The sequence below is a fragment of the Lactuca serriola genome, chromosome 8 (assembly GCF_051521515.1).
Source record: "Lactuca serriola cultivar US96UC23 chromosome 8, Lser_US96UC23_V15, whole genome shotgun sequence".
In the NCBI taxonomy this organism is placed as follows: Eukaryota; Viridiplantae; Streptophyta; class Magnoliopsida; order Asterales; family Asteraceae; genus Lactuca; species Lactuca serriola.
In genome coordinates this window covers 272,352,113-272,424,201 of record NC_136415.1, presented here as the reverse complement: position 1 = coordinate 272,424,201, position 72,089 = coordinate 272,352,113, and the positions used below count along the sequence as shown (strand labels likewise).

The 72,089-nt window shown below is 35.3% G+C and overlaps 3 protein-coding genes across 3 annotated transcripts; 2 read left to right on the top strand and 1 right to left on the bottom strand.

Annotated features, from left to right (window-relative positions):
• Positions 1 to 16,134: 16,134 nt before the first annotated feature.
• Positions 16,135 to 16,509, top strand: LOC145068095 (uncharacterized). The gene has a single exon (XM_079015084.1). The coding sequence runs from the start codon at positions 16,135 to 16,137 to the stop codon at positions 16,507 to 16,509; it is 375 nt and encodes a 124-aa protein (XP_078871210.1).
• Positions 16,510 to 25,219: 8,710 nt separating this feature from the next.
• On the top strand, positions 25,220 to 28,312 carry LOC145071478 (uncharacterized). Its single transcript, XM_079018349.1, has 4 exons — positions 25,220 to 25,238; positions 25,316 to 25,390; positions 25,494 to 25,700; positions 26,017 to 28,312. Exons 2-4 carry the CDS (start codon positions 25,376 to 25,378, stop codon positions 28,156 to 28,158), a joined length of 2,364 nt encoding a protein of 787 aa, XP_078874475.1. The 5' UTR covers positions 25,220 to 25,238; positions 25,316 to 25,375; the 3' UTR covers positions 28,159 to 28,312.
• Positions 28,313 to 49,379: 21,067 nt separating this feature from the next.
• LOC145068094 (DNA-directed RNA polymerase III subunit 1-like) lies at positions 49,380 to 52,048 on the bottom strand. The gene is made up of 7 exons (XM_079015083.1): positions 52,040 to 52,048; positions 51,919 to 51,927; positions 51,542 to 51,700; positions 51,330 to 51,491; positions 51,107 to 51,262; positions 50,911 to 51,024; positions 49,380 to 49,436 (listed from the first exon to the last, which is right to left on the bottom strand). The coding sequence occupies exons 1-7, from the start codon at positions 52,046 to 52,048 to the stop codon at positions 49,380 to 49,382; spliced, it is 666 nt and encodes a 221-aa protein (XP_078871209.1).
• Positions 52,049 to 72,089: the final 20,041 nt, after the last annotated feature.

Sequence of the window (72,089 nt, the reverse complement as noted above, 5' to 3'; positions counted from 1 at the left end):
ATCTTTTGGCTTGGTGGAGAGAAAATGAAGCACAATTTCCTATTCTCTCCGCCATGGCCCATGATTTACTAACCATCCAAGCTTCCACGGTAGCTTCGGAATCCGCTTTTTCTTTTAGTGGAAGAGTTTTATCAAAGTTGAGGACGAATCTTACCCCAGTTGCGGTAGAGGTTTGCGTTTGCTTGAAGAATTACTTGGATTCTGTGGAACGTATACAACACTTGGCATCACTAGAAGGCCCACTATCACAAAATGTTGAACCGGAGATCATGGATGAAGAATATGCAGAAGGCTTATCAACACCTCCGGAAGACGAAGACGATGACGATAAAGTCGAAGACGAAGACGGGGATGAAGAATATGGCATTGATGAGACCCCTAGTTACTTGCGTGGCGGTTGAAGAATAATTAAATGAAGGCGACACGAAGTGGAAGACCACAAAAACTATTTCCATTTGGCTAAATGTTATAACGCCACTTTATTATTATTATTATTTAACTAGTTTAAAAACTCTTTCTAATTCAACGTTTGATGTATCTTTTAACTATTTTAATGCACCCATGTTGCATTTTGTGTTATATTTTAGGTCCCAAAAATGTGTATTTAAGAAAAAGGGGGGGGGGGGCAAATTCGTATCGGATCGGATGCGGGGCTCGGAAAACCGGTCAAATCCGGTTTGAAACCGGTTCGGATTGAAGGTTGAATCGGATTCGGCGTGACATCATCAAACCGGATCGGATCGGATCGGATCGGGTCTTTGTGCATGTCTAACTATACCTATTATAGTTTAGCATATTTGATTATGGTGTATAATAGGCTTAACTATGCCTATTATAATTTATTAATATTATTTGTAGAGGTATTTAGACTCGGGTAAATAATATGTACTATCAACAACATGTATATATATAATAACACACACCTTGCTCAACAAGCTACAAGGTGCAAATAAAATTGTTAACCATTTTCTAGTTTTATCCTTGTTGTTCCTGTTCTTACAAAAATCATAGAAAAATCATTTGAAGTCAAAATCAGAATCTGTAAATTCTGAGAGCTTAGAAAATGTGTCTATTTTATCATAATTTTTATCATGATTTTTAGTGACCTTTAACTTGTGTAAAAATGTCCAACTTCACAGACTGGTCCGAAGTGGTTTTTGAAATGATAGGATATTTTGTAAATATTGCCATAAATTGTAGAAAAATCGTGTGGAGATGTGCAAGTATTCATTTTAAAGGTATTAACCTGAACTATTTGCATATTAAATAGTTTTGGAAAATAAAAAGTTTATGAAGGTCAAAACAGTCCATGAATGGGACTCAAATTTCCTGTTGAAAGCTGATGATAGAATTTAAGTTACAATATGGTGATTTAACTTGCATTCCCCCCTAAAAACTTAATAAAAACATGAAAAGATAGGGGTATGAACACACCTTGCTCAACAAGCTACAAGGTGAAAATGAAATTGTTAACCATTTGACAAAACTGCAAATTTGGTCCTTATGGTTTGCCAAAACCTTTGGATGGGGTCCAAAAAGTTTCCAGCTTGCACCAAAGGTCCAAAATCAAGGTTTTCATGGGTTTTTAGTCCATTCCGTCATTGTCCGTTTGTTTGGAGCCGTTAGTTCCATCACGTGCCCTCCATGTGAGGGCATTTTGGTCATTTTAGGTCCTAGCCTTCGTTGCCGCCACTTCAATTAATAAGATTGCAGACTGTACTCACTCCTTCGTCTTCTACTCATACCTCTTTGGATTCAAATGCAAAAACCCTAACGATCGTCTGAAAATTGGATTGTGTTCATGCTTTTGAAAATGTGGGGACTTAGAAATGTTGGAGAGATTGTCAACGTTCAAGAAGTTTATGGTAAGATTCAAACTTAGAAAAACTCTGTATTTTATGATCAAGCTTCAAACTTTGAAAAACTCTAACTAACAGTCGTCTCTTTCTGTTTTGAAGATGGTTACCCCAACATATTCTCTATTGAACTTCATCACGGAGGGAGTTTCACAAAGTTTCCAAATATCAGGTATATTAATGGCCAAGTAAGGTACTTTGATGTTGTCGACATTGATGAATTTTCTGTTCATGAACTAGACTTGATGATGAGAGAATTAGGGTATGATGGTACTGAAATCATGTATTACCATTTCCATTTGCCTAATGAAGGATTTGACTTTGGACTCCGAGCATTAGGTAACGATGATGATGTGCGTAATCTCTCACGGTATGTTACCCATAATAACAAAATGATTAAAGTGTACACAGAGCATGGTCAAACGAACTTGCTTACATATTTTATGTCCCCAACTGGTCCAAGAAGGGTTATAATAGAAGACATGGAGAAGCAGGATCCTCTTAGACCCTCATCACCTGTAGTTGCTCATGAAGTGGTAACTCCAATCCAAATTGATGTTGGTGAGGGTGATTTAGGGTTAGCATTAACCTTATACAAATCAGCAACACCTGAATTTAGTAGGTCTAAAGGTTGGAAACATAGTAAAGGGGCATCGTCTTGTAGTAGAAAGCTTAACTTGGATTGGGAAGGTGCTGAAAAAACAATGGCAAGTGGTGAAGTTGATAAAGGTAAGGGTGTAGAAGGATTTGTAGATGAATTTGTTGTAGTTGATGCAGAAAAAGAGTTAAACAAAGAGATTGATGTGAATGAAGAACTTGACATGAACAAATCCAATGGTGAGGGTGTAGAAGGATTTGCAGATGAGGGGTATAGAGTTGTCATGGATAATGATCCTCAAGGAGTCAATGAATTTTCAACTAACATCAACATAGATGATAAGTTAATGACAAACTTTCAACCTTTTGAAGGGTTTGAAGACCAAGATAGCATCCCATTTAATGGGTTTGAAGGCCAAGATAATATTCCTTTCAATGATGAGTGGAGACAAGAGGAGCCTGATGACATTGAGTTTGAGAATCAAAACAGTGAAGATGAAGATAGTGACTTTATGATTGATGAGGACAACATAATTGAAGATGTTGATGTTGACATGGAGGATTTCAATCTAAATATTGATACAGAAGCAGAGTTCAATGGATGTCAAAGTATGGGTGGTCAAAGAACTGAAGATAGTGATGAAGAAGATGATTTGGAGGTAATTGAAATTGACGAGTGGGATTCACTAAGTGATGACTCAGGGGACAACAGGAAAAGAAGAGAAATGATCAAAGAGCTGGGGAAACAAACCTTATGTTCTGCTGGTGAGGTGCACAAGGTAGCTTTTCATATTGGGCAGAAATATAAAGCCAAGAAAGAATTGAAAGATAAAATTGACCTGCATGCTTTAGAGACAAGGAGGAATATCTCATTCACAAAAAACGACAAGAGTAGATTAACAGCTGTTTGTGATGGAACTATAGTTTTAAATGCAAGTGGGGTAGGTGGACCTTGTTGGGTTTTGAGCATTCTAACACTCCTAAGTGTACATGCAACCCTAAATACCTTGGATCTATGTTTTCTCTATTATACATGCAAATAAGAACTTTCCAAGGTATTATCCTAATCTAGCATACAAAACAATGAGAGTAACAAGATAGAATACATACCTTTTTGATGTAGAAAGTCTTCATGAAGCTTGAGTGCCTAGTGCCCCAAGTGTGACACCTCAAATGGTTCACACAACACCAAATACACTTGGAATAACTTGAGAGAAATCTACACTTCATGAAATCGGCTAGCCCTTCCATTACTCACACTAAGTGGCCGATTTTTTCAAGAATAAGATCTTTATATAGTGTTACAATTAGGGTAAACCCTAATTTTCATTACTTTCCATTTCCTTGGATCCATGGGTTCAAATACACCATGGAGCATCCATGGACCATCCTATGGGTTTTAGCCCAACTTGATTATCCATGGAGCATTAGCCCACTATACAAGTATGGATGATTTACACAATCAACCCATATATTTAATTAGTCTTCTTTTGATCACTTAATTAATCCTAGATTAATTCTTGATCAATACTAATTAAATAATCTTATTATTCTTATTATTAATATACTAGAACTTATAATATATTAATAATCATAAGTGTCTTATTTCTCTCATTATAGTCTATCCAAGTGCATGATGCCATGCAACCCAAATGGACCATGTCGGGTCGGGTAAAGTCTTACTAATTATAGTTATGGACTTAGACATTAATCCAACAGTCTCCCACTTGGATAAGTCTAAAACTATTATTGCGTATGACTTCAGGAACCAACTGGCAATCGTAGCTCTCAAAAGCTTCTGTCGAACTCTGACCTTGTCGATGAACTCTGACCTTTGTCAATGACTTGTCCATTAGATAAGGGATCATATATTCCTCCATTCTAGATATCATATGGACTGAGACATGGATTATAATCATTCTCTCTGTCCATTTGTTGTTTCCCGATTTCCGATTTATGACGACTGACTAATTGAACAAATCAAATCAGTCTTGGCCCGGCCGAGCACTTCCATTTGTCATCATCAAATCATCGAGGGGCTCACATATATCGCTTTTATCCCAAAGGTAAAAGGAATGGATAAAGTTTGACTCATATAGATTGTTCTACTACTTGTTGAATCATACACAAAGGCATGTTTTATAGCACCAAGTTACCAAATGCGTTTTCGTGCAATCAATGTACAACCAACTCATAGTAACAACTCATATCTCTAGGTTTGAAGAATATAAGATATTATCGTCTCATGATCACTCGTGATAAAATCCATGAAGTGATTCCAATGAGCGCGGGTTGAATCCAATACTCAGAACTTATGAGCACTCATGAGTGTTGTAGCCCTTTGTCCAACACCTTAGACCTCTACAAGCCAACCCATGACAGTCTTAATTCATATCTACTTCCAACATATGACCGACTGTGGATGGTTTGAATAACTTAGTCATTCCGGAAGAATAACTTAGTTTATTCGGCAAGTCAAAACATGCAAAGTGAAACACAATAATAATTGAATCCAATATGGTATCAAAACCTATGAACATAAATAAAACACCTTTTATTTATCACCATATGATTACACATTATTCATTGTATATTGTTCCAGTTATCAACTTTATTCTTCAATTTAAAACAATAGTTGTCCCATGCTCCAAGCATGTACACTATGTTTTCTAAACACTAGTCATGCCACACACTAAGTATGCATACTATGTTTGTCTATGATCTTTACTTTGTGAACTAGATCAATTGAACATAACTTCAATGATTCTCTTTTCACACTCCCAAATCCTTACTGCAAATACAAGAATTCCAAATTCATGTCATTTACTGAAATCTGTTAGATTCTAAACTTAAATGCATTGATCCTCTTGTAATGATTATGCACAAAGTCAGAAAGACTTGACAACAATCATTACAGAATATTCCAAAGGAGATCAACTCCTTGGAAACATCCTTCTTGCATTAATTTCCTAATCTTAAACAGATTGAAAATTCTAACTTTGAAACATTTCCAGATTCCATTTTGACTATCACTTCTGAACAAGAGTTGCCTCCTTACAGACTATGTCAATATGGTCCTTCCAGAATTATCAATATACTTCCAACTGTCCTTGAGCACCCAATCTTTGGTAAACCTTAGATTGTCCTCGACAATTGTTTAATCCTTTTAGTCATATCCAGTTCTAAACCTTTTCCCTTCTTAATGCCCTAGGCATTTGGAAAATTTTAGAAAGGATGAATATAGCACATGTAATCGATCCTATATCCGAAGCATATGGGAATCGATTCATGATGTCTCACATAAAGACTAAACCATTCTTTTGCTATAATATTTCCATTTCAATTTGCCAAGTGCTCATAATTCAGATTATGAAAAGGGATGCCGTAATCATAATCAAATTTTAGAACGCAAATAATGGACTCATATACAAAATTTCCTTATGTTGAGCCATTCCAACATGAAATTCATATATATCCTTGACTAAATGATTAAAACCTCACGATCTAAGCTTATAGATTTGAGATGAAGTATAATTTCCTCTCCCTTAACAACTCTTTCCTAGTTGAAACTTTTGTTTTCTATAATTAACATTGCTAACTTGCGATAATTATCATAATTATCATGCTCCCACTAACATGATGATTATTCGCATAACTCTTATGCTCCCACTAGCTTTGACATGTACTCAAAAATCAGCTGACTTTCTTACCAAAGTTCAGATTTCTGATACTAGATTATAAAACTTTATCAAAATCATACACCTTCCCTTAGATAGCACACTTGTGTGTCTAAAAAATTATGAAGAGGGATGCCGTAGTCATAATGGTTAGACCTTTTTGCCACTTCTCACAAGTCCAGGTTAGTGTGTCGGTAAACCACACACGCTCCACTAACGACTTTGAGAATGCAAATATCACAATTGCTATCTAGCTAAAATCTACTTAGTGAAAGTGTTTCCTCACCATCATTTTCATGAATCGGAGAGAAACCTTATGACACTTCAATTTAATGGTGTATGTGTTCTTATCCACATGAATTGTCAAAACCATAGTCACAACACAAGGATAATGACAAATCCAAACTCATATGGACTGAACTCAATCTTAATTTCTTGCCACCTGACAGCTCAAGGGCCTGCCATTGCTTCCAAGTTGCTGTGCAACAAATTGAGAACTCTAAGAACTCATATGCAAAACCAACTTTAACTGGAATGGGCACAGAATATGTCAACATGATAGGTTATAAACCTCAAGTCGTGTGCTAGTGAAGAACTTCAAGTTTTATTCTTGATTAGTTCTTGAGACTTTCAAGACCTTTAAGACTCCCACTATCCTCTTGACCTATAAGACTCCTTTGTCAAACATCCAAGAGATAGTGTGGATTCTAACCAAGACAAACACTTCACACAATTGGCCTAAGTTGGTCTTTGTTTTATCCAAAACATCACAACTTACCAATTTCAAATGTACAAGAGTAGAAAACTTTTACTCTTACATTTGACAAGTGTTTTAAACCTTCTTTGAGACATGTCACTCAAGATACAATCTTGGAGTATGACTCTAAGACTTGTATTGGAAGAAGTATGACTCATCTTCTTGATTTAACCATTTCAACAATTCAAGTTCCTCTTCTTAGTCATAACAATACACTAATATTTCCTTAGAGAACTAACTTTGATATAGTTTCTTAATCATTAAGATGATCAGAAAACTGATACTAAAGTACTCTCCCATCTTTTCAGATTTGAGAAACTTTTATCCTTCTGCCTAAGTTGATTCTTCTTATTCGCTCTGCCTTACATTGGAACCTTTTTCCAATGTTTCAGAGTTACACTTAAGCTTGTAAGTATAATCATATTTACTGAGCTTTAGTAAACTATGACGAATAGTCTTATCAATCTTTTGTGGTGGACTTAATCAGTGCACAAGAATGTATACTCGATCCCTTAGTCCTTTACTTGAATCACACATCCATGTGACCAAGTAATTAGTCTTAATTTTTCCAATACTTGAAAGTTCTCATTCATCATGCTATACAACTTGCATGATTCCAAGTTTCGGTCCAATTGAAACTTGGGTGATGAGAATCTTTCCTTATTTGGTAAACTTAGACATTACCACAAATGAAAGAATCAATTTCATACTTCCACTCTTGCTATTGATGGAATCATATAAGCAACAATTCTTCCTCAAATGCCATTGTAAGGATATTTTAAAATAAATAAAATCAAAAATTTTCCTTTTATTTTAAAACTTTGCAGAAAAACTTATCCTTACAATCCATATGAAAACTTGTTGTTATCTATTCCTAAGCAATATCTCATAACTCCTAAGAAGTAGCTCAAGAATCCGATCTTCAAACTACGCGATAGAAATCCATCTACGCCATCAGATTCAACATATTCTTTCTTTAAGTTTCTTCACTTTTCTTTGATTCTTAAAACATCACCATGTGACCCAGTCACATCATGTATCAAGAATCTCATTATAGAAACTTAACAGAGTTAGATAGTGGACTTTACCTGAAGTAGAGTCAAACTTATTGACTTTAACATCCTTAGGTAAATTTGGCAGCTTCGCAACCAATGCCCCTTCCTTTGGCAATATAAACATATGAACCCTTTGATAATGGTACACGGGACTATCACAGACTTAGCTTTTTCTCTTTACCATTTGGTCAACCGAGTTGACTATGGTCGATCCCTTTCCATTGGGAAGAGAATGCTTTTCTAGATTTCCTGTGTCACTATTGTCAATGTCCGTCAAGTTTTAAGAGGTTGATCTGATCAAATAGATAAGATCATTAAGGGTCTTGTCATAGTCTGTTTCATAGGTGTCCCAAAAGAACTCACTATGTGACTTAGAAAGTGATTGAACCACCAACTTTCTCAAGACTTTGACACCCAACTCTCCTGGCTTGTCAATATGTGCCTACATCTCCAAGACGTGACCACACCTAGACCTTGCCTTGCCAAATGGGCTTGAGTGACATTAAACTTTTCAAGAACTTGTGGGTTGGGGAGAATAATTGGAGGAGGTGAATGAAGTATGATTTCCAAGGGACATCATCTTCATTTAGGAAAGCTTGTTTCAAGAGATTTGGGAAGATCATAAATGTCTAAACCAGACATCTTTTGGGAGATATTCAAGATAGTTGATCTTAAGTCCTTAATATAACACCCAATATGAAATATTAAGGCTAGGACCCAACAAACTATTTTATAACTTAGAAGAGGTATGCCGTTACCCAAGATATAAAATATTTGAAGGTAGGTAAATGACGATTCACCAATTTCCACCTTGAAAAACAAAATAATAATTAGGTTTTTTTAATTGGTTTTGAAACTCCTAGATCTTTGAGATTCATTGAACTGTTCAATGGCATGTTTCATTCTCGAGTGTGCCCTTCAGGTTTTGTGACTGGGATGCCGAGGATCACAAAACAAGGTGTGAAGTAACCATGCAAATTACTTGGTACCCTTAAGTGTTTACCCCTCAATCGATGTGCCGGTTAACCACACACGCTCCATCGATACTATGATAAACATTAAGTTACCCTTTGCTTACCTTGTTAAACACGAGTTAGTGTGCCGGTTAACCACACACGCTCCACTAACCGACTTAAACAAAGTGCAAAGTGTAATTTCATGGATTAGCACCTTATTCACATTTTCCTAAGTAACTAAGATTGGGTATTTATAAAAGGTTTAGTTACTTAGTATTTATCATTAATACTTTTAATGAAGGGAGAATTCTAGTCCTGTCAAACCCGTTCGGCTAACGACCCTCCACCAGTCAAGCAAGCGGTGGGTGAGAGTGGACACCCATTAAGTTGCCATTTTATAGGCAACAACCTTATACCAACCTTATAGACTGGCTTCGTGAATGAGGCGTACTAGCGGTAAGACTGACTTTACTCTTATATATATATATATATATATATATATATATATATATATATTATTATTATTAACTAATAATATTATAAAGTATAACGGTTGAATTTTAACTTTTAAAATTCTAAGGGCTAACTTGGAATTAAAGTATTCATAAGAGAAAACTTTACAAATTCCAAAACTTGAAGGCAAGTTTTGAAACTATTCAAAACTAATTAATTCCATGATTTATGTGTTTAAAGTAGTTTTAATCCAAAAACTCTTCAAGTTCCATAACTTGAGGACAAGTTATGGAAGACTTTAAACTAATAAAAGAATTACTTTTCTTTATTTTATAACTTATGCAATTAATTAAGGTTACACTTTATTTATTTATTTATTAACGAAGTGACTCTTGAACCTCCATAACTTAAGGACAAGAATCTTCATATTTTGTAACCATTGCCAACTTTTATGAGTTTTATGAAACTTAAATGTGACTTTTCATATAACTTGAGGACAAGTTACAAAAACACATTTTAGAATCACCTCTTAGATTAATTTGGATTGAAAACAACTATTTCACTCAACTTTCTATTAATCTAAGCAACTCATAAGAACAAGATAATTCAAATCAAACTTTTTCATGTAATTAGTCTAAACCTTAAACTAATACAAAACATGAATCTATTGACAATTATCTTTGAAATTGGATTAGCATGAACATTACCACATCAAAAACAAGTTTATAAGTTCAAAAAAATCTTAGGGTAATGTTCCTAGTCCAATAACAGCCAAAAAAGTCGAATTTATGCTGTCTGGGGGTCCAACTCGTCGAGTGCATGAACCAACTCGGCGAGTTGGATCGATTTGATCACTTTTTAGGCATGGACTCGCCGAGTCTCCTAATGGACTCGCCGAGTCTGATGATCAGACAGCAACAACTTCGATTTTTTAAGCAGTTTTGCAAGTATAACAAGAAAACAAGCCTAGGCTCTGATACCACTATTGGGTTTTGAGCATTCTAACACTCCTAAGTGTACATGCAACCCTAAATACCTTAGATCTATGTTTTCTCTATTATACATGCAAATAAGAACTTTCCAAGGTATTATCCTAATCTAGCATACAAAACAATGAGAGTAACAAGATAGAATACATACCTTTTTGATGTAGAAAGTCTTCATGAAGCTTGAGTGTCTAGTGCCCCAAGTGTGACACCTCAAATGGTTCACACAACACCAAATACACTTGGAATAACTTGAGAGAAATCTACACTTCATGAAATCGGCTAGCCCTTCCATTACTCACACTAAGTGGCCGATTTTGTCAAGAATAAGATCTTTATATAGTGTTACAATTAGGGTAAACCCTAATTGTCATGACTTTCCATTTCCTTGGATCCATGGGTTCAAATACACCATGGAGCATCCATGGACCATCCTATGGGTTTTAGCCCAACTTGATTATGCATGGAGCATTAGCCCACTATACAAGTATGGATGATTTACACAATCAACCCATATATTTAATTAGTCTTCTTTTGATCACTTAATTAATCCTAGATTAATTCTTGATTAATACTAATTAAATAATCTTATTATTCTTATTATTAATATACTGGAACTTATAATATATTAATAATCCTAAGTGTCTTATTTCTCTCATTATAGTCTATCCAAGTGCATGATGCCATGCAACCCAAATGGACCATGCTGGGTCGGGTCAAGTCTTACCAATTATAGTTATGGACTTAGACATTAATCCAACAGACCTACCTCTGGGAAAAAGGTAAAGGGTAAAGATGTAAACTCAGATAAAGTTAAATGCACATGGAAACTTCATGCATCTAGTTCAAGTGAACAGGACTATTGGTTTATTAAGACCTATAATCAGAAACACATCTGCCTCCAAACACGAAAAATCAGATCTTGCACAACAACATTTCTTTCCAAACGTATTATGGATCAAATTGAAGCTAATCATGGACTGCCTGTTCGTGCCCTACAAGAGCAATTCCAATCAACTTATTGTCACACCCCGCTAAAGCGGAAACGCAAGGTATGACAGCGATAACGGTTTCAATGCAAAAGATAAAGATACATCACCATAACAATATTTAAAAGTTACAACCCATAGCTTCAAACGAAACAGAATACAAGTTTTTCAAAATAACATTGTTCAAAATATAACTTCATAATAGCTTCAACACGATGCAGCATGCTCTATGATGATGAATCTTTACATTCACTTACTAATGATTTCCTGAAAAAGCATGTAAAACGAGCGTCAACTATGAAAATAGTTGGTGAGTATCACAAGTTTATAAAAGCGAGCTTGAAATAATGCTTTTCGTAAGTACAAGTACATTGCTTTAATGATACAAAGATGATTGCTATTAAGGAATACAAGTTTATTGCTATAACGAGAAACGCGTTTGTATGTGTATGAGCAAACAATGAGTCTCAACCAAACCTATGACTGAAGCCCTATCGAGATCTATGCTTATCGTTCCATAGATGAATATGGTATCATGCACTCCAGCGATTCGGGCGAGTGAGGAGTTGTCAATTCCTAATAGCGCTATCCATAATGACCATTGGCTCAAAGAGTTAATGGTTAGAGATAAGGGAAGGGCCTTAGTACGATAAGTTCTCATGTTCCGTGTTGCATAGACATACATAAAGAAACATAGCAATACAATAGCAATCATGTTTGATACAAATCAATTTAAATACAACATGCAAACAATAGTTTTTCTGGACATGCTTTTCCACCCCAAAACATAAAAACTGAAAATAGGGGAGTGCGTGAATACTCACGATGTTTTGTGTAGACACAAGCGGTACTTCGGGATGCACCAACGTCTTACTACCGGGATCCTACGACATCAAACACACGCACTAGTGAGTTTCCATGTCGATATCTAATGCTAATATACTAAATTCTACATATAGGGAAATGCCAATTTATGTTTTAGTATTGGATTTTATATCAATTAGTTACACTTTTTCTGAAGTAATGAAATTCTATATATCGGGCGATTAATTACAACCTTGGAATATAAACTTTCCAAATTTTTAAGTCCTTATTACAACATAAATTCACGAAAATAGCATTCGAGGGATAAAAATTCTCAAACTTTTTATTTAACTGCTATTACACAATACAATGCTGGGAAAAAATATAAAAATGGATTTTCAAGCTGTTTAATGATATTTTATGATTTAAGGGCATTTATTCCAATAAAAATTGAAATAAATAGAAAACAGTTTCCGAAATTAGCCAAACTTTTTATTTAATTGTTATTACACATAACTACACTGGGAAAAATATAAAAGATATTTTTCAGTGGTTATTTGTATTTTTCCTTGTTTTATTTCTTTAAATAGTCATTAATTAAAGAAATAATATTAAACAGTTAAAATAAATCACCATAAATTTTTGTAACATCATTTACAGTATAAATATCCTGGGAAAAATATAAAAAGTGGTTTTCATAATGTATAAACCGGTTTTGGGTAATTATGTATATTTAAGTGTATTTTAGTGCAATTAACTTTAGAAAATAAGAGAAAAATAGTTTACAGTAGAGAAAAATATTCAAAATTTTTATGTAACCTCCTACTGTATAATATTATATCCTGGTAAAGTTTCATGAATTTTGGATAATCAGAACTATTTTTCCCATTTTTAGACCATTTTAATTACCAAGAATTGGTAAAAATAGTAAGACATGATGAAAAATCTTGAAATTATTTTCTGAAGTCACCCATAACAGTTAAGGTATGCAAAAATTGTTAGATACAATTTTCATATCCTCTAAGGTGGTTTTGTAATTTATCATGTCCTAAATAAAAGAAAATTAGAAATCGTATTAAACAGTAACAAAAATTTCTGAAATTTGGTGAGGGGTCATTATTCCCCATAATTATCATCCATGAATTTATTTAGGATTTATTGACCTCTGGAAGTATTTTATATGATTTATGCCCTTGGTTTTAGCAATAACTCTAATAAATCAAAGAAATAACAAAAGCTCTTGAAATTTTCCAGATTATCTCATGCATGCAAGGGCTTTCAAAAGGAAAAATGTAAAAAAAATGTATTCAGAAGAGAAATGAGGGTAATGATTCCAAACAATTTAAGAAAAGTTGCATGCAATAATGCATGAAGTCTAGATGTGGCTGAAGTTCATGAATTTGTGTAGCCCATTCTGTGAGGTTTTAAGCCACGAAATTTCAACCATCATTCACTAGATATGTTAAGTTTCTAAGGTATTTTTCCTCAGATTTATGGTTGGGTTTAAGGCCATTGTTTAAGCAAGATAAAAATAGTGATCACAGAAAAAGAGCTGTATGCGCAACCTTTTTGTAAAATCTGCCAAAAATCGGATATTTAATATTTTACAGTAAGACCAGTTGGGTTTGAAAGTTAATTCGTGGAACTAACCAATACAAAAAGAATATCATGATTTGGTTAAGAAATGACTGAGTTATGACTGTTCAAAGTCGAACAAAGTAATCTGGCAGATTGCATGTTTGCTTGTGTGCATTATTAAGGTATTTCAACAAGAACATCATGCATGTCTTTGGTAAGGCCCGATTTCTAATATATGCATGGAATGAATGAGCATCCAAGATGTACTAGAAATGGTTTAAATGCTTTTGTTCATGCATGAACACAAAAGAAATGGAGAAGAACATGAAATATTAGGTTTTGATGTCACATGATCATATGTGCATCTTTTCCACTCCTTGCATGGGTTTGATCCCGGATTTTCACCATCTTTAACACATGCATTGTGTTATGGTGAGAATCTACAAACCACAAGGGGAGAATAAAGATTTCTATCCATGGAAAGGCATAGAATCCGAAAAGTAGAGAAGATTAAGAAGAAAAGAAGTTTAACCATGAAACTATGGAAGAAGATGTTGTTGTTTACCTTGGTTTTGACCTTGAGAGAAGTAGGAACACTTCAAGGGCTTCACAATCTCGAAATTTTGCAGAGAATTGAGAGGATTTTCGTGAGTTTAGAGAGAGGGAAGAAGAGAGTGAAGTGTGTGAAGAGAGTGAAGTGAGAGAGTGAAGAGGGAAGAGGTGGAGTAAAGGTTTAAGCTTAATGATTGTGTTTTGGGGAAGAGAGAGGGCATGGGGAGAGGTGATGGCCGGTTTTTGCATGCATTTTGGCCTCCTCTCTCCTAAATTTTAAACTTTATAAAATTCCCTCCTAAATCTTTATAAAAATCCTAATTTTATAAAAGTGTTTATTAAGCAAATTTGGATTTATTTAAAATCTTGTTTTCAACAAATAAATTATGATTAATACTTGGTTATTTAATTTCTATTTCATTGACTATAATTCATAATTGATTAATAAAAATTTGATATTAGGAAGTTTATAGCCAAATTTTATAAAGTTTTTAAGCTTTATAATTTATAACTTTGGATTTTTGGCTCTTTAGGGTTTTTGGACTATTGTTTGATTTTCAACAACATGTTGAAGTATAATTAGAATGTTTTAATTTATTTTTAGAGTTTTATACCCTATTTCAATTATAACAAAGCTTGAGGCTTTATTAATTATAGTATTGGCATTTCCTATTGTAGCTAAGCGACTTACTAGAATTGTAAGTATCAAGTATATTAGTCCTAGACCTCAGTTGGATCCTAGTTTATGCAAGATTTTTGACCTAATCTATACTACTAGGTCATGGCATGTTGTGCATGAATGGTTTTTATAGAGATGCATGAGTCCGAGAATGACCTGAATTGGCAGTTGTCACACTTATGGAGTTAGTATTTCAAAAGAGAAAGCATTTAGGGCAAAAGCATTAGCCACCAAAAATGTTGCAGGGGATTATGTAAAGCAATATGCAGCTTTGAGAGATTATGTACTAGAGCTACAAAAGACAAATGAAGGTACAACTATAAAGATTGATGTGGTTTCTGAACCTGTGGTTTCATCCCCAACCAGGCAATTCAGAAGGATATACGTGTGTTTAGGTCCTTTGAAGAAAGGTTTTAAGGCAGGTTTGAGAGAATTTTTAGGCTTAGATGGAGCTTTCATGAAGGGACCTTTCCCAGGTCAAATACTAAGTGCAGTTGGTGTTGATTCCAACAATGGAACCTACCCATTGGCATATGCTGTTGTTGAAAGTGAAACACTTCAAGTTGGAAATGGTTTCTTCAGTGTCTTGTAGAAGATCTTGACTTGTATTCAAATTCCAACTTCACCTTTATCAGTGATAGACAGAAGGTACTATAGTTACATTTAATATTGCATACTAGTTTCATTACAGACTAATGCTAATTTCTTATTTTGTTTTGGTGAAAACAAGGTCTTCTATCAGCCATAGAACAATTGTTCCCTAATGCAGAACACGGGTTCTATATTAGACACATATACCAAAACATGAGGAAGTTATTTAAGACTACAGAGTACAAGGAGTATTTTTGGAGGTGTGCTACAGCCACCACCATACCAGAGTTTGAAGCTGTAATCGTAGAGCTAAGGAATTATGACATAGAAGCATATCAGTGGCTCTTGAAAATCCCTCCACATCATTGGGCTAGAAGTCATTTTTTAGGTATTTTCTCAATTTGTTGTCTTATTTTTTATTGTAGTATAGATATACACTAACTGTTGTTTTGTTAATGAACTATTAGGAAGGGCAATTTCAGACATGTTATTGAATAACCTTTGTGAAGTGTTCAATAGCAAACTTGTTAAAGGGAGAGACAAACCCATTATCAGTTGTTTGTAGTTCATCAGAGAGTACCTTATGAAGAGAGTATGCAATGTGATGAAGGTGTTAAACAAGTGTCAAGGTCCATTAACTCCAACTGGTACTAGGATTTTGGAAACAAACACAACACTAGCTAGTAAGTATCATGCACGATGGAATGGGGGACAAAAGTATCAGGTTAAAGGTCCATGGAATGATCAGCATGTGGTGGACATGGAGAAATGGGAGTGTAGTTGTAGAAAGTGGGAGCTTACAGGAATTCCTTGCAAACATGCAATTGCAAGCCTAAATGAAATGGCAGACAATAATGAAAAGGTGGGAGAACTATACACCTATGTGCATAAGGTGTATTGGCTTGATACATGGAAAGAGATGTACTCCTTCAAGGTGGAGCCTATCAAAGGTAGAGCCATGTGGCCTAAGAGTGTGTAACGTCCCATCTTCAACCGACTCGACGAGCTGTTCATCCCACTCGTCGAGTTCCTCCTCATCTTCAAGCTACTCGCCGAGTCCACTTGAAGGACTCGCCGAGTCCATTCGGATCTACTTACATGCAGAGGACTTTCGAGTCATACATGGACTCCAAACTGTAGATCTACCCTTCCCAAGCCTATTCCCCACGTAAAGTTGCAAACTTTACGTGTAGAGAAGGAGATCTAGGCACAATCCACCATAAACTAGGGTTTAAGACCAAGAGGCTCCAAAATCCACCCAAGGGCTGATACTTTACGGGATTCTAAGCCAAAACAAGCATGGATCTGAGGTAGCAACCTCAGATCTGGACCCCAAGCTCGAAATTGATCTTAGACATGGCTTAAAAGCCCCAAAACTCATAACCAAGGAAGATCTAAAGGAGAGAAACGAATTAATACCTTCAAATGCTCTGAAATGTTCCCCAAACTTCGGATCCAAGGCCACTCCTTGATGCTTCAACGATTCCCACTTCTTCTTCTTCTCAATCACTCAAAAATGGCTAAAAGCTTGAATGAGCATAATGGAGGCTTAGGGTGCCGCGTTCTGGGTGTGAGAGGCAGTAAAGGAGCCCTAGGAAGAAGAATGAGGTGATTAAATAGGCTCCAAGCCCCAGCTTTAGGGTTTTCCTCGCACAGACCAGACTCGCCGAGTCACCTTGGCCGACTTGCCGAGTCGGTCACTTACTCCTCGACTCGGATCCCGCTCGGACTCGCCGAGTCCCTCCTTGGACTCGCCGAGTCGACCCCTAAACTTAGGGTTTTCTTTCCTTTCTTGGCCTTCAAAACTTTGGGTGTTACAGAGTGACTGCCCAACAACTCTTGTGCCTCCACCACACAACAAAGCTATAGGCAGGCCAAAAAAGAAAAGAAGGATTACAGCAGAGGAAAGGATTGAAATCCAGCAACGTAAGAGGCAAGCAAACAGTCAAAGTCAAAATGATAATGAAACTCAATCACTGAGCAGGAAGTTTTTGACTGTGACATGTAGTAAGTGTAAGCAAAAGGGTCACAATGCCAGGACCTGCAAGGCCAAAGATGGGAATTGATGTTTAAGTACTTTTTATGTTTGTGAAGACTTGTTAGTGCACTTTAGTTGGTACTTTGTTGCCTTTTTTTGTTCCATTTTGATAATGTACTTTGATGCCCTTTTGATAATGTACTTTAATGCCCTTTGTTGGTAATGATTGTGTTTTGGCATTTATCTGTTATGGTCCCTTTTGGTAATGTTGTTTGCTATTTGTTTATGTTGTACTGTCAAAGCATGAAGATGTTATGGCAATGTACTTAATGTATGCATGTAAAACCATTACAATTGCATATTCAAGCATAGAGAAAAACCATTACACTTGCATATCATGTCAAGATCAAACCTTTATAATTTCATATTCATAAAAGGATAAAACCATTACACTTCCCATTGTCATAAAAGCATTACATATACAATGATCCAAAAGATAACACTTACAACATATATAAACCACAATTAAACCTTCTAGCACCAAAAGACAACATTTTTAAGTGGTTACTACCAACAAAAAAGTCCTAACCTCTAATTCCTATTTCCAAAACAGCACAAACAACATAAACAAAACCCACGAGACAAGCAAACACATCTTCAGCTGACCCACTTCAACCTCATACCTATTCATTGTTCTTAATAGTCCTGGTATGATAACAGTTGATCTTTGACACATAGGGGGATCGAACCACCCCAAAAATCCACATCTGGATCCCTACAAGAATACATTAAAGTAGAAGAGTTATTGCATAACTACCGAAATATCATAACCTAATATGAGTTTGCTTACCATTTTAGGGCATGCATAGAAACGAAGACCAGGGTTTCGTGAGGTCCATGAGGTTCGCACAACAGCAACGTTCCCACAGAAGCAGAGCACCATTTTTGAATCTTGTAGCAGTAGAAGTAGACGAGAGACGAAGAAGAAGAATCCTTTGAGAGACGAAGAAGAAACCCTTTTTGCTGCTTCTTTGTAAATAAAAATGAAGAAGAAGAAGAGGATTGCGTATGAGTATGTATATAAAGGAGAAATATGATATTATTTAAAATAAGTACCTAAAATGACCAAAATGCCCTCACATGGAGGGCACGTGAAGGCACTAACGGCTCCAAACAAACGGGCAATGACAGAATGGACTAAAAACCCATGAAAACCTTGATTTTGGACCTTTGGTGCAAGCTGGAAACTTTTTGGACCCCATCCCAAGGTTTTGGCAAACCACAAGGACCAAATTTGCAGTTTTGTCTAACCATTTTCTAGTTTTAACCTTGTTGTTCCTGTTCTTACAAAAATCATAGAAAAATCATTTGAAGTCGAAATTAGAATCCGTAAATTCTGAGAGCTTAGAAAATGTGTCTATTTTATTCATAATTTTTATCATGATTTTTAGTGACCTTTAACTTGTGTAAAAATGTCCAACTTTACAGACTAGTCCGAAGTGGTTTTTGAAATGATAGGCTATTTTGTAAATATCGCCATAAATTTAGAAAAATCATGTAAAGATGTGAAAGTAGTCATTTTAAAGGTATTAACCTGAAATATTTGCATATTAAACAGTTTTGGAAAATAAAAAGATTATGAAGGTCAAAACAGTCCATGAATGGGACTCAAATTTCCTGTTGAAAGCTGATGATAGAATTTAAGTTATATTATGGTGATTTAACTTGTATCCCCCCCCCCCTCTAAAAACTTAAGAAAAACGTGAAAAGATAGGGGTATGAACTCACCTTGTGTGTTCTTAGTGGATGGATGTTGAAGAAAAAAAGTGTTCTACTCAAGAACACTTAGAAGATGCCTTGAAGATTCGAAGATCTAACATGAATGTGATGATGCTTGTGTAGGATATCTACGATTTGAGTAGAAGAGAGTGAAATAATCATATGGAGAATGATAATACTTACCAAAAGTAGAAGAAAAGATTAGATAATAGCCTTGAATCTCGAAATTTTAGAGAGAGAATTGAGAGAGAAAGGTGTTTGTCTTTTGGAGGAAAATGAGAGAAATGAGATGAGAAAGGAGGACTTTCCAACCCTTGACCAAGTGTGTGGCTGGAAAATGGTGGGAAAAAGTACTATGGAATGACTAGGTATGGTGGAAAGGCAAGGGTTGGTCATGGAGTGGGCATGGGGTGGTTGCTTGTGTCATACACTAAAGCAAAGTCAACACTCCACCAATAATATCCCACCCACTATATTTCATTCTTAGGCAAAGATTTTCTTCCAAAAATGATTAAAATATATTTATTTAGGGTCTTATATACCGAAATACGAGTTTGGGTGAAAATCCCATGCTAAAACGAGCTTAAAACATGAAAGTAGTCGAAAACCGGGCAAAAAGGGTAGTTCTGCGAAGCTTCTCGCAATGGGGCCGAAGGTGGCGAGGCTCAGTCCTAAGGTGGTTGAGAACCGAAGGTTGGGATTCAGTTGCTTGGGGAGGACCGAAGGCAAACTTGTCAGACCCGAGCTTGTCAGAAGCGAACCTAGGCGAGAAGCAAAATAGACCGAACCCGAAGGTGACTTCCGTCCTTAAGAGGCTTCGGCTCTAGAGTAGTTTCGGTCCTAGAGAAGCTTCGGTTCTAAGGAGGCTTCGGCCCAAAATGGCTATTTTCAAGGTTTCTTCCCGTTTCGAGCGGTTTGTGACCGGGTTAAGGGTCGGGATGACCCAAATGATTATAAAAAGTTGAAAGAAGTTTTGAGAGAGATTTGGGAGAGATTTCACATACTTAGAGAGATTTAGGAGAGATTTCACATACTTGGAGAGGTTTCTCATACTTAGAGAGATTTGGGAGAGATTTCACATACTTAGAGAGATTTAGGAGAGATTTTTAATAGAGAGAGATAGAGTGAAAGAGATTGGGAGAGGCTTATTTTGTGACCTTTTTGAGTGTCCGGCTTCGCAACGCAAGGTCCGTAAACCCCGTTAAGCAATGTTTAAGGATCTTAGACACTCCCGATGAGTATGCAATAATGTTTTATCGCTTTGGTTCACTATTTACCACAGTTTTAGGTTAAAGAAATCTAGATACACGAACTTTCCAAATGATGATTCCTCGTTAGAATAATGATTTGTGCAGTAATTACATAAGGTGAACCCTAGTATAGAAGGGCTAATTGAGTTGACCGGTTTGACTTGTTGACTTTATTTGATTTTGACTTGACTAGAATTTGACAGTTGTCACATCAATAAATACCTTATCTCCATGAATAGCCTTGATAACTCTAGCCTAAAGGCCTTGAGTATTAGAAAGGATTTGTCACACCCACTTAGGGATGTCAAAACCCGTGGGACCCCGCTCCTGCGGGACCCCGTTACCATAAGGGACTAAATTTTTAAAAAATCGGGAGCGGGAGCGGGGGCGGGCGCACATTTAAACCCCGTTTATTTTTGGGACCGGGGTCGGGAGTTGGTATTTCCATCCCGTACTCCCGCGGGGGTCCAGTTGTACATTTATGTAAAAAATATATATTTAATATAAAATATATTCACAAAATATATTTTCTAATTTTAGGTTTATTGTAGATTTCACTTTCCCGTTTCCAATTAATGGATGTTGAAGATGTAGCGAATTGATCATATATTTTTTGACATGTAATTATTTTATATTTGTAATGTTAGATTTGTCGTATTTTATATTTGTAAGATTGTTGGAATTGTCGTTTTGTAATGTTGGATTAATAATTGTGGATTTTTAATATTTTAGTTTCTAAAAGATTAGGTTTTAAGCTTTTAAAGTTATTAAAAATAGTTTTTTAAGCCTAAAACAAAGCAGTTTTTTAGCAAAAAAAAATCGAATTTTAAGTCTATAAACCGGGGGAACCGAGGGAACGGGGGCGGGGGCAACAACTGATTTTGGGAGCAGGGGCGAGGACAGCTATTTTCGCTCCCGTTTGGTCCCATTGACATCCCTACACCCACTTGAAAAGAAGAGCGCGACTAAGAGCAAAATACTACTCACATACAAACCTCCATTCTTCTTAGAAGCTAACACCTTAAGCCAATTAATGTAAGTCATCTTTTTCTCTTCCAAATCCGCCCCTATGAAGAAATTGTTGAGTAAGGGTGTTTATGGGGCGGTTTGGTTCAGTTATTGGTCAAAACCGAACCATAACCATTATGATTGGTTAATACATTTTGGTAGCCATTGGGTATGGTTAATATTGGTTATCATTAATGGTTTTTGTTGGTTAACGGTTTTGGTTAATGATTAATATTGGTTAACCATAATGTTCAAAATAATATAAATGGCGAAAATATATTGACATAAAAAATGAAAACGGAATACAAAAAAGTCCTCGACGCCAATGTTTGTAACCTAGCTTATAGTAACAGAATAAAATATGTACATTTGATACTAAGAGTGATATAACACACGGTCACATTAAAAAAAACATTCAATAAAAATATAAAACATTAAAAGAAATTGATATTAATAATTTCATATATTGATAATTAATATTAACATTAAAATAAAACAAAACATTCATACAGGTTCAATGCGATTAAATCAAAAACTATAAAATAAAATAGCCAAACATTTATATTATGTGTTATCTCGATAAAAAAAATTCAATCACTCATATACATTTAATGTGATTAAGTTAAAAAATCCTTGGAATAAGTCTATAAAGTCAAAACAATCTTTGATTATGATTAACGGTGTGAGAAGCTTCTATTTAGGATTATGAGTGTGAAGATTAAACTAATTGTGATTAATGTTTACAAATTGTAGAATTAGCCAACTAGGAATTACAACATTAGTGAATAATCTAACTATTGACATGATTGGAAGATTGTGAGTGTCTGCGTGATAAGTAAGGATTAATGAATTATATTTTGAAATTTTAAAGGATCTTAAATAAGTTTGACTAAATTATTTTATATATAATCTATAAAAATTATATATTAAAATATAAAGTTAGCAGTTCGGTTAATAATGGTTCGGTTAACCTATAAAACCATAACCGAACTGTTAGCTATCAGTTAACAAAAATTAGAAACCGAATCAACGATTTTTAAAATGGTTCGGTTATATCAGTTAATTTGGTTTTGATTCGGTTTTTCGGTTATTATGTTCACCCATATTATTGAGTATAGCTTCAATTTTCTACAAAATAATAAGAAGGGAACCCAAGACTACCATGATTAAAGCCAAATGACCATTGACAAATAAAGTTGGAAATTTCCATTTAGAAACTTTAGCCACCACTTTCAAAACCATCTCTTTCCAAGTAGAGAAAGGATTCATATTTCCGCCAACCACCAAACCAAGATAAAAAAAAAATAGAGTCTTCATGATAGCACAACCAATATGATTCTCCAAATGATTAACCTGATTATTTGGAACACAACCTCCAATAAGGGTGGTTATGTTGAAATTAATTCTCAAAAATGCTAAACAGAAACAATATAGAATACGAACAATACTCATAACATTGACTCCTTCCACTCTTCCACAAAAATCGCATGTATTAGCATAAAACATGTGAGAGATATAGAGATCAGAATCTGAATAAAAAGAAATCCCAGAAAAAAGACCCCGATCAACCACTCTCTCAAAAACAACTTGTAGCTTCTCCATAAGTTTTTTTTTTTTTTCTATAAAACTGCCGTTAACAAGAATCGAACCCCTCAATGATTGGAAGCAACCTTGAATCCAACCCTCCACTTAGAACCGAACGCCATACAATCTAACACATCATCTAGAAAATCCTATCTCACTCAATCGTAACTCGTAAGATTTTTCAAAATATACTCTAAAAACCATGGTTGTTTCCCACTTCAATTTATACCATGAAATGATCTTATTCATAATAGAATGATCATCTAATATAAGTCTGCCTCTAATAAAAATAGACTCCTCATTACTCACTAACCCATCTACAAACAACGCTAACTGGTTAGCAAAAATTTTACCTACAATCATTGCAACCAATAAGATTGGTCGAAAGATATTGGAAAATTATTTACAAGTATCCAATTTCAGATTCTCGCTTGACCTCCATCAAATCACAACAGTATAAAAAAAATAAAAAAATAAAAAGCTTATTCAACGGTATAAAAAAAACTTATTACGATGTACTACTTCATGTACTATTTATGTGTTAACAAACTACTAGTATGCTATTATGTAACAATATAATTAAAGTAATAAAAAAATAGTGATAGGATGGTAAAAAAGAAAATGTTTATTATCATGTACGACTTAATGTATTATTTACGCGTTAACTAAACGTTAGTTCATTAGTAAATAAACTGCTTCTATAATTTTATTACGCGGGGACAAATAAAGTTTAATAATATATAATCTGTAAACAGAGAATGAAATTTTTAGGAAAAGTTATTGATATTTTATAAAATGTAAAACTGAAGTTGAACGAGTTTAAAAACACACTATCAACGAAAAGAATTATAAAATTTAGCATTATGCAACATTTTCACATGTAAGGCCTCTTTGACATGTAGGAGAAGGTCTGTTTGAACTTAATATCAGCGAGTTACACGTTATCAAGTGCTTTTACGTTTATAAGTTTGATTATTGTATGTAAAATGACTCTTCTATTTAACACAAAATTAAATAAATTGTCCATGTGGTTTACTAAACCTCAAAAATTGTCTTTATTAATTTGTTTCGACGAATATGATCCATATGTTTTCAAAACTTGCAAGAATTGTCCCTTTTGTTAACACGGTTAATTTTCGTCTCTTAGTTTTATGGTAATTTGGTTTTTTCAGTTTGGGTATTTTCTACCCTATTACTTTTTAAACGTCACTTTTGATAAATTTTCGTCTCTTACTAGGAAACATGCATAAAATTAAACACGAAAACATAAGTAAAGTTATGTCGAAACGTAGATAAACTTAAATTTAAACTAACACTTGCATAAAAAAACAAGTAAGTTTTTTTTTTTATAAATAAAATTAAGGAATAGAAGTTATAAATTCACGTCAACATGTTGACAACCTTAAATTTATAACAAAACATATATAAAAATAACAAGTAAAAAATTAATTTTTTTTGTTAACAAACGAAAATTATTAAGGAAAATCAAATTATATATATACTACGAGGGATAAGCACGAACGTTTTACAAATGGAGGTGCGAAATTAACATTTTATAAAGTTCAAAGGGTTAAAGTGACATTTTAAAAAGTAAAAAGATAGAAAAATTATAAACTTATAAACATAAAATATAGACAACAATTATGTTCTTATGTTCTTATGGTTTACCCATGGTAAGAAACTCAGTCGTGAAAAAACCAAATTACTCTCATACTAATAGACGGAAACTAACGGTGTTAACAAAAACGATCATTTATGACCAAGTTTTAAAAACCATTAGGATCATTTTCTTCAGAAAAAATTAATAAGGACCGAGTTTGTGAGCGTTTAATTACAAAAAATTATCATCATATATACGTTTCATCTATAGACATGCAATCAAAAAGTCAATCAGTTTTGCTCAAACAGAGCAGTAGATAATCTACATGTTTAGTTATAGTTTAATCAATCTTAATCATATCAAATGAGTAAAAGTATATATGGTCCATGATGCTAGAGGACAACTGAGTAACTTCAAAAAAATCTTACATGTTTAGTTATAGTGTAACTTCAAAAAAAGTTATTTGTAACTTCAATATCATATGGTCCATGATGCTAGAGGACAAATGAGTAAGAGTATATAATATCGCAACTCCATGATCATATATATATGCATTAACGGATCATCTTTCATTTATATTTTTCAGTGATATTTGTGACCTACGAGTTTTCATAGTTTGGAGCTCGTTTCACAACGTCTGGGAGCTATGGTTGTATACGAGGTCAGTAATTATTATATCTAAATTCTTTGTCGAAGATTATGATTATCTTTGAAATTTACAAGTTTAGTCTACTGGATATGGCTTCTATGTTTTCATGATGCAGGAACTACAATACGTAGGATTTGTTCAGTTGATTGAGTTGAAAGCTTTAGCACTCTTGACGAATATATATGATTTTTTCAAAGATAACTCCGGTTTTCTCAAAAGTGCGGTTGTTTCTGTTGAAAGCATAGTCATCTCCCCCTTGCAACTGATTAACGAGAAGCTCATAATATTGTGCGACTATAAGCTTAGTTTTATTGATGACAAGGTACAAAGTATATACACATACTGCCTTTCAATTAATAGATGACTAAAGTAATTACATCATTATATTACCTCTTCGCGGCTATTAGATTATATGCAGTGTTTTTTAGCTAATGAAGTTAATTAACCCGACATATATAACTTCATCTGTGAAGCTAGATACGATAATAATTTCTGAGTTATGTACGTTATGCATAAGTAATAACGTAACATATATATAAGTCAGGAAATCTTACTAAGCTTTAATGTTTTTATTTTTTTTTCATTTGATTTCTTCATGATGTGTCCTGATTATATTTTAAAACAATTTCTTTTTACAGTTCGAGAAATACGCTCCAGATTTTATCAAGAACCTCCTTGGCGGATTAAATTCATATATTAAAGAACACATATCTTCTGTTGAGGAATTCTTTGGAACACTAGTCCAAAAAGCAAGAACTATCGTTGAGAATGGTTTAAGCAGCATAGAGTCCCTGATCCAAAAGTGTATCGACGCCAAGAAAGCCATATTCGAAAACTTGGTTAAAAGAACTGAATCCATCCTTGAGAATGGACTTGACTATGCTAAACAAGCACTAGACAAAATCAAAATTGTTGTGGGAGGTATCCCAATCATTGGTGATGCAACACAATCATTTATCACCAATCAAATAGAAAAGGTTACTCAATGGATCGAGACCACAACATCTTACATCAAGCAATATGGTATATTTGGAACCATAACCACAACAGTTAACCAAGTTGTAAAGGAAACTGAAGAAATAACTGCATCCATCATCGAAAAGGGTACCGAATCAGCCAGCCAAGTTATATACATAACCATATCTGTTGTCGGTGGTATCCCAATCATTGGTGATACAGCACAATCCGTTCTCACCTCACAAACAGACATGGCAACTCAATTGATCAATGCTACAACTTCTTCAATCAAGGAGAACGGCATAGTTGGAACTATCACATCAGCTGTAGAACAAGTTGCAAGTGAGGCACAACAAACAACTGCATCCATCATCCAAAAGGGTACCGAATCAGTCAACCAAGTTTTAGACACAACCATATCTGCTGTCGGTGGTATCCCAATCATTGGTGATGCAGCACAATCCATTCTCACCTCACAAACAGACATGGCAAGTCAATTGATCGATGCCACAACTTCTTCAGTCAAGGAGAATGGTATATTGGGAACTATCACGTCAGTAACCACGTCAGTAACCCAAAATGTTATAAACGGGGCACAATCAACAACTGAATCCATCACCGAGTCAGTCAGCCAAGCTTTAGACACAACCACATCTGCTATCGGCAGTATCCCAATAATTGGTGAGGCAGCACAATCCATTATCACCTCACAAACAGACTCCGTCAAGGAGAATGGTATATTTGGAGCTATCACTTCAGCAGCCAAAAATATTATAAGCGAGGCACAATCAACAACTGAATCCATCATCCAAAAGGGAACCGAGTCAGCCAGTCAAGCTTTAGACACAACCAAATCTGTTATCGGCAGTATTCCAATCATTGGTGATGCAGCACAATCCATCATCACCACACCAACAGACATCGCAAGTCAATTGATCGATACTACAACTTCTTCAGTCAAGGAGAATGGTATATTGGGAGCTATCACATCAGCAACCCAAAATGTTATAAGCGGGGCACAATCAACAACTGAATCCATCATTCAAAAGGGTACCGACTCAGCCGGCCAAGCTTTAGGCTCAACCAGATACTTTATCATCGGTTTCCCAATCATTGGTGATGCAGCCGACTCCATCATCACTAAACAAACAGACATGGCAAATCAATTGATTGATAGTACAACTTCTTCGGTCAAGCAGAATGGTATATTTGGAGCTATCACGTCAGCAGCTGGACGGGTTGTAAACGAGGCACAAGCAACAGGTACATCCATCATCCAAAAGGGTACTGAGTCAGCCAGCCAAGCTTTAGACACAACAAAATCTGTTGTTGGTAGTATTCCAATCATTGGTGATACAGCTCAATCCATCATCACCAAACAAACTGACATGGCAAATCAATTGATTGATACCACGACTTCTTCTGTCAAGGAGAATGGTATATTCGGTGCTATCAGTTCATTGACTCAGAATGTTGGTGAATCAATCATCCAAATGGGTTCTGATACAGCTAGCCAAGCATTAGAAACAACCAAGTCGGTTGTCGGAGGTATCCCAATTGTTGGGAATGCAGCAGAATCTATTATTACAACACAGACAGACATGGCTAGTGATGCGGTTGAAAGCTCAACTTCGTCGGTCAAGAAGCATGGTTTATTAGGAGCCATTATATCAGCGGCAGGACAGGTTGTAGAAGATGTTGGAAACACAGCAAACAAAATCATTGAAAAAGGTTCTGATTCTGTCGAAAAAACCCTAGAGAAAACCACATCCAGCATTGGAGATATCCCAATTCTAGGATCTATATTTGGGAAAAAAAAGTAATTGTTTGGTTTCTAATTATATTGTGAGTAATTATGAATTACATCATGGTATGTGAAAAAATATACTCAATGATGCTAGAGAAAAGCGATTATATGTACGTGGATATGTGTTCAAAAATCAATAGTAAACTGAAATAAATAAATGATCGAAATAAGCATGATTCTTGCATGTGTAAGTTACATAGAATAATATTTGTGGACAGATATACTTAATGATGCTAGAGAGGAAGTGATTATATGTACGCGTGGATATGTGTTTAAAAATCAATAATAAACTGAAATAAATAAATGATCGAAATAAGCATGATACTTGCATGTGTAAGTTAATATAGATTATATAGAATAATAATATAACTATGTCTGATTGTCATTGGTTATCATATACTTTGCAAAAACCGAAGATTTTGTGTTATAAAAAATAAAAAATAATAATATATGGATAAATTTAGGCCATACAATACAATAATATAGGGATAAATTTAGGCCATAAAATTAAAGAAATTGTTAGAGATTCTTGGAAATATAAGAAGAATCTTTTTATCTGAAAATGTCAATGACATTCTTGGAAAAAAAAATACATACTTTCCTATTAAATGATGAGCATCCAATTAACAAACTTAATATCTACCATGTAGATTGCATATAATGGACAAATGATTCTTGTTTGGAATAAATTCGCATATGGTTTGGGTTAAAAATTTAATATGAAAGTTTTCTTGGTAATGGTCTATATTAAATGTAGTTGTATCACTTGTATGAATGTTCGTGTTTAAATAAAGGGTATTTTTTTTGATACACCGGTCTACGACACACCAATTTATATCTAATATATCTAATAAAGGTAGTATAGGTTTTTAATTTAGGCACCTGCACACTAATTTTAATTGGAAGCCATCTGCCCTATTTTGTCTTTCTTTTTTCTTTTTTCTTTTTTTTTTCTTTCTTGTTTCTTTATATTTTTCTGTACTGCCGTTTTTTTTTCTTTCTTATTTCTTTTTATTTTTCTCTGCACTACCGTTTTTTTTTCTCTTTTCTTTTTATTTTTCTATACATCCATTTACTCAATCTTTTTAATAACATTTCTCTCTTTCTCTCTCTCAGCTTATATATATATATATATATATATATATATATATATATATATATATATATATATATATATATATATATATATATTACTTTTTTGAGGTAATTTGATATGGAAAAAACTTATGGTTATATATTTTTGTAGACAATAATACATTTTTTTTATAATTAATAATATTAGGTTTATGAAAATAAAATAAAAAGTATAAAAAAGACATTTGTAGCTTACCTCTAACAAAAAAAATAATCAAAAACTTTATGTTATAAAAAATGGGTTTATGCAAATGGAAAAAAAATGTATTAAGTTTTTTAGTTTACGACTAAAAATAAGGATAGAAAAATTGATAAGAATTTATTTGAAATATTATGTTTTATATTATTATATTATACAAATAATATTATTGTTGGTTTTTTATCTTAATACTAAATAAGTTTAAAATGGCTTATATTTGATTTTTAGGATTGATTTGTTAAATAAGTGGCTTAGATTGTTTCTTAGATTATTGTTATTTTTTTATCTTATTAAAAGATAAATTTAAAATAAATATTAATAAAGTTAGTAATAAAAATATAATTAATAAGTAACAAAGTAAATAATAACGATGTTATAATGAATTAAGAGAATAAAAGTAATGGGTGATGAAAATTGTGGTTTTCGATCGGCAGTCGTTTGTCTCGGGTATAATGAAAATGAATGGCCTTTCATTCGCCAGCAATTATATGACGAGTTATTGACTTCATATGAAGACTATTCTAAGTTTTCATTGGATGCGATGGAGTACTTGATTCATTGTCTTTCTCCATGACAGATAGGACAACACAACCAGAACACTATATGCTTATGCCTGAAACAGGTATCCAGATAGCCAACAGGTTTGGTGTGATCTTCCAATTTTTTACCATAGTAGGCTCTGTAACCTTTTTCCCTCTATGGAGAGGTCCTAGTGAGTTTCAAAATCATCGTGTCCTTACATTTGTCTCCTATTTCAACATTATGGATCCGCCACAACGACCCGTCCGCAGCCGAATTGCAAACTATGTATAAGTCGCGTCTAGAATTTTATAAGCGACTTAGACCTACGGAAAGATGTTTTATAACTATATATGATTAGTTGTTTATTTTAGACTCGGAATTTTGTTATGTAATATTTAAAATAAAAAAAATAACGAATATATGTTTCTAATTTATTTTTCTTATAATATTGTATATACTATCAATGATATTGCGTTGATGAAAATTTATTTAGAATTTTATTTTTTTATAATACTATTTATATTATTATATTCTAAAAATAATAATATTATTATTTTTTTTATCTAAATAAAAAAACAAATTTAAAGTTATTAATATTAATTAGGTTAATAATAAAATTGTAATTATTAAATAATAATGGTTTTTTGATTAGGTTATAATGAATAATAATAAAAGTAAGACAAATAATAATTATATGGTAATGATTACTTAAAAAGTAAAATTAATGATAATTATAAGATAATAATAACCTAAAAAGTAAGCCTAATGATGTATGATAATAATGTAGGTTGGTATGTATGAAGTAGGACCCTTAAATAAATTTACAGAAATAGTGTCTGTATAAAAAAAATAAAAAAAAATAAATGGTCCGTGTAATTAATAACATTGTTAAAAATACATAAATTATACTTGTTGAAACAATATCAAAAAAATGGTCTTTATAGGTTAACATAATTGGTTCTTGTTTAAATAAAAGAAACCATTATCATATTATAATACTAACTTAACTTGATGTGTTAGATGTTAAAAAGAATAAACTATAAAAGTTTCAAAAAAATATAAATATTACACTACTTTAAAATTAAAATGATAGCCATTATGATAAATTTGAATTCTTTTTTATTTGTCATTTTGAAAAATAAAGCTCATAATTATAAAGTGTTAATAATTAAAAAGTATTAGTAACTCTCAACCTTCCACGGAAAAGCTCATTTCAAACAATTATCAGAACTTTTTGACTTTTCTAGAACCATTGTACACTTATACAAGTATAAAATAAACCTCGATATTTAGAGTTCTAATAAAAAAGGAATGAATAGATCTTCTCTTATAGACTAAAAATATATACATATGGTTTTCCAATTAGTCTTTATGGTTTCCCAACTATACAGTTTGTCCATTAACATGTCGTGAATTATTGTAATTCGAGACACCAGGGATCTCTTAAAGGAATAAATCCAACAATAAAGGAACTAAAAGAATATTAATTTAATTACCTAAATACCCCTGCACCCAACGGATTTATTCAGCCACCTGGACCTTCTTACTCCTCATAGTGTTTTGATCTTATTACCCTTTCTTGAATATGTGAATTGGAGTGGGGGCATAGCAATTATTTTTGATTCAGTCAACTCTAGAGTCACTATTTCCAATGTCTGAACCATCACAATTGTAAAGTGTTACAAAATCCATTTCTAGTATTTCTTTTTTCACCTTGGCTTTTCAATGCTTAACTATGTTTAAGCTGATACATCAAGCAAAAAAGTGGAAGAAGTGGATTCGATTTAGATTGATCATGATTAGCTTTCTTGCCTTGTATTTGAGCAACCAAATCAGCAGTAACTTCCCTCAGATCAAATATCCACCTTTCAAAAGTCATAAAATGGTAATTACAATTTGTGCAAAAAAGATGAAAATTTCAAAATGCTTTAATGTAAATTTAAAAACCAACAGATTAACAATAATTGGCGTTGATGAACAAAATTGATACCCGTACATTGTCGATGCTTAGTGTCATTACCAAATAACTTGGAACCTTCATGTAAAGATTAACATCTTAACATAGCATATCAATTTAGAGCTTATCATGAGTGTCTTTCAACACAATTTCATTCTCTTGCACGCAAATACGGTCAGTTGTAACATATTGGACAATATTAGATACACAATATTACGAAAATAATATATAAATGGGAAAAGGAATTAACCTTGGTTGTTTAATTTGAAAATGACATCTTCTATACAAGAATGGAACTACATGTGACCATTTCAAAAAAGTAGGGGCATTATCAACATTACCTCTACACATAACAAATGTTCGAGGAAAAAATCAAATTACATCTTTTCTCGGAGCTCTTTAATATTAAAAATATTTCTTAAAATAAACAGTACCAAGCTTCATGTAGCCTAATAAAGAAATGGATTGCAAATCATCAACTATAAGCATACTAAAGGAAATATTCAAACCATTGCACCTTGAAACACAAATATTATGCAATAAAGTTTCACCAATCCTTCAAAGCGTTATAACTTAATGGTTAAATTTCAAAATGATACATGAATGTAGGTGATAAAAGTAACAATGCAAGGGGCAAGTCAGCTATTCTTTATGTACTTTTATGTAAACTGAATGTAGATCACAAGTGTGCCAAATGGAAGAATGTTCGAATCAAATATATCAAGCATCCTTAACAAAAACAAACAAATAACATGTAACAGATAACAAAATATGCCAGTTTTCTAATATCTTTTAACTTTAAGAAATGGCTTACCTTTAGGCCTTTTTAAGTAAACCTGTTATGGCTTCAAAGACATGAGAACCTTCTGGATTTGGTTAACCCCATGTGTGTAGTTGTGTCAAAATTTTGAAAGTGTTTGGCACTCTGGGAGATGACTAGACATACCGTTTCAATTGTCTGGTTATATCACCATATTTTGTTGTCCAAAGGAATACTATATCATGCTCCTGTATGTAATCCATACATCGACACTTGATAGTGTCACATACCAGAGTTCTACTCTCCATTTCTATAACACACACCCTTAATATGATGCTATCCAATATCCAAACCTAATCGAACTAAGCATCATTTATAAGTCTTATTTCATTATTAGAAAATACTATAATACTTGTAATTAACTTACAAACTGTTTTCATGTTTATACCATATTATCACAATACAACGTACAACTACACTTTTACCCAACTTAACTGAAAGTAATCATCCCCTTATACGTCTTAATTTAAAACAAGACCATAATATAATGTAAATAGTCAACTTTCAATATGGATTCCTTTTTAATGTGTTATTATTGTAACACAAGAAATGACTAAATATTCCTTTAACTTAATTTGAAGTAAATAACCTTGACAAACCAGTTTGTAACTATACCAGTTCACTATTCATTATTAATAAAGTCTTCACGATACTATTGCGATATAGAGTATAAATATACTATTATCGAACGTAATTTGATCTAAACATCATTTATATGTCTCAGTTTAAATATTAAGACAAGATTACAATCCTTGTTATCAGCTTCCAATATTAACTAGACAATATTATCCTAATTTAGTGTATATATATTTAACACAAAGTATCATGTAGCTAACATATATATATATATATATATATATATATATATATATATATATATATATATATATATATATATATTGTAACATCCCAAAAACACAGTCTGAAAAATATGTTTAATTTAATAATAAAAACCATAGTCAATAAACCTCATATAAAAATCATAAGCAATGTATCTCAAAATATTATAAAAACTGTCAAGTATATCAGAGTATAAACATCCCAGGCTGAACAAATGGTGTGTGCACTGTAATCTTCCCGAGCTCCTCTGAGTACATGAAACCAAAACTAAAAACTGTAAGCACAAAGCTTAGTGAGCTCCCCCAAACTACCAGATACCATACAATAACATATAAAGCACATACTGGACCTTGCCCACTGCATCGGACCGAAGTCCAGAAACTGCATCAGACCGAAGTCCGGAAACTAACCAGGGCCTTGCCCTCTGCGTCAGACCGAAGTCCGAAAACTTCATCGGACCGAAGTCCAGAAACTGACTAGGGCCTTGCCCTCTGCATCGGACCGAAGTCCGGAACTAACTGGGACCCCGTCCCATGCATCAGACCAAAGTCCAGAAATTGACTGAACATAACATAGCATAAACATATCAACTAGCATAAGCACATATACTACATACTGCATCGGACCGAAGTCCGGAACACATAGCACAAAAACATGCTTGAATCACAAAGACATCAAGCACACTGAACTACTACATCGGACCAAAGTGCAGATCTACTACTAACTAGATGGGTCGGCATTGTGGCCGTAGACCCATTCCTACAAGAAGGAAAAGTCACCTCACACTGCTGAAGTCCCGTAGACACAATCCCACACTGCTGAAATCCCGCAGACTCAACCCCAGCTGCTGGACGACAGATTCCCGAACTGTCAACACCAAAATAACACTCAATTAATAATTGGGTTCCAACTCATAACCATAAGTCCATACTTGGGTAAAAGACTACTTTACCCCTATCTTAGCTAGACTCCAGCCTAAGGCCCAAAAGTTTAATAATGGACTAAGGCCCAACTATGGCCCAATTTTTTAAATTGGGCCCAAACCTTTATAAGGTCTTACCATAAGGCCCAACCATTTAGTCCAATCCAACATTCTATATTCTAATAGCCTACTATTCTCACACCCCAAAACCGAGAACGACGGAAACGTTCTGGAGAGGAGGACGTCATGTAATGTATCACAACAATGCGAAGTAGTAAACAAGCAACAACATCATCCATTGCATTAATAGTATAATTCTAAGTACATGTGAGTTCTTTCATAGTATAAATCTACATAATGAATATTCAAAATAAAAGACAAGTCTTGACTGCTCCGTCTTCACAAAACCTGGTCGTCGTACCTGTCTATTTGTGTCCCGAGAATACAAGTTATTTTGAAAACGAGTATCAGCAATAAAGCTGGTGAGTTCATAAGTATTTATGTGACTTTGATTTGTAGAAATGTAAAGAAAGATCTGTAACTGTTTGAAAGAAATTTTGTATCAATGAACATGTTTGTAAGTAGTTGTAAATGTTTGAAAACCCTAGAAAATCCCATATTTTCTAGTAGTATAAAAAATAGCCTTCTACCAAGACCCGACTGTTTTGAATTGCTTTTAGAAATCCAATATTTGTCCATAAGATTTGTTGTAAACTGAATTGAAACAAGGCCTAGTATGTGTAAGTATGTCGTCATACTTATGCGTGTATTTTATATTTAAATAAAACTTCTTTGTATAAAACCTTAGAATTTCCGTGATTTGTAGGCTGTGTAAACGTTCCATGCGAGATGTTATAATCATACTAGAGACTAGATGGACTGGAATACGATGTTCTTCAGGCGTCGGAATGTTATCCCAGACCTAGCGGTCTAGCTGTTGCAAGACGCTTAGGTGCGGGTTTGTCAGACCCAGTATAGATCTATACACAACTATCACGTTCTCCCTCCAGGATATTCTGATTATAACTACAGGACTTTTCTGTGGTACTTAGGAGTACCCCCGAAGGAGAATGTCTCGCGAGTAAAAATACAAGATCACGTAGTGTGCAACGAAACATTTGTTTTTTTTTCGTATATGAAACTATTTCCTTGATATAGTAATTGTAGTATGTAAAATTTCATGACTATTTAGTAAACTATCTCTGTAATCGTATCTCTTCGTATAGTATGTAATGTGTTCGTATTTCATATAGTATGTAATGTATTAGTATAAACACATGAATGAACTGAGTCTTGTTTGATTCCTTGTACTTGGAATAGTAAGTAGCATCTCCTAACTATACCTATTATAGTTACTAGTATTGTATGTGTATAACCGAAATATGCCTTTGCTACTCAAAGGTACTAAACCAACTGATGGAACTTTTATGTCTATATATGTATACATGATGTATATAACTAATATTTAGACGACATTCGGACGAATAACCGATGCCCTAAGGCCACATCCCAATGAGGAAAAGGAAATAAAGCGAGCTAGCCGTCCTAAGTCCTTTAAACATTACTTATATAACTATACATATATATAGGCATGCATTTGACAATATAAAATTATAAAAGAAGTTTTGTAAAACCTTTGAAAAGTTGAATAACTAAGAAATAATGACTTGATGTCAGTTTGTAAAACGATTTGAAAGCCGTTTGTTTGATAAGAACAGTTTTAAGTATAAGAAAACCTTTATTTGAAACACGATTCTAACAGCGTTTGAAAGGAAACATAAAGTATGTAAGACAGTTTGATAAATAGTTTTAACATGTAAAAACGTTTGAGAAAGTCCTTTGAAGTAATATGTTTGATGAAACAGCTAAACGTGTAGTAAATCCATTTGTATACTAGTCATAAATCGCATAAGGTTGATTTAATAATAATAAAGGATAGATATTTTCACATGATAATAACCGGGTGTTTACTTGTATCCCCCCCCCCCCCCTTTAAAAGTATTTAAAAAGCATTTAAAATGTATTTAAAGTGTGTTCGTAGGGGTATGAACTCACCAAAGAAAGTGCATGATTTGAAGAAAATGAGGTTTTCTCAGGCGGCACCTTGACCGGAAAGTGGCGAGTTTTTCGGGAAACTCGGGGCTTCGGACCTTCGTCGAGGCTTAGATATGAAACCGGGAAGTTGAAATATTGTCGGCACGAAAAATGAGGTGAAAATGTGAGAGAAATGTGGAAAATGAGCAAGGATGGTCGGCACCCTCGCATTCTATTTATAGGGGTGTGAGAGGCTTTGTACGCTGGGCGTACTTCGGACTTACGCGGGGTGTACCTCGTACGTTGGGCGTACTCCGAGGTTATGTTGGGCATTCGTTTGCATCATTGCTGACCGCATCCTCGGATGAAGCGTTTGGTCGACGTGGATGATCCGGGGCCTAGCATTCGTGTACATTGGGCGTACTCCTTCGGATAAGGCTTTGAAATGCGTGCCAAAACTTCTAAAATACGTAACTTTCGCATACGAGCTCCGTTTTCGACATTATTTATATACACGCGAAGGTGAGAAAATACTCTACAACTTTCATTTAGACTTCGTCGGCTGATTTTGAATTTATTTTGAATTTATTTTGAATTATATTTTATTTAATAGGCTGGGACACAATAATTCCATTTAAAATCCATAACTTCTTCATTCGATGTCCGTTTCTGTCAGACTTTTTACTGTTGTGCTACCATTGACTAGGTATTCGATTCTCGTTTAGGTTGTGTCGGCCACAAATCACTCGATCACTGTTTCGAGTTTTTAGCTGTCTACTGCCACTTCGGAACTTAGAAAAAAATCATAACTTCCTCATACGAAGTCAGATTTGGGCGTTCTTTTTATGCATGCTCACGGTCTAACGTAATCTATGACTTTCGTTTAGACATCTAAGGCTAATAATTATTGTATTGAAATTTCGCGTTTTACGTTTACAAGTTTTGCCGGTATTTACACGAATTTTCGGTTGGTCATAACTTCTTCGTTATAACTCGGAGTCGGGTGATTTGGATATCTTTAAAAACCTTGAAACGATATCTATCATTTAGACAACATAGTTGAGAGTTTTTGAACATTTTATTTTCCAAGATATTTTATTAATTTAAAACGGGTTACCAGGTTCGACTGGGATTCATTATATTGGCTAGAAATTTCAGGTTGTCACATCATCCCCGCGTTAGAGATAATTTCGTCTCGAAATTACAATTCACGCAGAATTGATAACTACGTTACAGATAGAAGTTTCACTTGATCCTCGCGCTCCCAAGTGAATTCAGGTCTTCGCATGGCATTCCAGCGAACCTTTCACTATCGGGGAACGACTTTTATTTATTTTGTTTGCCTTCACTGGGGTGATAACTCTTCCTAGTCAGATATATGTTGCATGTTCTCGTGTCTGTGAATATAGTACTCCTTGGAGGTGTTGGCTCTGCTCCTCCTTACTTTGGGAGTAGATAAGGATGTCATTGATGAAAAGATCCGTCTTTCCTCTTCATGAACTAGACCGATGCTTCCCATGGTGACAAGCTTGGCCTAATGAATCCCTTCTTGAAAAGTTCGTTAAGCTGATTGGAAAGGCTATGTATCTCAGCTGGAGCTAGACGATAAGGTGATTTAGCTACTGGGGTAGTTCTTGGAACTAAGTCGATTCTGAAACTCGCCTTGGCACTGTGGTGGAAAAGTTGCGTACTTCTGGAATGTCCTGAGTGTCTTTCACTTCTTGTCTTACATCGACGATGTGTGCAAGGAATGTACGCCATTCCTTTCGCAAACACTTCTGAGCATGTATACACGAAATGATGAGAAGGTTCGTACTTGATTCTTCGCTGCAAATAACTAGAGTTTCCTTGTTTAGGGAGGTTAGGACGAGCTGCTCTATCAAAGCTCATGATGTCGGCTTGATGTAGACTTAACCAACTCATACTGTTTATGGCGTCAGAACCTTGGGGAAGATTAGATGCCGTGAAGATCTAAAAGAATGTATGATTACTCATGAATTAAGGAAGGAAAGATAGGTACTTCTAAGTTTATTCTCACGGAAGCACAATCACTCGTAGTCTTGGGGCAGTCTCTGTCCTGAAGTTCATAATAGAACTCATACCTGGTTCATCAATCACAGTCACGGGTATACGAGTCGTATATAATTAAGATTGAAAAGGTAGTCGAATAAATGATTCTTCTCTAAGTTCACATCCAAACAAGGAAAAGAAGTTAAAGCAGAGTCATCAATTCTTAACCTATAGAACCTTGATTATATACCACCCTCGTGTATACACTCTTCAGTGATAGATCAATCGTATGGGTCTTTGAATTGAACTTGACGTACTGTACGAGTGGTACGCTGGGGAGGTTTGCTGAGGTTTCTTTGGAGAGGATAAGAAACATGAGGTACTCTACGCATGAGTACTTCGGAGTCCTGAAATGAGGGATTCGCTAGAAAGACGATCACTGAGAAAAGATGTATGCACGAACTGATATTGTGAGAATTTGAATTAACTCAAGTTGAATGATAATGTCGGACTACTCGGAATAAATAAAGGCATTAGATTAGATCATAAAGGTGTTACAGACAAAACACAAAAGTGCAACTTTTAACAGAGTTTCAGTACTGTAGATTAACTACAAGACTACTGTTGCGAACAAGATATTCTACAAATGACAAGGATATGCAGCACGAGGACCCCTTTTACTAACGGGATCTCGCAAAAGATAAGACTCGAGTTGCACTAGTCTTAAACAGTTTAGGAGTCTGTTACAACGAAACGTCTTAACTACTTTAACGTGGATCCGGAGTAGCCTCTCCTGCGGCGGTGATCCTTAGTATCTTCCCGTCTGTGCCGGAGTTCTTTGTTATTGGAAAATCCTTCTTGAGATGCCCTCTCTCACCGCATTGGTGACATATCTGGCTAGTACTAGCATCAGTGGTGGAAGTTATGTGTCGAGTCAGAGTTATGTGAACACGGGTGTGTTCTTTGTTCATCCACTTTGAACATTTCCTTTTATAGTGCCCGGTTTCACCACCACAATAGCAAGCCTGGTTGACTCTGATGTCAGGGGCTTGTGTGATGGGTCGTGCTGGTGCTCCACAACTACGAGCATGGTGCCCTATTTTGTGGCAGTTGCAGCATTGCATTTCATGGCAAGTCCCATTATGATGAAAGTTACACTTGTCACACTTCGGAAGTTTTCCCTCATATGGTCTGATCGGTGCTGGGATGGCAGGGGTTGTCGCTTGCTGCTGTTGCATGGCAAGTCTTTGTGATCGCTTGCACTCCTTTTGGGCTTGACGCTTTCGTTTCTTATTCTCGGTTTTACGGCTTTGCAAGTCTGTGACTGTTATCATTTGGTGGCTTCTCGGATCGATACAACAATCGGAATTTTCAACTCCTTTTCCAGTCGTGTTTGTGTTGCTAGATTTGAGGTTTGCAACAATTGTCACGATAGCTGTTACCGTGGCTTGGAATGTAGCGGCGTCGATATGAAGGACAGGGGTTTCGCTGTTTGGCTGGTTATTTATGGGTGACGACATGATTCTGCTGACCAAAAGAAAATGAGTTCGTGAGTGATTATCGTTCAATCTAGATGTATTTCCACCATTCATGTAAAGAGTAGAAGTATGTTCTCGAGGGTTTGACCTACATCCTTATGATGCAGTCCTAGTACAGAGCAAAAGTAGGTTCATAGAATGGTCTCAAGGCGTTTGACGTTCAAACCAGGGTACCGTCGGTTGGTAAATAACATGATCCAACTTTTGAAAGAGAATTGGGAATGATCCCTGAGCTAAATTACCCTAGTCCAATAACTTTACTAGAGTGGGTTGCAGATAGATCCCAACGAAAGTATGATGAAAGTATTTGAACAAAGAGAGACACAAAAGTTAGCCAATTTTTGATATTCATGATGTAATAAATTTGGGAAAATTGATCTTGAAGAAGGTCTTACCTCATATTCGGAGTAGAAAGGTTTTGGCCGCATAAAGGCCTAACTAACAGTACTTTACAATACAAAATAGTTTCCTAGACAAATGCCACATAGGACATATACAAGAAAAATGATTCCTTTAAACAAGGAAGGAAAATAGAGCATTTCCTACTGGCGGCGGTCACCCCTCTGGTGAACTCTCGGTTCAGCCAATTGACATTCCATTATCAAACAGGTGTCTTTCGTACACTTTATGGCATACTCGAAGCTCTATGGCTTCGGCTCGAGTTTCAGCTGGTGTTTGTAGTAGGGCCTCATGGTCCCTCTCAAATCTCTCATGAGTGTGTTCAAGGCGATTGGTACGGATGGTATGCATTCCTGCATTAGCATCAACCTCTACGATACGATGGAGAGTTGTCCTGCCCTGAATCTCGTTTCGGCAACCCTACAGACTAGGATTGGCAGAACTCTGTCTCCTGAGCTTCCTTCACTTAAGTTATAGAAACTTCTGTCTCCGTTAAATGGCATAAGTTGGTCTTGCTCTACGCTTCACGTCTCCAAACACTCAACCCAAGGAGGTTTCGGGCCATGAAGAGCCGAACGAGGGTTAGGATTTGAATTGGGAGCTACCGGGGGTAGGTTCTCAACCTCGGGTTCGGAGTTATCATCATCCGAAAGGCCTTCAGCATGGTGATCATTCAAAAGGTATTGGATGATCATTCTCTGGCTCTTCTCCGAACCACCCAACATTGCCTTCGCTCGGAAGGTACGGGTTGCCGTGGGGATGGGGTCCAACCATGTTATCTATGTGATAATTGGGGTATAAGAATCTGACACATAAGTAGTTTATAGTAACACATAAAATACTCCTATAGTATTTTAGGTTTATGTTCTATTGTTCTCATTGTGGTATTGTGGGTAAGTTTTTAGACTTGTTTTAACCTCACAACCACACTTAGGCACATGCTAGCCAACCCTCGGATAATATAGTTGATCAGGCAATATCCTCCCAGTTTTGACTATATGTCTCTAAGTCTACTTGTGCTGCCCAACAATCGTAATACTTTTGTTCTGTCCTAGTGACAATGATTTTAGTATGAATGCAGGCATGTATACTTAGTTAAATATTTTATTATTTAAAAGTATAGGTTCTTTGTCAGAGTATTTTTAATCCCATTGTATTTATAGTTAGTATATCTTTTATGGGTTGATATACTCAATTCACTATAAACAATGCTCTGATACCACTCTGTCACACCCCAAAACGGAGAACGGTGGAAACGTTCTGGGGTGGAGGACGTAATGTAATGTATCACAACAATGCGAAGTAGTAAACAAGCAACAACAACATCCATTGCATTAATAGTATAATTTTAAGTACATGTGAGTTCTTTCATAGTATAAATCTACATAATGAATATTCAAAATAAAAGACGAGTCTTGACTGCTCCGTCTTCACAAAACCTGGTCGTCGTACCTGTCTATTTGTGTCCCGAGAATACAAGTTATTTTGAAAACGAGTATCAGCAATAAAGCTGGTGAGTTCATAAGTATTTATGTCACTTTGATTTGTAGAACTGTAAAGACAGATCTGTAACTATTTGAAGGAAAGTTTGGATCAATGAACATGTTTGTAAGTAGTTGTAATCGTTTGAAAACCCTAGAAAATCCCATATTTTCTAGTAGTATAAAAAGTAGCCTTCTACCAAGACCCAACTGTTTTGAAAATTTGCTCTTAGAAATCCAATATTTGTCCATAAGATTTGTTGTAAACTGAATTGAAACAAGGCCTAGTATGTGTAAGTATGTCGTCATACTTATGCGTGTATTTTATATTTAAATAAAACTTCTTTGTATAAAACCTTAGAATTTCCGTGATTTGTAGGCTGTGTAAACGTTCCATGCGAGATGTTATAATCATACTAGAGACTAGATGGCCTGGAATACGACGTTCTTCAGGCGTCGGAATATTATGAAACTTGTCACCCCTGACCTGCCAGTCTAGCTGTTGCAAGCAGCTTAGGTGCGGGTTTTTCAGACCCAGTATAGATCTATACACAACTATCACGTTCTCCCTCCATGAGATTTTGATTATAACTACAGGAATTTTCTGTGGTACTTAGGAGTACCCCGAAGGAGAATGTATCGCGAGTAAAAATACAAGATCACGTAGTGTGCAACGAAACATTTGTTTTTTTTTTTGTATATGAAACCATTTGCTTGATATAGTACTTGTAGTATGTAAAATTTCATGAATATTTAGTAAACTATCTCTGTAATCGTATCTCTTCGTATAGTATTAATGTGTTCGTATTTCATATAGTATGTAATGTATTAGTATAGACTCATGAACGAACTGACTCTTGTATGATTCCTTGTACATGGAATAGTAAGTAGCATCTCCTAACTATACCTATTATGGTTATTAGTATTGTATGTGTATAACCGAAATATGCCTTTGCTACTCAAAGGTACTGAACCAACTGATGGAACTTTAATGTCTATATATGTATACATGATATATATGTATACATGATGTATATAACTAATATTTAGACGACATTCGGACGAATAACCAATGCCCTAAGGCCACATCCCAACGAGGAAAAGGAAATAAAGTGAGCTAGCCGTCCTAAGTCCTTTAAACATTACTTATATAGCTATACATATATATAGGCATGCATTTGGCAATATAAAAGTACAAAAGAAGTTTTGTAAAACCTTTGAAAAGTTGAATAACTAAGAAATAATGACTTTATGTCAGTTTGTAAAACGATTTTAAAGCCGTTTGTTTGATAAGAACAGTTTTAAGTATAAGAAAACCTTTATTTGAAACACGATTCTAACAACGTTTGAAAGGAAACATAAAGTATGTAAAGACAGTTTGATAAATAGTTTTAACATGTAAAAATGTTTGAGAAAGTCCTTTGAAGTAATATGTTTGGTAAAACAGCTAAACCTGTAGTAAATCCATTTGTATACTAGTCATCAATCGTATAAGGTTGATTTAATAATAATATCGAATACATAGCAAAGGATAGATATTTTCACATGATAATAACCGGGTGTTTACATGTATCCCCCCCTTAAAAGTATTCAAAAAGCATTTAAAATGTATTTAAATTGTGTTTGTAGGGGTATGAACTCACCGGAGAAAGTGCGTGATTTGAAGAAATTGAGGTTTTCTCGGGCGGCACCTTGACCGGAAAGTGGCGAGTTTTTCTGGAAACTCGGGGCTTCGGACCTTCGTCGGGGCTTAGATATGAAACCGGGAAGTCGGAATATTGTCGGCACGAAAAACGAGGTGAAAATGTGAGAGAAATGTGGAAAATGAGCAAGGATGGCTGGCACCCTCGCATTCTATTTATAGGGGTGTGAGAGGCTTCGTACGATGGGCGTACTTCGGACTTACGCTGGGCGTACTCCGAGGTTACGCTGGGCGTTAACTTGCATCATTGCTGATTGCATCCTCGGACGAAGCGTTTGGTCGACGTGGATGATCCGGGGCCTAGCATCCGAGTACGCTGGGCATACTCCTTCGGATAAGGCATTGAAATGCGTGCCAAAAACTTCTAAAATGCGTAACTTTCGCATACGAGCTCCGTTTTCGACGTTCTTTATATCCACGTGAAGGAGAGAAAATACTCTACAACTTTCCTTTAGACATCGTCGGCTGATTTTGAATTTATTTTGAATTATATTTTATTTAATAGGCTGGGACACGATAATTCCGTTTAAAATCCATAACTTCTTCATCCGATGTCCGTTTCTGTTAGACTTTTTACCGTTGTGCTACCATTGACGAGGTCTTCGATTCTCGTTTAGGTTGTGTCGGCCACAAATCACTCGATCATTGTTTCGAGTTTTTAGCTGTCTACTGCCACTTTGGAGCTTAGAAAAAAAATCATAATTTCCTTATACGAAGTCAGATTTGGGCGTTCTTTTTATGCATGCTCACGGTTTAATGTAATCTATGACCTTCTTTTCTCAAAATCCTTTTGTAAACCTGGTTTTTCTCTTGAAAACTTTATACCACTTCCTTTTCCTTAGTTTGAGTTCAGACACACCCAGAAGAGTGCCTGAATCCCTCAAACCAAGGCTCTGATATGAACTTGTAACATCCCAAAAACACAGTCTGAAAATTTTGTTTAATTTAATAAAAAAAACCATAGTCGATAAACCTCATATAAAAATCAAAAGCAATGCATCTCAAAATATTATAACAATTGTCAAGTATATCAGAGTATAAACATCCCAGGCTGAACAAATAGTGTGTGCACTAAAATCTTCCCGAGCTCCTCTGAGTACATGAAACCACAACTGAAAACTGTAACCATAAAGCTTAGTGAGCTCCCCCAAACTACCACATACCATACAATAACATATAAAGCACATATTGTGCCTTGCCGACTGCATCGGACCGAAGTCCGGAAACTGCATCGGACCAAAGTCCAGAAACTAAACAGGGCCTTGCCCTCTGCATCGGACCGAAGTCTGGAAACTACGTCGGACCGAAGTCCGAAAACTGACCAGGGCCTTGCCCTCTGCATCGGACCGAAGTCCGAAAACTGCATCGGACCGATGTCCGGAACTAATTGGTACCCCGTCCCCTGTATCGGACCAAAGTCTGGAAACTGATTGAACATAGCATAGCATAAACATCAACGAGCATAAGCACATATACTACATACTGCATTGGACCGAAGTCCAGAACACATAGCACAAAAACATGCTTGAATCATAAAGACATCAAGCACACTGAACTACTACATCGGACCAAAGTCCGGATCCACTACTAACTAGGTGGGTCGGCATTGTGGCCGTAGACTCGTTCCTACTGGAAGGAAAAGTCACCTCACACTGCTGAAGTCCCGTAGACACAATCCCACACTGCTGAAATCCCGCAGACTCAACCCCAGCTGCTGGATGACAGATTCCCGAACTGTCAACACCAAAATAACACCCAATTAATAATTGAGTTCCAACTCATAACCATAAGTCCATACTTGGGTAAAAGACTACTTTACCCTTATCTTAGCTTGACTCCAGCCCAAGGCCCAAACCAAAGGCCCAAAAGTCTAATAATGGACCAAGGCCCAACTATGGCCCAATTTTCCAAATTGGGCCCAAATCTTTATAAGGTCTTACCATAAGGCCCAACCATTTAGTCCAATCCAATATTCTATATTCTAATAGCCCACTATCACATAATCACAAAGGCCCAAATTATAGCCCATCTATGGCCTAATTTTCCAAATTGTGCCTAACTCCTCATATAGGTCTTACCCTAAAGCCCAACTAATTTCTCTAGTCCATTTGATTATTCTTGGATGGCCCATTAGTAATCCAATCATCAAGGCCCAAAAGGAAGGCCCAACAATAAACCCAAGTCAAATTAGGGTTTCACATAAATTTATGATTATGTTTAAGTGATTCTCACTTAACCCGTTAAGTCCATCACTCATCTAAATAAATCATATGGTGTGATTGGGCTTAACACACAATTCCATTCTAGTGGCCCAAAAGTGGGTCCCGATAGGTCCAAGCCCATAAATCCAATATTAGGGTTTTCTAAACCCTAATTAGGGTTTCCAATCCCCATCTTAGCCCAATAGGCCCAATATTTAGGTCCTTAAGCCCATTAGGGTTTTCGAAGGTCAATTAGAGTCCATTAAACCCGTTAGACACATGCTAGGGCTTTAATGTCAATTAGGGCTTCATTAGGCCCAATAGGGTTTCACTAAGCCCATTAAGGCTTCTTTGGGGCCATTAGGGTTTTAGTCCCTTGTCTAAACATCCAAAACAAATTTGAACATCAATGAGACCCACTGCCACCTGACACGGTGGCCGGTGGCGGCAGGAGGCGGCAGCCACCACCCTAAGGTGGTGGTTTTCAATTCCTTTTATTATTCCAAGTTGTAATTTACATTTTACAATGCTAAATATCAAAATAACACACACTAAACAAATAAACACACACACAACCACCTTGTGGTGGCCGGCGGCGGCAGCTGGTGGCTGCCACCACCTCATGGTGGTGGTAGTGGCTTTTCTCACGAATTCCAGCCATAGAACCCCTTACCTATTAAAATACACGTACACACACACTAAATATCACACCCAAACACGCTAGATTCTTGCAAACGGATTCAGCCACCACCTGGTGGCGACAGGAGATGGCAGTGGCAACAACCACAGGCGGCAACGGCGGCGATTGACGTCGGTTCATGAGGCACCAGTGGAAAAGTGTGGCGGAGGGCAACCAGGGTGCTTGAAATAGTTGCTTAATGGCGGCGGCGGCATCGAGCAATGCCTCTTCTATCCAAACATCCATCCATCGTCACCCGCTGCCATGGCGGCTGGAGAAGTGGAGAGATAAGTGTGTGCCATTACCGGAGACAATAGAGGCACAGTGGCCCCGATATCGGCCTTGAATCACTTGTCTGTCGGCTGCAAATATCACCGATCGTGCTCAGCACGCTTCGCGGCTCACTACGGCTTCACGGTGGCGATAACATGGAGCTGGTGACGCCGGGGATGGTGAAGGTCAGTGAAACCGGTGGTGCGGCGCTGACAATAGAGAAGGGATTGGTGGCTGCTATTGATCAACTACGTTTAGGGTTAAGGTTCAAACGATTGAAAGGCTATATACCTAACTCATATGAAACATCTTCCCATATTGACACAACTGTCCCCCCCTCCTCCCATTCCTTACAAAATGAGTCCTAATTTTACCCTTTTAGCCCTCAACATTATAATTCTTTACAATTCAGGTCCAATATTTACTAAACAACCCCTTAGACCCCAAAATCCCTTCAAATGAAGTCCCATAAGTTACCATTTAGTCCCTGCCTTCATAATATTTACGAATCCGATCTGAAACTTACACTTTTAACCCCAATCTCTTAAAGTGTGACCATTAGCTCCTCAAGCTCAACCTTTGAAATATAATTATTTATTTTAGGGCTACTATTCATTCATTAATTTATTTATTTATCTAATAAATAAATAGGGTGTTATATATATATATATATATATATATATATATATATATATATATATATATATGTTAATCTTTTAAGTAATAATACTTATATTATGATTACCACGTAATAATACCATTTTTAACACATATATAACCATAGCTAGTTCACATAATGCATGTTATCAAATATACATTTTACACATATTCTATATTATATGCATTTAATTTCACATATAAACTTCCAAGGAATTTTTAATACTTTTAATAAATATTTGTATGAAAATCATGTTCATGAAAGTACATATGCACTCACCTGATATAGGTGGAAGATTCATAGGAAAGTCACCTCTTTGACTGGTATTAATGATATTGTTGGAAACTAAAAGTGAACATCTAGCAATCACTATCCTTTTTATGTTCCAGAGTCAACCAAGTTCCGAAGTTAGTCCTTATTCTGAAGTCAAATTAGAGTCCGAAGTCTGTATAGTGTCCGTAGTGAAGATTTGTGAATGTCCGAAAATACTCTTTTGTCTGTATTAATTGTATTTGTCATTTTGTTTGATGTAAAATGTCATAGGACTTAATCCTTTTTTTTTCAAAACTTAGATAATCAGAGTGTCAAGAGTAACTCTATTATCCAGTTCTATGTATGTGTTATGGTCCGAACGATGTAATCAGTCTTCCTATTTATGTAAGAATTTAATGACAAAATACTTGGCAGATTGTTCAAACAAAAATAGCAATATTCTAGTTTTGCTTCACCTTCCATTCTCTTTCAAGTCATTCTCTCAAACATTCTTCTTGTTCTTCATTTATTGTCTTTACCTTGATCATTATCTTCACTCTTCATTAATATCTTGAACATTTTGTTGAATGCATTAACTCATACTTGATTGGTCTTGCCAGACTTGACTGGAACATTCCTTAGTAAGCAGACATTGATCTTAAGCATTAACTCAAGGTTTGAGTTTTCAAACCTTGTCCCTACACATTAGATCACTTGTACAAGTTGGTTTGAACTTACCTTGGTATTTCAACCAATTCTGTGTTCAGGATAAAAGTTCTTGTATATACCACTTTTACTTGAAGATATCTTAAATTCAATGGCTGCTTCTAATCCTCAACAAATGTATTCAATGCAAATAGCAAATAACGTGGGTTGCCTTACTCGTGCGACACTGCTAGTTGTTGAAGAATATGATCATTGGAAAGTCAGAATGGAAAGGTTTTTACTGGCTAAAGAGAAAGGTGAAGCTATCTGCAGATCCGTTAAAGAACATCTTTATGTTCCAGTTAGAACAACAATTATAGATGTTGCTACTCAATTCATGGGTCAAGATGAACAACGACCAACTCCCACTACTAGAAAAACAACATTTTATGACACGCAATGTGTATTGTAAAACGCTCAGACGACGCACAAATGCGTGTCTAGGAAGGCCCTGTCATAGCGAGAGACGACACGCTTTCGCGTGTCGTCTATTTACGATGCGCATTTATGACACGCATTTACGACGCGCAGTTATGACACGCAATGGGTATCAAGGAAGCCCCTGTCATAAAGGAAGACGAAGCGCATTTGCATGTCGTAACCTTACGACGCGCGTTTTTATGACACGCAATGCGTATCAAGGAAGCCCCTGTCATAAAGGAAGACGGCACACATTTTTGTGTGTCATAATTTTAAATGTTTTTTAAATTATATATTTTTGATAGATTTACTAATTTTCAAATCAAATAACATATTAAAACTCTAATAATACAAAATAAAATACTATAAACAATAAATCTAATTCATTGCACTAATATGTCAAATACAAATAATCATTCCAATAGTAAGTAAATGTAACACATCGCTAATATTGCAAAATATTTACTATAGAAAACAAAACATGTACAACATCAAAAGAAACCCATGACTAAATTCTCCTTTGACAATTTCCTTTCTAAAAGAATAATCTGAATAGATAAATTGAGGTGTAGTCTATAACAGGATAAAGTTGGTTGCCCGTGAGTACCATTCTGGATCTTCTTCCTACTCGAAAGATAAAGATAAATATAAAACAAATTAATCAAGTTTCTAGATAGATATTTGCAAACAAACTCGTGGAATAGATAAATTATAATATCGCTATATCAAAAAAGGTATTGATATACATACTTGAACATGTATTAACCATTTTAACAAATAGAAGCAATTTGGCAAATGTCAACAAACAGTTTGATAAACACCAGATTTAGCAAATAGCATAGATCATATTACATATAACTAAATAATTACTTCATTTTGGATTTGAATTTTGAAAATTAAAATATCGATTATTTCCGTAAAAATCACTAAAATCTCAAGTAAATGGACTAGTTCATTTCAACCTATAATTACCTTACTAAAGAGAACAGTTTGAACCCTTGATGTCAATATCTGATCCTTGTTGAATGAAGTCCTTTCCAGGGATAAACTTACTATTTATCACGTACAGTTTTTGCATGGTAACTGTCATGAAGCAGACAGAGTATTAGAAAGATAACAACTGTAAAAAGGAAAAAGGACCTGCAAGTGTAGAAGGATGCTTTGATTTCATTGGTATCACCCATCCTTTTGTGATTTACCTTTCAAAACTTTAAAACAAAATAGAAGAATACTCATTAGATTCAAAAATAAACATTAGTTAGTTTGACTCAAAATCGATACCTAAGTTTTTATTATTATTATTTGGAATAGAATAAAATGTGGTTATGGATTATACATTGAGTAGCTACACACCTGAGTATGATGCTGTAGTTATCAATCGGTTTACAAAATTTTACTTTTCTTTTTTGACATACTAAGAAACATCCACCAATTTTAGCAATGAAAATTATCATATAAAAAACAAATAGCAAGTGAACCTGGTATCCACATGGCACATGCTAGATGAGCCCACCTTCCATCTGTTGTAGGCTTCATAGCATCTCCTAAAAAATAATGAGTTGACATATCATATATTATTAGTGTTATTATTATTATCATTATTAAAAACTAATAAACAAGTATCTATAACTAGACAAAGGCAACAAGGTGGAGAGCATTCAGGTGACCCTGGATGACATAAGTTGCATAACCAAAGGACTCCATCAACAGGTTCCAGTTCCCCATAACACCTTGCATGAACCTTTCTTGGAAATAGATATATATCATTTATATTTCTAAATAAACAATAATATTTTTGGAGCCGCTTCCTGTCACCTTAATAAAATTACTAAAGTACCCCTCAATTCAATACTTGTATTTATTATAAACGGATAAACTAACCCTTCTACAAGCAAGTTGAACTTTTCCTGCTCCGTTTTCTTGTTTATCACAGCTCGTTCGTTTATACCAATTCCTTAGAAATGAAATTATTAATTTACAAAATTATAAACAATTAATTTGTTTTTTTTTAATATGACTAACCTTGACAACGACTGATGGAAGCCTGTTTTTGTACCACTGAAGATCAAAATAATACTTGCTCCTATCATATGCAGGATTAATTTGAAATTTATAATCATCCAAGATCCTGATGTGCTGTATCCATAACAAATATATTTATTTATCAGTGATTATATAAAATAGTTTTCAAGTACCAAATTATATCAACAATTCTTACATTTTCATTGAGTTTGATTTTAGGAGTCTTTAGAATTGAATCTTGCACAGTGTAAGCATTTATATTGAGGTGTAATGCTCCAATTGTTTTCTTGACAAGAGAAGCAACAATAGATGCAGATCTTAATCCCAATACAAGCTTTATACTCTTTGCAACCTGCATACAAGGATAAAGTATAAACAAAAAAGACGAAAATTCCCCTGGAAAAGAATAATTATCTAACCTGCCCTAAAAGAGTTCTTTCCATTTTCCCTTTCACCACTTTTGCAAATGACACGTTGTCATTAGTCCTAAGCTTTGCAGTAATGACAGGTGTGCTGATTTTCTTGGCTGCATTTAAGATTTCCTTTATACGAGGAACCCCGAGAGTGACATTTGTCGTAAACTTAAGGACACTACAATTATTAGAAAAAAATATTTTAATTAAGTATTTACAAAAAGGATACTCATGCTAGCAACTCCAGCAAAATGGAAAGTTTTTAATGTCATTTGTGTCCCTGGTTCTCCAATACTTTGAGCACCAATTGCACCAATATTTGTCCCAGCATCAATTTTTTTATGATGATAACGTGAGATGCAAGTTTCCATAAACACCTAAAAAAAACAAAAAAAAATGAATCTTTGTTTTTTGACTTTCAATAGATATATTCAACACTTCTAAAGAAGAAAATAAGTCGCAAAATCAATTAGCGTAAGAAGGGTAATATAGGCCAAGAACTCAACACTTCAATTCCATTACTTTGTATATTTCTATTTGGTACAATTCCGTTCATAAATCAATAAAAAGATTTAGAACGTAAAAAATAGCAAACATGTATTACCTGTAAGGATGAAAACAATTTCAGAAAAAACCAATAGATATTATCATAAGTGCGTAAAGCAAAGGTATTACAACTTGTCCTTGTGGTTTCATTTTATGTGCAACCTTGGTACCTGAGTCATTAAATCATTAAATTTAACTACTCAGTTGTTAGTTTTTTAAACATGAGCATTTTCCCCTTGGACCAAACTAATAAAAAAATCACTATAGGGTCCAAAATGGTGTGTTTTTATTTGTAAATATAGTTAAATATATAGATATGCATATATATATATATATATATATATATATATATATATATATATATATATATATATATATATAGTAAATTAAAAATTTGGACCGAATGGTGTGTTTTTTATTAGATTGGCCCAAGGGCAAAATGGTCATATTTAAAAAAACTAACAGCTGAGTAGTTAGATTTAATGATTCAATGAGTCAAGGACCAAGGATGCACAAAAAATGAAACCACAAGGACAAGCCATGCAACAAAAATCAAAATTGGATTCCACCAAACTACAAGGTCCATTTATGTAATTTACTAAGGTAGAAAAGTTTTTGCAGTATTTATTGATTTCAAATTTTGTTTCCAGGCACATATAAAGTAAATAAGTGAATTTATTTATTATATATCTATTTTGCAGGAAAATAAGGTGAGATTCTTAGAAGATAAACCTCATGTTAAGGGCATTATAAACAATGTGTTGTACCAAACAGTGGTATTTGTTGGAGTAGAAAGTAGCATATCTTAATCGGCTTTAATCAGTCAGGCGTGGTCCCCGGATGGATTATATCTTACATCAGGGTCAACAGACCCCGTGATTCACATATTTGACATAAGGTTTAATGCTAATCAACCTTCACAATCTATTAAAGCTCACCAAAAACGCGTCTTCAAAGCTGCATGACATCACTCTTTTCTTCTCCTCATTTCCATATCCTTAGATCTCAATATTGGATTGCACCATATGTTCATTTTTGGAAGATTCATATTACAAGAATGATCAGAAACAAATGTGAGTGTCATTTTGTTGGGATTAATCAGGTTTATTTTAGACTTGTTTAGTTTTTTGATTTAAATTGAATAAGCTTTGCTTCAAGGGACTTAATGGATTCTGCATGGCAGGAACTTGAAGATCAAATGCATATTTTTATTAGGTTTATTTAGTAGTTTATTTAATTGGTGGTATGTGCTGTGTCATATTGCACCACGTGATATTAGGTAGAAGTAGTCAATTATTTAGTAGAAGTAGTCAAATAGGACCTATTCTTGTGGCTAGTCTTTTGGTTCACAGGTTGTGACTGAAGAGGCTATTTATAGCCATTAGTTTAATAAATAAATGCAGCTTTTTTGTGTATCTCACTTCGTATACTCTCTGTAATTGTTTATTGAAGCTTTTCCAATTTTGCTTGCAACGTTAGTCTCACATACATAATACGGAGTAGTGTGTTGTGTGTGTGTTTCTAAAGGACCTGATTCAACACATTTTTTGTGATATTTTTATCCACTTTTTTTATGTTTTTCTATTTGATTAGTTTATGTGTTTTGCATAATGTTGTTTGAAAGCTTAAAGAACTACATCTCCAAATCTCTCATTAAAACCATAGACCATTTGGGGTCTATCATGTATAAACTCAATAACTTTCTAGATCAGAATGTCAATGAAGCTTCCAGACTAAACCTTCGAGTCTTATGCATTGAACTAGAGATATTTTTATAAAAATATATATTTTTGATAGTTATAAACTTGTATTTTTTATATATTGTCTTACAGATTATTACTTGTAGAGGTTACAAACATGTCAAGCATATGCTAACAAAGTTGGATTATATCAATACTTAGAGACTCCACAGACACCTAAGTGTCCTAAGAAGTACACTCTCCCAGGTGGATTTTTATTTTTTATTCTTTTTAAAATTTCTCATGAATCTTATTGGGATTTTGTTTTAAATTATTGCTACAGAGGGTTGTGTTTTTGAAGGAAAGGTTGAGTCATTTGGTGTAAGGTAACATATATATATATATATATATATATATATATATATATATATATATAATAAGTAAATCATATGCAGGCAATGTCGTTATAAGAAGTTACCTTTGTAACAGCAGAAAGGGGCATTCTCGACAATTCCCACCGGTTAACTTTTCATTTAGGAAGGCTGCATTGAACAAAAGAATAGGTTAGCAGAAAAAGACTTCTTTCCACTTTCCATTTTGACAATATTTTTTTTTAAAAACAATTTTTTTTATTTACTAATAAATTTACCAGAAAAACTAGAAAAACGATCAGGATCAATTTCACCAAATCGATTCCGGATTAAGAGATCAGAGTCTGCATCATGTGCTCATCGATCCATGAGTCCAAACATATCGAGAAGATCTTGTTCATCGTCAAGGGTATCAAGAAATTGGATATCCAAACAACATTTGGTAGACTCAATTGAATTTATGGAACATCGATTTCATCAATTGAGGAAGCATTACAAGATGCGATGCAGAACAGTGCGATTGGAAAAGAAAAAAAAAGTCAAAAAAAGTCAAAATTAGACTAAAAAACAAGGCGTATGTTTCTGAAATTGGATATCCAAACAACATCTGGTAGCCTCAATTAAATGTATGGAACATCAATTTCATCAACTAAGGAAGAATTGCAAGATGCGATGCAGACCAGGTGTGATTGGAAAAGAAAAAAAAGTCAAAATAAGTCAAAATTAGACTAAAAATTTAAGGCTTGAAGAACGCACAGCCTCTCCAAATGTATGAATGATTAAGACAATAAAATTTTATAACTGAAATAGAAATTGTGAAAGATTATGAGCAAACCTGCAAGACAACGTATGAATCACCCATGTACAATCTACCATAATCTGATTTTGGCAAAAGAGGAGTTACCGACTTCAAATGAGATGGCGTGGGTGGATAAGCCCTTTAGGGTTTATGTTTTCCTGTGTGTACCAAATATTTTGCAAGAAAGGCAAGGTGAGTGACCGGAATCCTCAACCTCTATGCACACAGCAGGTTCATCCGACTCCAGCATATTAGCGACCGAAAACGACGGGGAGGAGGAGGAGGAGGAAGGGACAAGGGAAAGCAATCAGAGTAGGGACAAGGGAGAGAAAAATGAGACATGATAGAAATAGGTGAAGATAATGATTGATTTTTATTACTATTTAAGTGAGATATGTGAGGCCATGGGAGATCTCTATGAAATCGCAGGTTGGGTATTAGATTAGAGAGAGAGAGAGAGGAAGGCGAAGACCCTAGGTTTCTTTCTTGCTAATTGGAAGCAGAGGGGGTTTTAATTTTTCACAAAGAATAGGCGGCCATTTTTGGGGATTTCATTTCCCGCTTAAAATGCGTGTTTCATTGAAAAAGATATAAAGCGACACACTTTAAGGACACACATTTTATGATAGGCATCCTCTGTACATATTTTTTTTTCTTTTCTGACAGTAATTTCAGGGCGCGCACAAATGCGTGTCCTCTACACTTCAGGTTTTTGAAGAGATGACATTACTTTTAGAACGTACACTTTTGCGTATCATAAATCACTGCGTGTCATTGTTTGCGCGTCATTAAAGGGCTGTTTTCTAGTAGTGTCCTCTCACTGTTGACGATATTGACAAGCTGCATGCTAATCAAGTGTCATTTTCTGAAATGGTGTTTGGCGTTCCACCATCTCTCTTTGAACACATTCAGCTGTGTAAATATGCGAAAGAGATTTGGGATACTCTTCAAGATTTGATCGATGGTTCAAAAAATTTAAAAGAAAAGCGTCTAATATCTATTGTAAACGAGTTTGACACCTTCACAACAACTCTTGGTGAATCAGTTGTCTCACCCTCTAACCGATACCAAATCGTAGTCAACAACATGACTGGTCATGGGATTGTCCGAACTCCCTTGGAGTACAATCTTAAGTTCATAGACAGCCTTGGTAAAGGATGGGGAAATGTGAAATCTTGTCTTAAAAGCAATGGATCTCTAAAGAAGCTGAAGCTTTACCAACTATTTGATGAACTTCAAGGTCATGAATCAAATGTTGCCCAGACCTTAAGGGAACCCTCCGGAGGTCCTCTTGCTCTCGTTAGTTCCTTTGAACCATCTATTCCAAACCCATCCATCTCGGAACCTCTCAAATCCGTTGTTCCACCTGTTCAACCATCCTTACCTATCTTATCCATTTAGAACTATCCTATTGATGGTAATCTTGATTCTGAAGCAATAGAATTTGAACTCCGTTTCCAACAGGAGTTTGCACTGCTCTCTAAGAAATACAAACATCCTTTTAACCCTTATTACAAACCATACCAAAATCGCTTTCACGCTCCTCATCAAAACAATCCCCAACCATACTCTGCTCTGGAACCTCAATCCACTCCGGAAATTCCACCAAAATACAAACCAAACATCACTAAACCTAATTCGATCTCGGAACCTCAACAAGCTCCAAAATTTGAGAAACTAAAATTGCGTGTCATAAGTGTGGTCATGCAAATCATTTTGCAAAAGATTGTCTCGCTGATATTCCACAAAAACCAAAAATCAAGGATTCTGCTTACTATGCCCAAAGAGCCCAGGAGATTGCTGAAAGTGAAAAGGCATTTGTTACAACCGTGTCTAGATATGGAAGGATATTGGTCGTCTGAAGATGATGATGATATGGTTACTGGAAGAAACATGTGTCTGATGGTGAGACAAACAATTAAGTGTGGTGAAGGCTATTGGTCTCCAGGTTCAGAAGATGAAGATGATGTTGTTGAACCAAACTACTACTACATGGCCATGAACGATCCACCAAGTCGAAGCATCGTTCAACAGGTAAAATCTATGATTACTAATAATAATTTTGATATGTTTCTTTGTGAATCTTATCTGAACCAAATCCAAACAGATATGAACACCATCTATAAAGCCTATGAGTCAGCCATAGAAGCCAGTGAGAATAAGGACAGTGAATTGATTCGTCTTAGGTTATGTTTCGAGGATAAGAAATTAAAAATAAAGTCTTTAGAATGAGAGCTTGTAATGTCACAAGATGAATGTATCATTCTTAAAGACAAATGTGAAATCACTTATTCTGAAAGAAATGTTTTAATTTTTGAAAACAACCGTCTCATGCAAAAATAGATGCTTTGCATAATTCTATTGACTTTCTTGAAGCAAATCAATGGATGACTCATAACTTTCGACATCCTTGGTCAAAAGCTCCTGGCCTTAGAAGCGAGTTTCCTAAACCAATCACTAGTCCTTTGAAGGAGTTACAAAACCTGAATTTTATGGGAGTTTTTCCGAACAGTCAACATTTGGATACTCCTGTTTCTCCCCTGTCACCCCTTCCTGAGACCTCTAACAAATTTGCATCCTTAATTCCTGAATTCAAACCAATTGTTGCCAAGTTTCCTGATTCCACGCCACTTCCGCCTCTAAAAAACTTGGACCTAAATCTGACCACGGACTTGTTGGATTAGTGTCTAAGTCCATAACTATAACTGATATGTACTTGACCCGAGAGTAGCATGGTCCATTTCGGTTGCATATCATCAGGATAATTTGATGGGATGGACTTTTGAGAAGAGGTTATTTATGATTTATTAATATATTATAAGTTCTAATATATTAATATGAAATCGTATTATTTAATTAGTATTGATCAAGAATTAATTTGGAATTAATTTTGTGATCAAAAGAGACTAATTAAATATATGGGGTTGATTATGTAAATCATTCATTCTTATAATGTGGGCTTATGATCCATAGTTCTTTATGTTGGGCTAAATCCATGTGGTGACCCATGGATGATCTATAGAGGTTTAAACCTATGGAGCATGAAGAATATGGAAAGTCATGCACATTAGGGTTTACATGGTGTAACCCTAATGTTGCCACACTGTATAAGAAACCCGTATCTCATGAAATCGCTCCATGCATGTGTTCTTGGAGAGCCATAGCCAATTTTGAGTGTAAGACTTCTTCTCTTAAGTTATCCTTTGTCCTAGATGTGTTGTGAATCCATTTAAGGCATTCATACTATTGGTGCTAAGCTCTTAAAGGTTCAAGGCTTCCAACTACACTAAAAGGTATGTCATCTAACTTGTATTTCATGTTGTTTATGTTTCATTATATGCTAGTTAGTATGATGCTTGGGAATATCAAATGTATGCATGTATAATAGAGAAAACATAAATCCAAAGCATCTAGGGTTGCATGTACACCATAGGAGTGTTAGAATGCTCAAAACCCTTCAGTGGTATCAGAGCCTACGGTTTTTTTCAATTATACTTGATGCTACTTGTTTTTTAAGCTTGAAAAATCGATTTTCTGCTGTTCTGGACAGTGGAGTCACCGAGTCCAAGCTCAATTTTGACCAACTTGCCTAGTTTGTTCTTACACTCGACGAGTTGGTGCTCCAGAATGCAAATTTTCGATGTTTTTGGCTAGAATTGGAGTAGGATCATTACCCTAAGCTGTTTTTGGACTTATAAACCTGTTTTTGATGTGGTAATGATCATGATTATCCAATTCATAAGATAATTGTCAATGTTTCATGTTTTGTATTAGTATATATGATTAGGCTAATTACATGAAATTTGTTTGATATGAATTATCTTGTTCATATGAGTTTAATCTAGATAATGGACATTATTTGACATGCTTGTTAGTTTATTTGATGATCTTTATGGCCTTTAATGTACTCCATAAATTGTCCTCAAGTTATGGAAAATGAAAAGTTTTTCCTTTAAAGAATTAATTAAACTCATAGGTTATGGTTTTGAAGAGTTTTTTTTCCATAAATGTTTTTATGAACTCCATAACTTGTCCTCAAGTTATGGATTTCCAAGAGTCTATTTAATAAAGATTATATTAAACTCATATGTTATGGATTCCAAAAGTTTTTTGAAAAGTTCAAAACTTGCCCTCAAGTTTTGGAATTTGTAAATGTAGAGTCTTCTTTTGACACATTTAGTTCCAAACCCTAGAATTTTAAAAGTTTATAATTCAACCCTTATATTATTATAATATTATAGGTTTAATATTTATATATATGTATAAGAGTAAAGTCACTCTTACCGTTAGTAGGCCTCATTCACAAAGTCGGTCTATAAGGGGGTATAAGGTTACTACTTATAAAATGACAGTTTAATGGGTGTCCACTCTCACCCACCGCTTCCTTGACTTCCTTGACTGGTGGAGGGTCGTTAGCCAAACTGGTAGGATAAGACTCTAATTCTCCCTTCATTAAAAGTATAATGATAAATATAAAGTAACTAAACACTTATAAATTCCCAATCTTAGTTACTTTAGGAAAATGTGAATATGGTGCTAACCTATGAAATTGCACTAATCTGGACTGACAGTGCGTGGAAAAGGGTAGCTTGATGTTAATCATAGATCAATGGAGTGTGTGTGGTTAACCGGCACATTGATTAGGTGGTTGTAACATTGAGTGTACCAAGCTAATTTCCATGGTTATTCACACCTTGTTTGTGATCCTCGGCATCCCAGTTACAAACTTGAAGGGCACAATCGAGATTTAAACATGCCATTGAAAGTCTCAATGAATCTCAAAGAATCTAGGAATTTTAATTCACTTAAAACCTAAAATTCTTTTTCGTTTTTCATGGTGGAAATTGGTAAATCGTCATTTACCTGCCCTCAAATATTTTGCAGTTTGGATTACGGCATCCATATTCCAAATTGTAAAATATTGTGTTGGGTTCTAGCCTTAATATTTCATTTGGGTGTTATATTAAGGACTTAAATCAACTAACTTGAATTTCTACCTTGTAGATGTCTGCCTCAGACAACTATGGTCTTCCCAAATCTTATAGAACAAGCTTTCATTCCGAAGATGATGTTCCACGATTGGATCGTGGAAGTGAAAATCATACTTCACTTCCTCCACCTCCTCCAATTATTCTACCTGACCACAAGCTTGAAGACTTGAAAAGTTCAGGATCACTTAATCCCTATTGAATAGTAAACACAAAGATGGAAGGCCTGTATGTACTCATGATGAAGCTGCATATTGATAGGTTGAGGATGTTGAGTGTCGTCTGCCCAAGGAGGTTGGCTACTGACTGGGTTCTTCAGTCACTTCCTGAGTCGTATAGTGAGTTCGTTAAATACTACTATGTGATATATAACGACATGAACCTAATTGATCTCACCTATTTGCTAATTGATGTTGAATCAGCAATGACTTGGTGCAATGGTCAAGCAAATCTGACTGGAAGATCAACATCCCAAGCTGACATGGACATCCCAGAAAAGTTTCATTATCCTAAAGGAAAGGAATTGGGCATGGTCAAAAGTTTTGATCATAAGAGAAAGGCCAATTCTGAGACTATTCCATGTGAGCCTGGGTTTCTACTGCCAAGGAAAGGGGCATTGGAAGCGAAGCTGCCCTGACTACCTGAGAAGTTTAATCAAACTGTATGGTTCTGCTCCAGGTAAATCTTCTGTGTAACTCTATTAAGTTCCTAATAGTTGATTCTTAATACATAATGTGACAAGGTTGCATTTTGATGTTTTGTAGGATCAAGCAAAGGGAAGGAAGCTTAAAAGTGAGAGTATGTTGAATCTGACCACGAAGATGGATTTCGATCGCATGGTTCGAAGATCGGATTTTTGAGTTGCTGCTTAGGAGTTATGATAGATTACTTAAAAACTTGTAATATCATAGTTTTCATTTGAAATTGCATTGTAAGGAAAAGTTTTTTCTGCACTTTATAAAGAAATAAAAAAATGTTTTGTTTTATTTTATTATATCTCCTTGCAATGGCATTTGTGAAAATAGGTGTTTGTATGTTTCTAATTTTAGCAATATGGATTTGAATCTTTCAATTGTGGTAGTGTCAAAATTTACCAAATAAGGAAAGACTCTCATCACCCAAGTTTCAATTGGACATAAACTTAGAATCATGCAAGTTGTATTATATGATGAATCCGAATTTTCATCTTTGGCAAATTAAGACTAATTCCTTGATCACATGTATATGTGAGTCGAGTGAAGGACTAAAGGATCGAGTACACATTCTTGTGCACTGGTTAAGTCTACCACAAGGAATGAAAAGACTATTCGTCATGATTTACTACAGTTTAGTAAATATGGTTATGCTTACAAGTTTAAGCATAATTATGAAACATTGGAAAAGTTTCAATGTATAGCAGAACGAATGAGTAGAATCAAATTAGGCAGAAGGATAAAAGTTTCTCCAATCTGAAAAGATGGGAGATTATTTCAGTATCGTGCTTTATGATCATCTTAATGATTATGGAAAACCATATCACAATCGACCCTCTAAGGACATCTTAGTGCACTAAGAAGAGGATTCATAAATTGTTGAAATGGTTAAATCAAGAAGATGAGTCATACTTCGTTCCAAAACAATTCTTAGAGTCATACTCCAAGATTGTAATTTGAGTGACATAATCTTAAGAAAGATTTAAAACACTTGTCAAATGTAGAGTAAAATGTTTCTTACACTTGTACATTTGAAATTGGTAAGTTGTGATGTCTTGGATAAGACAAAGACCAACTATGACCTATTGTGTGAAGTGTTTCTCTTGATAAGAATCCGCACTAACTCTTGAATATTTGTTTGTCAAGGAATGGTTCTTGGCAAGAGAGTCTTATATGTCTAGAGGACAGTGGGAGTCTTAAAGATCTTGACAAGTTTCAAGAACTAATCAAGAATAAAAACCTATTATTTATCACTAGCACACGACTTGAGGTTTGTAACCTATCGTGTTGACATATTCTTATTTCTGTGCTCATTCTAGTCAAAGTTGACTATGCATGTGAGTTATATGAGTTCTCATTTGTTTGCATAAGGCAAAGCACCTAGATCAATGAAAGTTTCATTGATCAGTCAGGGTAAACTGCTTAACAACTTGGAAGACAAGGTAGGACCTTGTGCTACCAAGTGGCAATAAATTAAGATTTAACTAATGTTCAATCCATAAGAGTTTGGATTTTTCCCTAATCTTGTCTTTTGATTATGGTTTGACAAATTCACATGGATAGGAACACATACACCATAAAATCTAAGTGTCATAAGGTTTCTCTCTGATTCATGAAAATGATGGTGAGGAAACGCTTTCACTACATAGAGTTAAAGGAGATAGCAGTTGTTGTATTTGCATTCTTAAATTTGATTTTGATTACGGCATCCCATTTCATAATTTGAATTGTGAGCAATGGCAAAAGGGCTAAACATTTGAGATTTATTGGTGTAAGCTCTTAAATAGTTTAGACACACATCTGAGCGATCTAAGAAAAGGTGTATGAGCTTGAGAGGCCTAGATAAAGTCTTATCAAATCATCACGTGGTAGAAATCTGAACTTTGGTAATGAAATTCAATAAATTTTTATCAAAGCATCTCGTGTGGGAGCATAAGTATTATGCTAGTAAGATAATAATTATTATGCTAGTGGGAGCATAATCAGTTATGGTAAATGTTGCAAGTTAGCAATGTTTATTATAGAAAACAAAAGTTTCAATTTGCAAGTTGCAGAGTTTGAAAAGTTGTTTTACTATAATTAAAGGAAAGGAAATTATACTTCATTGCACATCTAAAAGCTTAGATTGTGAGATTTTAATCAAATTTAGTCATGATTATGTTAATTGCGTTCTTAAAATTCGATTATGATTATGGCATCCCTTTTCATAATTTGAATTATGAGAACATGGTAAATAAAAATATTGTAGCAAAACACTGGTTAGGTATCATGTCTTTCTAAATCATGTCCAATATGCTTCGGAAATAGGATCGATTACATGTGCTATAATATTTATCCGTTCTAAAATTTTCCAAATGCCTAGGGCATTAAGAGGGAAAAAGGACTAGGCCCGAATATGACTAAAGTGGTTAAACAACTGTTAAGGACAATCTAAGGTTTGCCAACAGTTAGTTGCTTAAGTACAGTTTGAAGTGTAGTAATTGATGGATCATATTGACATTATTATGAATAGACATGAGTCTATTAATAATGAATTGTCGTATGGAAAATATGGAATGTTTCCATATTGGGAGTTGAAGAATAGATGAAAAAGTTAGAAACTTTTATGCAAGAAGGATGTTCAAAGGAATGTATTTTGAATTTGTGACTTCATGTCCTTGTAATTGTCATGTATCAATCTCCAAAGGAAAATTTTGTAATATCATTGGTCAAGTCTCTGTGACTTTTGGTACCTAGACATTACAAAAGAATCATTGCATGATAGTTTAGAATCTAACACTTTCTAGCAGTGACAAGAATTAGGAATTCTTACACTTGCAATAAGGATTTGGAATTTTGAAATGAGCATCATTGAAATGTTTTCAAGTGATCTATTTCACAAAGTAAGGACCATAGACAAACATAGTGTGCATTCTTGGAGCATGGCATAACTATTTTTTTAGAAAAACATAGTCTGCATGCTTGGAGCATGACATAACTATTGTTTTAATTCAAGTATTAAGTTGATCATTCGAAACATTATACAATGAATAATGAGTAATCAATATGACTCAAATTTTTTGGGGCCATATAGGATTAGTATTATTCTTGTGTTTCAGTTTGCATGTTTTGACTTCCCAAATAACTAGGTTATTCAAACCATCCACGATTGATCATACTTTGGAAGTAGGTGTTGAGGCAAGAGTGTCATGAATGAGTCTGTAGTTTGTCTAGGACATAGCTGCAGTGTTCATGAGTGCTCCTGGAATAAAATTCGGGTGTTGGATTTAACCCAAGCTCATCTGAATCACTTCATGGATTTTATCACAAGTGATTGTGAGACGATAATATCTTATATTCTTGAAAGGGAGACATGTGAGTTGTAGTTACGAATCAGTTGCACATTGACATATGTAAGCACACCAGTAACTTGGTGTTATAAAACATATTATCGTGTGTAATTTGGTGAGTAACTACAAGCAAGCATTTGGGTCGAAGTTTATCTGTTCCTTTTACCCCATGTGGATAAAAGCGATATATATGGGCCCTTGATGATTTAGTGATGACACCCCTAATTGCTTGGCAAAGTCTGGACTGATTTGATTGGTTTAATTAGTCAATCTTCAATAATCAGAAATCAGGAAACAACAGATGGACAGAGAGAATGATTATAATCCATGTCTCAGTCCATATGATATCTAGAATGGAGGAATATCTGACCCCTTATCTAATGGATGTGTCATTGACTAGGCTAGAGTTTGATAGCGACTTTTAATAGCTACGATTGCTAGTCGGGTTGTGGAGTCGTACTTGCAATAATATTTATTAGACTTATCCAAGTGTGAGACTGTTGGATTAGTGTCTAAGTCTATAACTATAATTGGTATGTACTTGACCCGAGAGTAGCATGGTCCATTTGGGTTGATATCATCAGGACAATTTGATGGGATGGACTTTTGAGAAGAGTTTATTTATGATTTATTAATATATGAGTAAATTACACGAATGGTCCCTATGGTTTAGGGTAATTTACGTGTTTGGTCCGTAACTTATTTTTTTAACTCAGAAGGTCCCTACTATTTGTTTTTGTTACGCGCTTGGTCCCTGTCTTACCTCAAAATACTATTTTTCTTTTGATTTTTCAATTTATTTAAATAAACACATCCCCAATCTCACCCCTCTCACCTAACCCTACCTAGCCTACCGTTTTTCCCAAATTAAATAATAGTCTTTTTAGGTAAGACAGGGACCAAGCGTGTAACAAAAACAAATATTAGAGACCAAACGCGCGACCAAAACAAACAGTAGGTACCATCCATGTTAAAAAAAATAAGTTAGGAACAAAGCATGCAAATTATCCCAAACCGTAGGCAACATTCATGTAATTTACTCTTAATATATTATAAGTTTTAATATATTAAATGAAATCATATTATTTAATTAGTATTGATTAAGATTTAAATTGGAATTAATTTTGTGATCAAAAGAGACTAATTAAATATATGGGGATTGATTATATAAATCATTAATTCTTATAATGTGGGCTTATGATCCATAGTTCTTTATGTTGGGCTAAACCCATGTGGTGGCCCATGGATGATCCATGGAAGTTTAAACCCATGGAGCATGAAGAATATGGAAAGTTATGCACATTAGGGTTTACATGGTGTAACCCTAATGTCGCCACACTATATAAGAAACCCCTATCTCATGAAATCTCCCCATACATGTGTTCCTGGAAAGCCATAGCCGATTTTGAGTGTAACACTTCTTCTCTTAAGTTATCCTTTGTCCTAGATGTGTTGTGATTCCATTTGAGGGATTCATACTATTGGTGCTAAGCTCTTAAAGGTTCAAGGCTTCCAACTACACTAAAAGGTATGTCATCTAACTTGTATTTCATGTTGTTTATGCTTCATTGTATGCTAGTTAGGGTGATGCTTTGGAATATCAAATGTATGCATGTATAATAGAGAAAACATAGATCCAAAGCATCTAGGGTTGTATGTAAACCATAGGAGTGTTAGAATGCTCAAAACCCTTCAGGAATTTCACCATAATGTTTCAAATCGCATAGATTATGTCCCGAAACACAATCCTCCTAACAACTGTGTTTTTGAGGAAATTCCTCTTGTGACAACTGAAACTGTTACTTTTGAGTTTGCATGGGCATCCTTAGATGAGAACATTGAACCTCAAGCAATGTCTCCTTTGATTCTTGTGAATGAAATTCTTTGGTAACCTCTAAAACAACCATGGTGCCCATCAAGCCCAAGTTTGGAAATCCTTCAAGTGGTCAATCATCCAAGTCAACTTCTGAAAAAAGAAAGAAGCCCTCCTTGAACCGAAAAAATGTCATTAGTCCTAAGCAAGAAGCCAAAATTGCCCTTAAAGAGGAAGTTAGGACAAGATAAAACTCTAAATTTCTTGAAAATTCCAAATGAAACATGTCTAGGAGTAATAGGAAATCTTCTTCTCAGAATAAAAACACATTTGGTCCTCTTAAGATTCTCAAAAGATAGTCAAATCTTCCTAGTCAATCCAAACCCGAGAAAGTTGTCAAACATACTCCTAAAGGATAAGTGTCAAGTACTCAACCTGCCTGAAATGACTCTTCACGAACCATTTCATCAGTTTTTAGAGCCAAAGCAGATGGTACAATTTTCAAACCTCAATCCTTTTCAAAATCAAATGTACCGTCAAACAAAGAAAGATTTTCAAAGAAACCAATTTCACAAAAATCTTCAAAACAAAAACTTGTTTGTAAAGTGAAAGATCCCTTGACTATGGACGCACCCACTGCTCCGGAAGCCACATGTCCATAGAAGGTCATTCCGAACCACCAAGTTATTGAATACGATTAATGGATAGATGAGAAAACCATGACCTTTTTCCTGTTTCCAAAGAATTCATACGATAACTCTAAGAAACACATTGTTGTCCTTAATTCCCAACCTAAGTCCAAAGTCGATAGTCTTGTCTCTAAACCTAACTTGGAGCCTAAAAACTCCGTCACTCACTAATTTTTCAGGCACTTTGTGCTGCGGAGCAAGATACAATATGGTATATTGATAGTGCTTTCTCCATGCACATGACGGGGCAGAAGGACTTTCTGCGAGATCTGAAACTTTCTCCAAATGCTGGTTACGTGACATATGGCAACAACTCCAACTCTTAGATTTGTGGTTATGGCATCCTCGCCAATGGAAATTTCTCTATTTTAAACATGGCTTACATAGCTGACCTGAAGCATAATTAATAAGTGTAGCTCAACTCACTGAATCAAATCGACGTGTTGAATTTTGCAAGTAACATAGCTACGTGATGACCAACGACAGAAAAGAATGTTTGATTAAGTCAAATCACAACAAGAACATGTACCCGCTCGACATCAACATGATCATTAGCAAACCTCAACTCTGCCTTCTCTCAAAAGATGATCCTGATGTAAGTTGGTTATGGCACCGAAGGCTTGCTCATCTGAATTTTCGGTACATGATTCATCTTGTATCTGGCGAAATGGTAAGAGGACTACCACTCCTCAAGTTCTAAAATGATCATTTTTGTTGTGCATATGAGTGTGTAAAGCAATAAAAGAAGGGTCATCCTATCATCATCGAAAAGTCAATCTTGGATCCATTGGAACTTCTTCATATTGATCTATGTGGACCATCAACTGTAGAGAGTCTTCATCATAAGAAATACATTCTTGTGATTGTTGATGATTTTACAAGGTTCACTTGGGTCTTCTTCCTTAGGCTAAAGTCTGAAACAACCTCTGAACTCATCAACTTCATCAAAGGAATTGAAGTTCTAGTCAAACTTCCTATAAGAAGAATCCGAAGTGATAATGGCTCAGAATTCACCAATGGCACCATTGAAAAATTCCTCACCGAGAAAGGAATTGATCACAACTTCTCTAGTCCTTACACTCCACAACAAAATGATGTAGTCAAAAGACGCAATAGAACACTTGTTGAAGCTACTCGATCCATGCTTAACTTTGCAAACTTGCCACTCTACATATGGGCCAAAGCTGTATCAACTGCTTGCTTCACTGAGAATAGAAGTATCATCAATCGACGCCTCAACAAAACACCGTATGAAGCCATGAACGGTCGGAAGCCAACTATCTCGTTTCTTCATGTTTTCGGATGCAGATGCTTTATCAAGAAAAATCGTGATCAGCTTACAAAGTTTCAACCCAAAGTTGATGAAGCAATTTTTCTTGGTTACTCTTCAAAATCAAAGGCATATCGAGTACTTAATCATCGTGCTTGAGTTATAGAAGAAAGCTTTGATGTTACGTTTGATGACAATTTCGTTCGGAATTCTGGTCCTACTCATGTTACAACTCACATTATGGAGCTCGATGCTCCTTCTTCGGAATCTACGAACATCCAAGTAATTCATGAAATTGACTTTGAAACCCTCTTCGGACCCTCCGAAACAGACCTTAATTCGGAATCTCGAACAAGGATAATCTCATCAAATGAAGCTCCCGTTTCTCAAAATGTTTCCGATCCGCCTCCCAGTCTTCCTCCATTTGATTCTGAACCATTTCAACCTTCTCAGGTTGAGGGGTAGAATGCTCAAGAAAATGTTCAACCCTCACTCGAATCAAATATGGATGCATTCCTTATGTAGTAGCTGAATTTGATTCCAATCGTATCAACAATGATACTGAAGTTAATTTCTTTGACTTCCCACCTGATGATGATGTCAACCTCTCCGGTTCAGAAGTTCAGGGGGAGCATCATCCACAAGTTCAAACTATTCAGGGGGAGAAACAGAACCCCATTGTCAATACAGGATCGCCTCCCGCTTAAGAGCTACCAAGACTTCATATCTAGACTCGAGATCACACTCCAAATCAAGTAATCGGAAATCCAAATGATGGTATTCAAACTCGCTCAGCTACAAGTGTTCAAAATGAATGTCATTTTTCGGAATTTATCTCTATGGTTGAACCCAAATCCATTAAAGAAGCATTAGAACATGCTGATTGGATTACAGCCATGTAGGAAGAATTAGCAGAGTTTGATCAAAACGAAGTGTGGACTCTTGTCCCTCCTCCTCTAGATCACCCAATTGTCGGTACGAGATGGGTATTCCGAAACAAGCTAGATGACGTTTGAGTTATTAATCGAAATAAAGCAAGTTTGGTTGCCAAAGGATTCACACAGATCGAAGGGCTTGACTACGACGAGACCTTTGCTCCTGTTGCCCATCTTGAAGCGATCAGAATCTTTCTTGCTTATGATGCTCACAAAGGCTTCAAGGTTTACCAAATGGATGTTAAGAGTGCTTTTCTAAATGGTGAACTAGATACTAAAGTATATCTTCAACAGCCTCTTGGTTTTCTCAATCTCTCATTTCCGAACCATTGCTACAAGCTCCGAAAAGTTGTAAACGGACTCAAGCAAGCTCCTCGCACCTGGTACAAAATGCTCACTGACTTTCTCAAACACTCCAATTTTCAAAGGGGAATTCTTGATCCAACCCTGTGATGGGTTTTGAGGAAAAGAACATCCTATGTGCACATACAAAACCCTAAAGCTTTGGATCTAGGTTTCTCTATTGTACATGCAAATTTATCCAAAGCTTGTAAACCCTAATCTAGCATACAACAAAACTAGATGAATACCTTGATTGTTGATTGTAGATCTTGAAGCTTTGAGAACCTTAGCCCCCCAAATGTTGTGTCTCTAATGAATCACAAAAACTAAAAGCAATTGGATGAAGCAAGAGAGAGAGGAGAGGGAAAAGTCGGCTCCAAGGCTTCTAGGGTTTTAGTGTAGCCGAAATCTCATGCCTAGGGGTCTTTATATAGGTGTGGGAATTAGGGTTTTAGTGATTATTCTTACTGGTTACTTAGCCACCAAGCAGCCCAAAGGATAATTCTAGAACCCCCTTGGACGAATTCTAAGGCAAATTCCTAAGGCCTTATCCTTAGAATTCGTCTACCCCATGCTCTAGAGTTTCCTTACCCAAATTTGCAACTATCACATAATTACAAGTTTAGTCCCCTTAATTCAATTAACCTTTTTTGACTGCAAAATTAATTCTTAATTAATTCTTGACCAATGTTAATTAAATAAATATGAGTTCTCTTTTAATATATTATTCTTATAATATACTTATAAACCATAATAACCTCTTTCTCTATTATTCATCCAGTCAAGTTGCTTTAGTAAAGGCAACCCAAAAGGACCATGCACAACCGGGTCAAGTATATACCAAATATAGTTATGGAATTAGACACTAATCCAACAGTGTCCCACATGGATAAGTCTAATAACTATAAATGCAAGTATGACTTCAGGATCCGATTAGCAATCACAATTCTCAAAACTCTTGGTCTTGTCAATAACCTCTCCTTTAGATAAGGGATCGTACAGTCCTCCGTTCTAGATATCGTGTGGACAATTACATGGAACATAGTCATACTTATTGTCCAGCAGTTTGTTTCTTGATCTCTGATTTGTCTGACATAGAACTTAATTAAGCACATCAATTCAGTCCTGATCGGGCCCGACACATAATTCAAACTAAATCATCGAGGGGCCTAGACATCGCTTTTACCATCTTAGGATAAAAGCAACAGATAAACTTCGAATTATATGCATTTGCCATCACTTATCAAATTATGCACAACAATGCGTTTTATAACATCAAGTTATTGATGCGTTTATGCATTATCAATGCACAAACAACTTGCAAACAATAAATCATATATCTAGGTTTAAAGACTATATGATATTATCGTCTTGCGATCACTCTTGATAAATTCCATGAAGCGATACCAGCAAGCATGGGTTTAATCCAGTGCTCGAATTTTATTCATAAGCACTCATGAATGTTGCAACAAACTTTTGCTATGTATAATACACTTTAGACAATCTACACACCAATTCATGACAATCTTTTTTCATGCCTACTTCCAAAGTATGAACGACTGTCGACTGTTCGAATAATCTCGTTATTGAGGAAGTCAGAACATGCAAAATGAAACTATAGGTAAACAATTAACATAAGACAGTAACTTTACTCATAAATAATACTCCTTTATTTATTCATCAAATGTTAATTACAATTTATCTATTACACGTTTTGAAGCTATTTAATCTAAACTAATATCGTCCTTCAACCCAATGCTCCTAACGTGCTGCAAGTTCTTAACCCTACTCAGTCCCTTCGTAAGGGGATCTGTTGGGTTATCTTCTGACGATACCCTCTTCACTACGAGGAGTCCCTCTTCCACTCGATGTATAATAAAATAATATTTCATGTCGATATGTCGGGATCTGCCATGATCCCTCGGTTCTTTGGTCAAGGCAACTGCCCCTTCATTATCGCAGAAAATCTCCATAGGCTCCTTTATGGCTGGTACATCACCAAGGTCTCCAATGAAGTTCTTCAACCATATCACCTCCTTTGACGCTTCGCACGCTGCTATATATTATGATTCGCACGTTGAATCTGCTACGGTCTCCTACATGGAAATTTTCCAAGTCACTGCTCCTCTATCCAGGGTAAAGACCCAGCCCGACTGAGAACGGTAGTTGTCTCGGTCGGTCTGAAAACTGGTGTCACTATACCCTCGCACCCTTAAGTCATCACTCCCACCGAGGACTAGAAACCATTCCTTGGTCCTCCGAAGGTACTTAAGAATATTCTTGACTGCGATCCAATTAGCTTTGCTAGGGTCCCCTTGATATCTGTTGACAAAGCTCAAAGCGAAGGCCACATCAAGGCGAGTACAATTCATAGCATACATGATCGAGCCAATTGTTAAACCATAAAGTACTTGGCTCATCTCTGCTATCTCGACTTCGGTACTCGGACTTTGAGTCTTACTCAACTTGGCATTACTTTGGATTGGTAACTCCCCTTTCTTGGAATTCTCCATACTAAAACACTTTAGTACCTTGTCCAAGTAAGTATTCTGACTAAATCCTATTAGTCTTTTACTCATGTATCTCACTATCCATATTCCTAGAACATAGGCAGCCTCTCCGAGGTCCTTCATAATGAAACACTTCCCAAGCCAGGACTTAACCTCATGCAGGGTCGGGATATCGTTTCCTATGAGTAGTATGTCATCGACATACAATACGAGGAAGCTAACTATACTCCCACTAGCTTTGACATATACACATGATTCATCCTCGCTTCGTAGGAAGCCTAACTCTTTGACTTTCTCGTCGAAACAAAGATTACATCTGCGAGATGCTTGTTTCAATCCATAAATGGATTTCTCAAGCTTACACACTCTATTAGGATGCTTCGCATCGACAAAACCCTCTGGCTGACTCATGTAAACATCCTCAACCAACTTCCCATTAAGGAAAGAGGTTTTGACATCCATTTGCCATATTTCATAGTCATGAAATGCAACAATGGCTAGCATCACCCTAATAGACTTTATCTTCGCAACCGGTGAGAAGGTCTCATCATAGTCAACTCCGGGAGTTTGAGTAAACCCTTAGTAACCAATCGCGCATTTATAGGTGTGTACTTTCCCATCCATGTCGGTTTTCTTCTTGAAGATCACTTTGCACTCGACCGTCTTATGTGACATCCCCATTTTCACGGCCAGAAAAGACCGATTTTGTTTATGCTTTATAAAAATCAGAGTACTTCTTTTCATAAAAATGTTGCGGAATTTGTTCCCAGAAAATACGATAAATACGTTATCAAAACATTTTT

Bases quoted from the DNA above. Each gene is read 5' to 3' on its own strand.
- LOC145068095 (XM_079015084.1), top strand. From the start codon at position 16,135: ATGAAGGTGTTAAACAAGTGTCAAGGTCCATTAACTCCAACTGGTACT.
- LOC145071478 (XM_079018349.1), top strand. The intron at 25,701-26,016 runs GTACAAAGTATA...TTCTTTTTACAG, and splicing joins TTAGTTTTATTGATGACAAG to TTCGAGAAATACGCTCCAGA.
- LOC145068094 (XM_079015083.1), bottom strand. The intron at 51,492-51,541 runs GTAAATACTTAA...AGTGTCCTTAAG, and splicing joins CTAGCATGAGTATCCTTTTT to TTTACGACAAATGTCACTCT. The intron at 49,437-50,910 runs GTTAGTCATATT...TTATCTATTCAG, and splicing joins TTCCATCAGTCGTTGTCAAG to ATTATTCTTTTAGAAAGGAA.